The sequence below is a fragment of the Sciurus vulgaris genome, assembly GCF_902686455.1.
Source record: "Sciurus vulgaris genome assembly, chromosome: 4".
Lineage (NCBI taxonomy): Eukaryota > Metazoa > Chordata > Mammalia > Rodentia > Sciuridae > Sciurus > Sciurus vulgaris.
The window spans coordinates 12,582,231-12,654,319 of record NC_136464.1 but is presented as its reverse complement, the minus strand read 5'-3'; the positions used below and the strand labels follow the sequence as shown (position 1 = coordinate 12,654,319).

The following is a 72,089-nucleotide window of genomic DNA, read 5'->3' as shown; positions in this document are numbered from 1 at the left end:
CACAGGCTCAGGAAGGTGAAAACCTTCCCCAACCTTCCTCCAGGGAGGGTGAATGTGACAAGGTGTGGGGCAGGCGGGACATTGCACCAAGAAGAGGAACTCATGGTCTTTTACCTGTGGCCAGGTACTTTCTCTTCAGTTCACTAGCCCATTATACAATTGCCCAGGCAGAGCAAAGACCCGAGTTCTGCCATATCCCCATCTCCACTATATTTTTCCTGTCTAAAGATAGGGATCATCCTATTTCTGGTGTCATTTTAATACCAAAGGGAGCTTTTGGTGTGTTCCTACCATGCCCAGACTCTCTTAAGACCTTACTAGGGTAGACCAGAGGAGGGACAGTTCACAGCATTGCGGCCCATCTACTCACAGAACACAGCCGACACGACAGGGTTGACTTGAACAGGGGGAATATGGTGCTTTGGGGGCAGAGGCTCAGGACTGGTCCACAAAAGAGAAAGGGAGATGTTATTAAAAAAAAAAAATCTGAATCATACTGTGAAAACTGTTGTTTTGTCCTACATTAATTTCTTAATCTTGCAAGTCTATATTTTCTTGAATTTTCTTACAAGTATCAAGTAGATGCTTTCTGAATATTTTGCCCCTTATGTGCATCTTTTCTTAAATGATTTTCTTGATATCTTCTGTCTACATTCTTGTGCTTTCTTAAGTTATAGGTTCATCTTTTTAAAAAATCAATTGCTGAGCTCCCAGTGATTTATTATCACTCATGTCTTGGGTCTGCTGGAATGTGGCTGATCTAGGTGGACTCAGTTGAGAGCCCTGCTTCAGACATTGCAGCGTCTCGGTTGTTCACTGCAGGTCTGATGGTTGGTCAGTGCCACCCTCCTCCATATGCATTTCATCCTCCTTTGACCAGAGGGCTAACCTGGGCATGTTTATCTTACAGTGATAGTAGAGATACCAAATGACAGATGGAAATATGAGCTTAGGCTCAGAGCTGGCACACTATCACTTGTACCCATCTATCATTAGCCAAAACAAGTTGCATGGCCAAGCCCAGATTCCAGACGTATGGAGCTCTGTTCTGCCATTTTGCCCATAGATAGTGGGAGGGTCAAAAAGCTACTAGGAAAAGAAGCATAGGAGAGGGATACAGAACTGGGCCCAAAAATGCAATCACTCATGATGGTTCAAAGACAAATATGGATCTAGAGACTTGGAGTCCACCTTCAAGACATCAAGAAAAAAGACAGAAGGGATGTTCAAGAGGAGGAAGAGTGTGTGACCCTGGCGAACAGAGTCTGGCCTCACACTGCCCATCTTTCCACTGGCTCCAGGCTTCATCCAATCCTTCAAGGAACTGCTCATTCTGCTACCGTCAGAGACTCCCATGGAGCATGCCCAGCTCCAGGCCATGGATTCCTGCAAAGAAAACCCAGCCAGGGTTCATGATTTACCAGCTAGCCCAACATGAGAGTAGATCCCTCAGCCTTCAGATGGATCAGCTCTCACATGACTGAGTGCACTTGCAGACTGTGACTCCAGAAATGTTTTAATTGCTAGTACATGCTCGTCAACCACTATACAACAGCAAGTCCCTCGAGGGAGTCACTACCTTGCTAAGCAGAACTTTGTTTCCTCTAAGAATGGAACCCAGCCTCTTCTCTGTATTCAAGGGCTTGGTCTTCAGACCCAACTCTCCCAGAGAATGAAAAGGTATCCTTGGGACACAAAGATGTTGTGCTGAGTTTTTTAAAGAAAATCTACCTAATGCAAGTTGTGTGTTCTGCCTGCCAAAGGAGTCATGGAAATGCCACGATGGGAGGAAAATGAGAGGTTCTTGTAGTCTGGGGGACCGGCAAACCTTTTTGCAGTAAAGATGTTAGGTATTGTGGGCCAAACTGTCTTGTTTCCCTCTCTTGTAGCAGGAAAATGGTTATAGACAATATGCAAACAAATGAACAGGGAAGTGCTTCAATAAAATTGTTTATAAAAATAACTGACACGTCAAATTCGATCCACAGGTTGAGTCAGCTCTAGCTGGCTGACCTCTGCTCTGGCCTGACCTCTCATTTTACAGATGTGGAAGCTGACCCTTTGTGGCTGCTTCTCCTGCCAGCACAGATCCTCATGCACACCTGCGTGGTGGGATGGTCTTTGGCTATCTCCCTTCTTTGCAGGGCTCCACTCAGCTGAAGCCCCAGTCTGAGCCTGCTGAGTGGTGGGGCAGGACTCGATGTTGTGACACATCTGTAATAGCACACTTGTTTGCTGATACTCAGGGCTTCCCAGAAGACTGAGAACACAAATTGGAGGCCTTGAATCACCAGACTCCTAACCCAGCCTCTGAGGCATTGGAAGGGCATAGAAGTCAATGAATGAGGCCCAGAGGGGGAAAGTGGCTTGACCAAGGTCACTAGTCTAAGTAGCAGCAGCACAGGGACCAGAATCCAGATCAGGACATTGTAACTCTCTGTTTTAATGTAGTGTAATCTGCCATTAGTTAAATATAAAGCTGGTCAAGGTATTGGAGAATGGCAAGAATGTTAGTTAATTCATGGAGGAATATCAACCCAAAGCTCCTGCAAGTCAAGAGACCCTAAGCCGAATGCTGTGGGGAGGGAAGGACTCGATGCTGTGCAGAGCCAGTGCCCACGAAGCTGGAGGAGGAGCCTTTACCTTTACTTTCCACCTCCCCCCACCTTGGGCACACACATGCATGTGCACACATTGCTCACACACAGAGGCAGATGCACACACAGAGGCAGATGCACACACATACATGAGCACACACAGAGCAGGACTGTCATTGAAGGGTCAGTCCAGGGACTTGGAGCTCCAGTTCTGGGAATAACCTCCACCCAAATTCCAAGGCTTTCTGGAACATCCATAAATTGCATATAAATTGGTGTGCCTTTTTCAGATTATTACAATAAGCCATGATTTCCAAAAGCTTATCTGTACTCAGAAGGTGACTTACAATTCCCTCCTTGATTTGGGGTGCGCGTATAGTTGAGGTCTGTTTTAACACTAAGGTGACGGGTAGTGCCACATGCACAAATTACAAAAGAGGAGAAACGAGTCCTTTTTCTTATAGTGTCTCCAAGCATCAAAGAGAGTCGCTTATTTGACATCAGCTCTCAGGTGTTCAAAGTTGGATCTGCAGACTCTAGACTGCTTTGATATCAGGGCTGAACATTTCTACCATAGAGTGGAGAGAACAGGAACGAGGAACCAACTCCGCAGATGATTTTGCCACCTCACCAGCTGGGAGCTGTTCTCTGACTTAACCTCCCTCGATCCCTTCATGCATCCCAGCATCTCAGTTCACCTGGCTGCAAAATTAAAACACCAGCCTCACAGATCTGTGAACACTGAATAAGTCATACACATTTTTAAGTGTCTAGAACAGCCCACGGTAGATAGTTGGGCCTGGCACAGAGTAGGCATTTAGCAGGTATCTGTTCTCCGTTCTCTATCCCTCCACCTACATTTTTCGCACAGGTAACACCCAGAATGCACAGTTTGCAATTTGCTCCCAGGTGCTTTACTTTTCTTTTTAACTCAGAAGTAGTAAAAACACAGAGTCGCCCCTGTCACCTGTCTGCTCTCCCTGGCTTCTGAACAAAGCAAGAAGGGGCAACTACCAGGAAAAAAAAAATTCAAACTAAAACTGCAAGAAAAAAATCCGAATGTTTTATCAGCTGCCTTTGTGTGGAGTTTGGCTCATTCACAAGACTATTTCATTTTTGTTTGAAAACATTCTCATTCCAAGGAGCACAATCCCACACGAGCAGAGTTCACTTGGGAGGTTCATCAACCTGTCACTCAATCTATCTCATGCCTTCTTTTTTGGAAAGGCCTTTGAAGCCAGCCTGTGAGGCACGGTGTGAGAGTCACAGGTCAAGCTCACCTGCACGCATTTCCCCCAGGATGGCTCTGCCCACACATTTACAGAGCCCCACCTGGACGCCCTGCCCTGTTCCAGGGCTAGAGACACAGAGCAGGCTGCAGGTTGCCCTTGCAGAGCTGCGTTCCAGTGGGTGAGACAGATACCGAGGCAGGAATGATGGCAGACGATGCCAAGGTTTGTAACAGAGGGGTGTAAGACCCCAAGGGTACACAGAAGGGGGACACCCAGTCAGGACAAAAAGTCAGGGAGGAATTCCTGGAGGAAGGGAGTCTACTCTGAGGATAAGCAGTGGCGAGCTAAGCCCTCTAGAACTCTGGGTCCCTTGTAAGAAGGTGTTTTAATCAGCATTTTTGCTGCTGTGACTGAATGCCCAACCAGAACAACTGTAGAGGAGGAAGTTTATTTAGGGGCTCACGGTCTTGAGGTCTCAATCCTTAGACAGCAGACTCCATTCCTCAGGGCTCGAGGTGAGTCAGAACATCATGGCGGGAGAGTGCGGAAGAGAGAAGCAGCTCACATGGTGATCAAGCAGCAGAGAGAGACGCTTGACGCTCCCATACAAAATATATACCCCACAGCCACGCGCCCAGGAGCCTTTAGACACACCCCACCTGCCTCCAGTTACCACTCAGTTAATCCCATCAGGGATTAATTCACTGATTAGGTTGAGGCTATAGCCCAATCATTTCTTCTCCAAACCTTCTTGCATTGCCTCCCATGTGAGCTTTTGGGGGGACACCTCCCTTCCAAACCATAACAGAAGGGGGAGAAGCCAAAGGGGAAAAACCAGGCAATGGGCTGCAGGGCTTGAGCTGGAGGAGTGAGGTCTGGGCTGAAGGTAGTGAGCAGAGACTAGAAGAATGGAGTAGGGACACTGGGACGATCCCCTGGGCAGGAAGGGTTCCCAAGAGAGACTCTCACCCAGGGCCTCCCTGACTCCCACATGTGTGGGGAGGCCAGGTGCTCTCTCCAGGGCTGGTGGGGAGACTCCTGACTCAGAAAGCTGCTGCTACTTTGTGGCTGCCTATCTGGCCAGTCCCCAAAGGATCTGGTAGGGCTCTCCCCACGCAGGCCCACCAGCATCCCAGGTGGCATATCCAAGAGCCCTGTGGCTTGGGGACAGAGCCATGCTAAAAGACCCACACAGGCAAGTAGGGACCATGGCCCTAGCTGTGCTGCAGGCAGTTACAGAGAGTATCAGGGCCACCTGATGATGCCCACGCTGTCACTCCTCCCCGAGGCTGTTCTTCCCAGGGGCCCAAACGAGAGGCCTCTTCTGGGTCACACGCTGGCAGAGGTGGTGGTGTCAAAGTGCATGTAGCTCCAGAGGCCTGAGAGGAGGGGAGCATCTCAGCTGTAACAGCAGGTACAGAGCCAGACCAGCCAGGTTACAGAGGCCCCTGCCCTCCTGACCAGAAACTTCCCTATGAAGAGCTGTTGTCTAGGAAGGGGACCATGGAGGTGCAGAGGGCTCTGCAGCACTCCCAGGTGGGAGTATCTGCCTCCAACACTGGAAAGGAAAGAAGGCCCCTGAGATGGGGTGAAGCCAGCTTCCAGAGACGCAGAACTGAAATGAGAGCAGATGGGGAAAACTGGCCTGGCATGGGAAGACAGAGGAAATGTTTTGCTGAATCATTTCTGGAAATATGCTAGATACCACAGAAATATATTTTGTTAAATATAGTTTATTAAGAATATAGTTTAAAACATCAAAATAGGAGAATGCCTTTTTTCTTTCTTTTTTTTTTTTTTTTTGGCACCGGGATTGAACTCAGGGGTGCTCAACCACTGAGCCACATCCCTGGTCCTTTTTTATATTTTTATTAGAGACAGGGTCTTATTAAGTTGCTTAGGGGCTTGCTAAGTGGCTGAGGCTGGCTTTGAACTTGCGATCCTTCTGCCTCAGCCTCTTGAACTGCTAGGATTACAGGCATGTGCCACTGTGCCCGGCTAGGAGAACTCTTAATGTAATGCATTTTTTTTAACAAAAGGAGATACTAGACCATACTTTGGGAGTTCTATTTTTAAAGTTAGATATTAGTCCCTGATGGTGGTATGTTGGGATCCCCCAGGAGAGCCATTTCGCTTTAAACCCCTGTTCAGGAAGTCCCTAGTTCCCAGGGTCGGTCTTTGGGATTCACGGCTTCGGTTCTGCATTCTGCTTTGATTTCTCCTCTTGAGCACAAGCCACCCTGTGCTGTGCTGAGCCTGGACGTCCTGTAGTCTTTGTCCATAGTAACCACTCTCTGGCTGCCTCTTTGCGGCTGCTTCTCTGAAATGAGGAATCAGCATAACTCCGACCCCACAGCCTGCCAAGTGCAGCTATATGGTGTCTGCCAGGGAGCACAGACCCTCCCTTGGAAATCAGGCCTCTGCTCTCGAAGTCCATCTGATGAGAGCAAAATTTGCAGACTGTGCACAAGAAGAGACATTGCAACAAATGCATTGCAAAAAGCCTCTGAAAAGCAACTTTTCAAACAGGTATCTTTTCCTAAAGTTCCCAAGGGTACCAGAAAACCTAGCCGATGCTGTTGCAAACACACGAGGATCTGTTTGCTTCATGCAGCAAGAGGTCTAGAAGGAAATTCCTGGTGCCACCACCTGAAGAATGAGAGAAGGACTCGCATCCTCTGAATTCCTGCATCTCATATCCCATGTGAGCCCAAACAGCCTCCGCAGTCACAAGATGGATGCCACAATCTCTATATTTGGTCCAGACATGCAGGAAGAGAGGGATGAAGGGCGAAGAGCCAAATGCTTTCTCCACAGAAGCCGTATTTCCCAACACTTTATTTTCACAATATCTTAAATATATAGTTGACAGTAATTTATAGGAAACATCTGTATACTCAACACCTAGATTCTACTATTAACAGTTCAACATATCGGCTCTGTCACACATCTGTCCAACTACCTGTCATCAATAGTCTGAGTCATTTCAATGTAAATTACAGAATTGGTCCCCTTTGCCCTAACTACTTAGGCATCCTCATGAGTTTTGCTCTGTCCGAGCCTCTCACATCTCATTGGTCAGAAATGTATCCAATGGCCATCCTGCTGCAAGGAAGTCTGGGAGATGATGCATTTACGTTGTCTCGGCATTCCGAATACAATCAGGGTTGTGTGAGTTAAGAAAGAGATGGCAATGGCCCTTGGATGGACAGCCAGCAGGGTCTGAACACAAGCAGCAGCTCTTTCTAAAGTTTGGCCTTACTGGAATTTTTATCATTCTTAACCTGAAAATGTGCCCAGAGCAGGGAACTGATACAGGAGCACTGGTGTGCAGCTCTGGAGGCTGGGGCCCCATTTTGCAATGGCTTAGCCTTTTGCTAGCTGACACTTTTGCTAGCTGACTCCTCTGGGTACACAAACAGACCAGGAACTAGCCCTTTCTCCCTTTGCCAGCTGCTGGTAGTTTTTGGTCTGTCTCCAAAGTTCATCAGAAGACAGAGAGACCCAGTTAGTGACTATTTATGTAGTAAAACATATCAATCTGTCAGCTATGCTTCCAGAAACTCAGCTGCTCAAAAGGTAGCCATAAACCTGAGGACCACTGTGTGTTTCTATTTCCTGAAAATAAGCTGTGCGGGAAGGGAAGTCCTGGGGTCCAAACTGGGAAAGTTAGGTTCTGGTCTTTGTTCTGCTTCCAACCAGTTCACTCCTTCCTGGGCCTTTTCCTCATTTGGACTGTAATCTACACAAACTAACAAAGAGCTTTCCTTGATGAGCAATTCCACACATGGAGCCTGGAATGATTTCATTAAAAATCACGTGAGCCCCACCTTTGAGAACGTGGTCCACTCTATCTGTCCGGCAGGCGGCAGCGACCAGGCACTGAGCAGCAAGAACCGACAGCCTGGTGAGAAAGGCAGTCGAAGCACAGAAGCACAGCTGCAGAGGGGCATTTAGCCAGGGCAGGTAAAAGCTCTGTGCCCTCCACCGCCCCATGGACAGTGCACACCTACACCTGATGATTATGGTGACGATCCTGACCTGCGAAAAGGTCCAGATGAGCTTCAGTTAAGTCTGAGTAAGAAGGCAGAGGCATTTGAAACTCATTTTAGAAACATTTCATAAAATGGTTTAAGATTTTAAATGCTATTACATTTAACTTTCTGGATGAGCCACACGTTTATCGTATATGCCAATAGCACAGGACAGACCACATCCTGCTGCGGGTGTCCCAGACAGAATTACAGCTGTACCTGCTCACCTGTGTAACAGGTGGAGAGCCTCCTCTGCACAAGAGCACTGGGTCTGTGAGAGGCCACGAAGGGGGATGGAAAATCAGAGGAGGGTCCAAGGGCCACCTTGAACTTCAAGGAGGAAATGGCCCTTCTTCTACACCTTCTTAAACATCAGGTGCAGAGCGTCTGATGGGAAGTCTTTCTGAAACAATAGGTGATGGTGCAGGAATAGGGAATAGGCAACCTGCTGGAGAGTGGGGTTTGTTGTAGACAGAGGAAAGGTACTAAGCGTGAGTTATGAGCAGTGTAGAAAGAAGCGGGGATGTTCTTGACCTTTACTTACAGACAACCATTGAGGGCATGATAGGATCAGAGCTGTGCCTTTGGAAGAATGTCCTGGAAGCAATGCATAGGGTGTATTGGTGCAGGGTAAGGCTGGAGGCAGCAAGACCCAGTAAGAAGCTCTCAAAATAACCTCTTAAAATTATTGAAATTGAGTCAAGTCCAGGGGCACACCCCTGTAATCCCAGTGGCTCGGGAGGCTGAGGCAGGAGGATTGCAAGTTCAAAGCCGGCAACTTAGCAAGGCCCTAAGCAACTTAGTGAGACCCTGTCTCAAAATAAAAATATAAATGGAATATAACTTCTCATTCTTCTGGTTGTACATGATGTAGAATCACACAGGTTGTGTAGTCAAATATGCACATAGGGCAATAGTGTCCAATTCATAACTAATTGGAACAAATAGAAACAGAAGGGAAAGAGGGAGGGAGCGAGAGAGAAAGAAAGAGTTTCAGATACGGTAAAACTCCAGAGGAACCTAGGCTGCTTTCAAGTTTTGCTGTTACAAATATTGCCGTGATTAACATGAGTGCACATGAGTCTTCCTAGAGTGAAGGCTGTCGAGTGAAATTTCTTGGTCATACAGCATGAAAATTCTCTAATTTACTAGGGATTATTAAATCACTCTCTCAAGTGTGCAGAACTTGACCTTTCTATTTTAGCAGTGGTTCATTTCTCTACATCTTCACCAAGACTTGGCAGCATCACGCTTTCTCTTGTCAAGCTGACCGTGTGACAGGATGGTAGCTGGTTGTTAGATCGGCTGTAAAGCAGAGCATCTTTTAAGGTGTTTCTCTTCTGTGCTTTGCCTACTTGAAGGGTTTGTCCAGTTTTCTGTTGGGGCGATTGTACTTTCCATATATTCTATTTTTTATGCCCCATGTTTTATCTTCTATGGTTTATATGTTCTATGTACTAAGAATTTATTAGTTTTATGCTGTACAGGTGTCCTTGCAAAGACCATGGCTTGTCTTTTGAGGTTGCTTATGGTATCTTGTACAGAATTTTGATCTGGTCAAAATTATCAATATTTCCCTTTGTGAAAAAAATAAAATAAAAATATAGAAAGGGCTGGGGATGTGTCTCAGTGGCTGAGAAACCCTGAATTCAATCCCTAGTACCAAAAAAAAAAAAAATTATTGAAATTAACTAATGAAAAGGTCCATGCAAAGACAGGTACACAAATGTTCATAGGAACATTAGTTACAATAACCCAAACTGGACATGACCAAATGTCCTTCAATGGTTAAAAAAAAAAAAAAAAAAAACTGTGGTACTTCCACACAATGGAATACTACTTTGTAATGTAAAGGAACACAGTATTGGTACACGCAACTGTATGAATGTCAAAATCATTACGATGATGTGTGAAAGAAGCCAGGCCACCCCTTGCCCCCCCCCCAAAAAGAGTGTACAGTATTTGATGTCATTTGTATAAAATTACAGAAGTTCCAAAGTAATCTATAATGATAAAAAGCGTATCAGTGATTGCCTGGAAAATTGGAGGGAGAGATGGACAGCCAATGGGGCCACAAGGAATACTTTGGAGCTCATGGAAATTCTTAATTGTCATGGAAGTTTTACAGTATATACTTCTATCTAAACTAACCCAATTGCACATTTTAAATGGATGTGCTTTTGTTGTATATATATATTGTACCTCTGTAAAGTTTTATTTAAAAAAATTAAGAAGGATTTTTGGATAAAGATGGTGGATGAAACTTAACTGCTTCATTCCTTCCTTGCAGTAATAACAGCATTGTTTTTAAAAGGCACATATCTACAAGGACAGCAGAACAGAAAGAGAGACATTAGAAGCAAAGTTAGTAGAAGCTAGAAAGGAGCCAAAGTAGAGCAGACCTGAGATGATGGAATCCTGAGGGGCTGCGGGGAAGGCCAAGCCAGTTCCTTGCTCAGAGCGTGAGGAACTGGTGATTCCAGGCACCTGGAGAAGTGAGGGTGAAGGTAGGAAGCTAAAGTTGAAAATATTCTAAGAAATCAGCTTTTAAATTGACAAGCTTGTCCTTACTCTGCAGAAGACAAAAGAAGTTGTGGACTGAGGTCACTAGACATGGTGGAGGGAGGAGAAGACACACTAAGCCAGGGTGCAGGGGAACACGTAGGTGCTGGACCTGGACACCACCGTGCTACGGTCTGGATATGAAGAGAACACAAAGGCTCATACGCTGAGGTCGCCAGTGCAGCAACATTCAGAGGCGGGGCTTGGGGGAAGTGATTGATGGGGGGGCGGGGCGGGGGGGGGATTCTGACCTCATCAGTGGATTAATCCATTGATGGCTGAAGGGGTTAATTTATTTCTTAAAGCATTGCCTTAATAAACCTGGTGACTGGTTTTCTTCCCTGATTAAGCCACAGGTTCTCTTGCTAGAGGTTTTTTTGTTTGTGTGTTTCCTTGAAGACCAGTAGTTTTACTACAATCTGCCTTACTGTTGGGCAGGACCAGTAATTGTCTTGCAGAATGTCTCGTGTTGATGGCGCTGGGTCAATCTTCTTAGGCACACGGATGGGTCTTCAATATGTGTTTTCAAGTCTTTTTCTTTCTCCAGGTTTTGAAAACAACACTGCTTGAGGCAAAGTTTTAATAGTTGTGTTCCTTGTATTGATTTTCCTCTTCTATTATGTGTGTCTTATGTTTTCTTTGCCTAATTTCCAAATTTTGTCACTTTTTTTTCCTCACAAATTCTTTTAACATCTTTTTGCAAAACTGTTTTCAAATTTTCCTCCTTTTCACTTCCTCTTTTTCTGTCGATTATGTACTTCCTCTTCATTCCTTCTAGTTTGCTCTTCATTTCTGAAATTATGTTTATTTCTTATTCCTTTTTGCATTCTGTCACCTCATCCCTGGGTTTTTCTAATTTTGATTGTGTTGGGGTTTTTTGCATCCTGTGTCATTGTCTCCCATTCTTTTACCTGTCTTGAAATCGTACAGCTTTAGTGAGCTTCTATTTTTTTGAGATAAAAGCTTTCATTCTTTGTCACCACCTATAGGGATGTTATCCTGCTTCTTACTCTCTTTTTGTTCTTATAAGTTTATATATTTAACCCCAATGTTTCTGTTGTTTATTTATAAATAACTTTAGTTTTTCTAAACTTTTAGAGGGAAAATTGATTCAAAGAGCTCTTCTAACTTGATAGCCTTCCTAAGTGTGTGTGTTAAAAAATATGGCGGCTTGGGCTGGGACACAGTTTAGTGGTAGAGTACTTATCTGTGCCAGGGACAAGCGAAGCCCTGGTTTCAATCTCCACTGCGTTTTATACATATATGTATATATATATATGTATGTATATATACACACATATATAACACAATCACACACACTATATAACATAATCACACACACACACATATGCACACACATGGCAGCTTACTTTATGGGATTTCCTGGCTCTGTCCCCCTCTGTAACTTCACTCTAATCTGAACCTTCTCTTTCCCTCTTCGTCCCTATTGCCCCTGTCCTATGCATTTTGATTTCAATCCCAGCAGTTTTCCTCTGTTGGGCCCCAACTTGAAAGGGAGCCTGATGGGTCCAGTTTTGAGTTCAAGGTGGCCAGACTACTGTGGCCCCTTCAGTGTTATGGCGGCCTCCTGGATTCCACCCTTCCTGTTTCATCTGTTCAAAATGTCTTGCTGTGCTTTCTCGTGCACACCTGGTGACTCTGTCAAGTTGACTTGGATTCCTCAGATGCTCTATTGACGTCCCCTGCAAAGATGCTAATAATATTCAGGTCTTGAAGTTGTTGAGGGTTTCCCCAACAACTTGGGTGCTGGAGTTCATGGTTTGGCAATTGAGTTGCTGGAGGGATTTGTTTATGTTTGGTTTTATCTGAGAATTATGTTGCCAAGATCACCATCACCTTAGGGATTTTGTTAACTTAATGGGTAGTTCAGGGAAATGACCAATATGGCCAAGGGCAGAAGCAAGAGGACAGATATAATAAACAAATTTGTTGATTCGTTTTTTTTTTTTTTTTGCGGGGGGTACTAGAGATTGAACTCAGGGGCACTGGACCACTGAGCCTCATCCCCAGCCCTTCTTTGTATTGTGTTTAGAGACAGGGTCTCACTGAGTTGCTTAGCACCTCGCTTTTTGCAAAGGCTGGCTTTGAACTCATGCTCCTCCTGTCCCAGCCTCCCGAGCCACTGGGATTACAAGCATGCGCCACCATGCCCAGCTTTGCTGACTGTTTATGTGTGACAGTAAAAGAAAAATATTAGTTCCCTAAAAATTTCTTTAATCCTTATCTCAATGTAAGGATCTGGCAAAAAGTACTCTTTTTGTATGTGAACGCTCAGACAAGCTAGATCCTTGGTTTCTTCATAAAACAGAACCAACTTTCCCTACTCCACCCTGATCTTCCATTTATGTTATCTGCCTGTCCCCAAAGTTCAGACCCTCTCCAGTACAGAGAGAGAGAGAAACAAAGGCAGAGAGACAGGAGCAAAGGACAAAATATAATCCCCAAGGGCACAAATGAATTAATCCACTGATGAGGTTACAGCTGATCTATAATCATTTCACTTTGAACATTGCTATGTTGGATATCAGGTTTCCAACACATTATCTCTTTGGAGGACATTTCACATCCAAACCATAATGTAGCTTCTTTTCATTTTTATGTGCCAAATGTACTTTACACAAACAGGTGTTAATTTCATGCATTTATGCTCCAGTTCTGTGAATGATATATGATTAGGTATCTGCAAAATTAACCAGAGTCAGAACTCCATTTGACCTCCCCTTGGCAACCATTCCTTACCAATAGAGACAGTATGTTAGGATGAGCTCTAGCTTGGGGCAACTAACAGCAGATGATGGAGATTATTCAAACTGGATCAATGTGAAGATTGCAAGTCTTACATTTTACAACATCAGATACTATCATTATTTCACTGGGGACATTATTTTTGGCATCATGACTCATGAAGATAAGTGATGAAATGCATGGAGAAGAGGTTTCAGTAAACAGTTACTATCTTCAACATCCCACCCACGAGTGATCTAACCTTTTGCAAATCATTCACTGATTTGAGAACCTCACACGCATTTTCATTGTTAGGTCTCACTGGTAATTCTCTGTTGCATTACCTTTTCTGTTTAAAAAATAAATTAAAACAATCTAAGAAGGCAGATAATGTTTAATGGAAAAGGGCAGCGATGGGCTAATGGTTGCCTAGCAACCACTAGACATTGTTTTGCTGCTTCATTTTACAGAAGCCAAAATGGCGGCTGAAATCCATCTGCAGCCCCCTGGACTGTGTATATGTGACAATTCCCTCTGGCTCAAAATCATTTTATTCTTTGTCTTGAACTGTGGATCCTTCCATTTTCAACCTCCAAATGAGGGAAAGTCACTGCCTAATTCTTGGACATGCTAATGTTTTTATCTTCTAAGATGAACTTTTTGGGTTCTTCTTTCGGGTGACAGTAATTATTTACAGAACTTCCCCACTTCCCTTGTTGAGTCCCCCCTTCCTGCCAATCTTGATAGGTGAATAGATGAATAACAGGACCCTGCTTACATATATTTTGAGGTCAAGCAAGTTACTTGATATGGTTTAGTTTTGGAAAGTACCTTCTTGTCTTACCCTCCCTTCTGTTTCCAGAAGGGTCTTGATTGCTCAGTTCCCAAAGGCCAAGGGAAGATGCTAATTCTTTGACAATGGTGTTTTCTCACAACTAGAGGATGGAAGGGTGGAAAAATAACAGTTACAAAAAGTACATTTAGAATTTTCAGGATTATAATCATGACCACAAAACTTAATGAACCTATTTTTAAAAATAACATTTCTATTAGCTTGTCTTGAAACACAGTAAGAAAACCAAAAATACCTGAATTGCTTTAACTTTTTGCTATCCTTATCTCACAAGGAGACTGGAAGTAGGTCTTAAGTGGCCTTGGCTACAGGGAAATAGCAACCGTGTTGCGGGTTGTTCATGATGGTTTGCTGATTTGGAGCAGGTATGGGGGAGGTGATTTCTCAGCCACCTCATGGACTGGAAATTTAGTAGTTAAGCAGGCTGGAAATTGGAGTATTTAAGAGGTAGGAAAGTTATAGGAAGTTTGTGACCCACTGAAACCATGCTCAGAATGCAGTTGTGTTCACAAGTACATCTTTCTAGAAGGAGGATCTATAGCCTTCAACAGTTTAAAAACCAGGAGCAGAGAGGGAGATGAGGAAATGAAGAGTTTTGTGAAGAATCTTTGCTCTCAGAAAAATATGTTGAGGACAAGCTAGAGCAGAAACATCACCACAGGAAAGATGAGAGAAAAGGAGGATTTGTTAAGTTAGTTCTTTAGTTCTTTCATTCAGTCAACACTTTTTGGACACTTACCACCTGTGAGTCATTGAGAAAGGTCCTAGGGACACACCATGAAAGACAAAGGGCCTGTGGTATGCAGCCTAGGGCACTGAACATTGGCCGAACACATATTATATGCTGGGGCTTCTGGGCACATTAATAAAATCTTCATAAGCAACCACATAAACTTCAAATTATTATATTACCATATGAAACCTCAAAGTATGTATGAACTAAGATCTGACTCCAAAGCCAGTCCTTTACCAACCCCACCCATAGAAACTTAGCTTTGGGGAATTCTTTGGGCAAAATCCAGGGATATATTAATTTGGGGTTTGGGTGATTCCAAAGAAAGCAGCTTCCACCTGGAATGTAGCACAGCATTGGGGCCTGACTTCCCTTAAGGTTCAGGGAAGGAACAGAAAGTATTCAGGTTGTGTGCTAAGCGCCAAAGGAGAACCAGTGCTATTAATTGAGGCCCTGACTACATGCCTGGCCCCGTGCTAAACCCTCTACCTGCATCACCTTAAGGTCCAGCATACATTGAGGCTTAGAAGATTTCTGTCACTAGTGAATATCCAGGGCCCGGATGCAAACTCTTCATTCCAGAGCCTGTTTTTCTCTACCACTGTGTCTTCCATGTCATGTTTATGCAGATGTTTAACCCCTCAGGTCATTTGGGAATTCTTTGAAAATTGGAGTTACCAGTTACACTTTTGTTTCTTCCAGAAATTTAGCACACCTGCTAGAGTAATAACTAGTCAAGTTACATGGACACAGGTCGCTCGAGCATTGTGAAGCAGCATAGATTTCACCCTACTTTCAACTTAGCTTGCTACCATTTCATGGACACTGGCAGAAGACCCTAGATTCCTGGGTCCCAGAGACAAAGGACAGTTTACGACTCTCCATAATAGAAGCAGCTACAGCTTGAGCGTTTTTGCACTGATTCCTGAAGTGTGACCTTCGGAGGGCCAGATGACACATCGGAGAGGGACTCTGAGGTTAGGGAATCTCCAGGTGCTCTTGCCCAGTGAGACACTGTCTTGTCTTCTGAGGTTGTTTATTTATAAATATCCTGGCAAAGACAGTTTGGAACAAAAGGGCAAGTGTTTCATGGCTTGCTTATCTGGAGAACCATCTCCCAACAGGCATACCATTTGCTCCATGTCATGGTCTATTGCAATTTCTTTGATCTTCATAACCCTATTATCATCATTTTTTCAGAATAACCTAAGATACAGGAAGAGTAAGCAATCTGCCTGAGTTACACACCCTCAAGTGGCAGAGCTGGGATTCAGATCTGGGTTGCCCCAGAGTCCAGTGTGATGTGACTCCACCACTCTAACATCTTCTGGTGTCAGCAATACGTCCCTGTGGGCTCCCTTGTGACCCACAGCTCATCGCCATCTGAGTGCTTCTCCACATGGAGCGTGCCTCAGGATCCTCTGGGGGCCTTGTTACAGCAGTTCCAGATTCAGGTCCTGCCTGGGGCCTGAGCACTTGCATTTCTCTTTCCCAGGTGACATGATAGTTTTATTATCTGTCCTCCTCACTATAATATGAGCTGTTTTATGCACAGTACCCTCAGTGCTTGCTACAGGACCCAGAACATCATAAGACTTCAATATGTATTTATTGAAAGAATGAGGAAAGAAAATTGGGGGGGGGGGTTCTTCCAGATTGTCATCTGACCTTGACTTTGGAAAATCCTCCAGTGCCATCCTGGCAGACCCTCGAGCAGTCCTCAATGCCACAAGGCTACAGAGGTCAAGGGACCAGGACACTGAATCTTGAAGAAGGCAGCCTGCTCCTGAGAGCTGCACAATTATCAAGGATTTTGGCGGCAAGGGTTGTTGAAGCCACTTTTGGTAATATATGAATTTCATAAAAAGGCCTTCCGAGGTGCAGAGAAACATCTGAGGACTTTAATTAAGCCTTCCACCGTCGGGAATGGAACTTTCATGTACATGGACTTTGGATTTTTTATTTTTGAACACTGCTGGCAAGAAAGCTATCAAGTGAGGATTCCAATTGAGTTCTTTGCACAGAACCTTTCTTTTCTGCTCTTTTTTGAAAATGAAAGTGGTTTACCAAGTAGAGCCAGCCTGTTTGGGGCTATGAGAATTATGTTAATGGAATTACTCAGTATTCATACTATGTGGTCACCACCTCCCTATGATTTGCGGCAAGATGCAAGTCTCGTTGGTTTGCCCTTCTTTCCTAACCCAGCTTCTTCTGCATGTAGGAAGGAGGTGTCACTCTACAACGCGTCTTCGTTAGGACGCACGGATCACAGCAGAGCTTATTAAAATACAGAACCCCAGGCCCAGTTCTGGAGCGGGACCAGGGAGTTTACATTTTAGCAAATGATTCTGATTGCAGGTGGGCATCAATCACGCTTTGAGAATCACTTGTCTTACTCTATCTTCTGTTGTTATAACAAACTACCACAGAGACCAGGTAATTAACAAAGCCAGAAGTTTCTTTGGCACAGAGTTCCAGAGGCTGAGAAGTCTCAGAACACAGCACCAGTGTCTGCTTGGCAGTTGGTGAGGGCTTTCTTGCTACAGCCTAATATGGGAGGTGCCTCATGATGAACAGCAAGTGTCAGCCAGTTTGGGTCTCTCTTCTTACAAAGCCACCCTCATGAATTCTAATTATCTCCCAAAGGTCCCACCTTCGGATACCATTAACACATGACGCTGAGGATTAAGTTCCCAGTACTTTCCAGGGACTTTCCGGGGACACAGAGTAGCAAATAGAGGGAAAGGGCAAAGGCCTGCCTTAGTTCTAATCCTGATCCTTAAATGCTAGACAGATAGCTCTTAAAATCTTAGCACCTCAGTTTCCTCATCTACAGGACAAAATATAATGCTTGTTGGGCTTCCTTAAAGAGATGGTACCAGAACATTGCATGGAAATAGTAAAAAAGATCTGCTAGGCATTTACATGACGTATGTAATAAGTAACAAGTCTCTTTAAGGCAGGAGGAGAAATAACAATAAGTTCTTAGTGCTTAAAAATTTTTCAGTTGAGGGGCTGGGGTTGTAGCTCAGTGGTAAAGCTCTTGCCTACCACTGAGGCACTGAGTTTGATCCTCAGCACCACACAAAAAAATAAACAGAATAAAAGTATAAAAAAATTTTTTCAGTTGAACAAAAACAGTATTTCCAAGCCTTATGTTCTCAATTAAATTACTAATGATGCTAAGACAAGACTTCAAATAATTTAACGGGAAGGACCCGGTGTATTTGTATCCATCCACCCATCCACCCATCCACCCATCCACCCATCCACCCATCCACCCATCCATCCATCCATCCATCCATCCATCCATCCTGTCACCCCATGTAAATGTTGGCCTGTGATCCTGTCCCAGATAGAGAGCTATAAAGCAAAACAAAAAAGATCGAGATGGCGTGCTGGGTGGCTCAGCAGGTCTGGCTGGCTTGGGCTCAGAAATATACATATTATGAGGGTTTTAAGGTTGTGATTTCCAACCTGAAGGCCAAGAAAAACCCAGAACAGTAAGGGGACTTCAGATGAGCCTTGAATAGTTTCATTTGTCCTGGAAGTCAGTAGTCACAATATTTATGATTTCAGCTCCAAGTACACTTTCATCTAGTTCAGTCTGTCATATCTATGTCTCATTTAATCAGAACAAGCAGCTCAAGTGTGGATTATTTAAACCCTCCGACTTCAAGTTCACCACCCCATGCTGCCTTGTTTCAACAAATCTCAGCCCAATAACAGTGATGAGGGTGGTCTGTCCTGGTGCGCGCTGCATACACAGCTGCACTGCCCTCTTCCAGGTAGTGCCCAAATTCCAGTGCTCTTGGCTGCCAACTGTTCCTAGATGTCCCTTTTCTGGAGAACTGTCCTCCACTGGAGAAAGCCTGCAGGTGAGAGGCGCCCTTGCTCTAGGCACTCACAGACTGATCTGAGGCATGAGGAAGGTCCCCTTGCTGCAAGCAGGACTCGCACAGAGCCCTCCCCCATGTACTGGCTTTACCCTGTTCGGCTACTTCTTTCTCTTGCAGGCTTTTCCAGAAGTGCATTCCTTTATAAATCACTTTCACAAGAGAGCTGAGGCACTGCTGCTAGGAAACCCACCTAAGGCACCCTAGCCTGTGCTCCTGGCTTGCACATTTGATTTGGCCATGGATGCTAACAGTCACCTCTCTGACATTCTCTCGCTTGACATCTCAGAGGTTGCCATTGAAGTGCTACCAGGTCTTTATGTACACCTGACACTCGGTATCTCCAGGACATTCCCCAGGAACCTTGACACAACAAATCTGAATACAACTTACATTACTAGATATATTACAATGTGTCCAATCTGATGACCAAATTAGCAATATAACACCACTCATCATCAAAAGCCTGTTCTACCACCTTCCAGGCCACATCGCCATCCACAAATGTAGGGAGTGAAGACTCCCTGCACGTCCACACAGCTGAGCTGGTTCCAGTCATTCTGCAGCTTCAGCCGCTCCTGTTCTCCTATACCTCTGTGCTAATCTAGCTGTGCCCAAGTGTCATGCTGCTCCTTCTCCCTGGGACGCTTCTGCTTTGCTGGTCTACCTAGAAGGCCCAACATCCTTTGTGACTCACGCCAATCCCTGCCTAACTGAGCCACTAAGGGCACTTGAGCACCAACCACTCTGACACCACGCACACTACGTGGTAACATCAGTGGCCATTCTGACTCAGCTTTGTCAAGGTATTTGAGTAAATCTGACATCAAGTTACAAAGAGCAGTTTCTGCTAGTTAAAATCAGAAAATCTTAAAACGTACGACTTCAAGGTCATGTGTGAAGGCCACGTGGCAGACCTGCTGTTTCCTAGAGCTTGCTTCCTCCTCTGCCTGGAAACAGCCGGCCTCCGTCTCCAGCCTCCATGCAGTTCTAGCCCCTGCGGTAAGGAGCACTGAATCCCACTGTGAGGCCAGGCCTGCAACTTCCACAGGTGCTCCTTTCCCTGCCCATGTCCTGGGACAGTGCCACCCAGAACCACTGAGAGAAGCAGGCACAGTGCCATCAGCCTGGGTCTCCGGACGAGTGCTGGGCAAGGCTCCTGTTGGCAGGATCATCCCTTGTTCCACATTCCATCAGCAGGCAACAAACTTCTGTCCTTGAGGTTATATCTTGAGGGCACATATATGGCAGGGGCTAGCTTTATCCTAACATGGGTAGGCACTGTCACTACCTGAGGGACACAAATGAATAGTCTAAAAAAAGCTCCAAAATGAAGTTGCTGGGTAGCGTACAGAACCCAAGGTTCCGTTCATTCCCGAGTCACACTCCATCTACAACCCCCACCTCTAGAGTGAGCACAGGAAGTGAAACAGAAGTCAGGGCACATCCACCCACTCGGACACAAGCTCAGTGGATCGGCTGCTAAGCCTGAGAGCTGCAGGTGACTGCTCAGCTAGGAAATCCAGCATCCTGCACACACATATACGCAAGTGACTAAACTGTTAAGTTTATTACATGTGAATTATGTGTATTCAACAGAGAAAAACTCACTGATTATAGAATAACCTACCTAAAAATCAAGTTGTCCAAAACTTGGTTTATATGTACTCCCATTAGACTGTGCTTATGTATCTTTGGGTGTGCCACAGTTAGCTCAGTAAATGCCACATGGTGAAAGCTGTTCAGTAAATGCTCCTCAGATATCGTGTGGGGAGGAATTCAAAGAAACTCAAAGCTTCATTGTTTGTTTCATTATTTCTTGTGACATTCATAATTACCTCTCCTGGTATCACCCACCTTACAAATGAAAACACTTTTTTTCCTAGGCAGTCATAATTGTATGCTATCCATCAAACAATAAAACTTTGATAGCTGAGACACATTCAGCCCGAAGATGAAGTGATATATTAACTTCTTGATCACATGCCAGAACTTACAGATGAATATGAAACAGACATCAATAATTACAGCTTGTACTGTAGCTGCTGGTCTCTAAAGCTCTAGGTTCAATGAACAAGTAATGACTGGACAGACACACCCTTCGGAAAGGAGAGGTGGGAAAAGATTACCTCATTCCATACCTGTCACCAAGCAGGCCCCTTGCAGCAATTCAGCAAGAGGCAGCCCGTGGGCCCATGAGGTGGCACAGGCTGCAGCTGCTAGGGTGGTGCCCGAGAAGGGCGCAGAATGCGAGCTGGCATAGGACCCATAAGAGCCAAGTTTCTCTCAGGCCCTGCCCTCCCTCCCCTTCATTCCTGGGCATTTCTGTTTTCTTAAGCAACAGACCTGGGCATAAAACTAAAAATCAATTTCTTAAAAATGCCATCTTGGGAAATTTTTATGCTTTTTCTATTTGAATTTACAAAGGGATTACTAATACCAATAAAAATATAATTATGCCTCAGCTAATTCCTGATTTTTACAAGCAGATCTAAAAACACAGTGTACTGCATGACATTTCATCAACTGTCCCACTAGAGCCTGTCACTATGTTCCAGGGACCAAAATCACCAGAGCCAGTGTGGCAGGAAGCTTTTCAGAAGGCATCGGCCATATCTGAAGACATCCTGGCAAAATGAACACCCACCGAAGAGCAGAAGGAAGTGCCGCTAAGGAGACAACAAACTCCACCCCCACATAGTGTGACTCCTAAGTTCCTTTACAGCCACCAGAGCTGCCACACACTGCTCTGCTTCTGATCAAAAAATCCCTTCCCTTAAGTGGGTGCTGACGAGACACAATGCCAATGTGTGTGTGTGGAGTGGGGTGGGGTGGGGGCTTTCCTTTCAAGATGAGTAGTGTGGAGAGAAAATAAAATAATAAAGTAAAAAAATGCAGTTCTACCATTTGACCAAAATTCTACAGAGAACCTCAGCCTCAGAAATGGAAAATGGGTCTCACTAAGTATGCTACAAAGGCCAAGAATGCACACATCTTCATAAAATATCTCAACAGTTCACTGAAACTTACGCTAACGTATTCTGCTTTACAGTTTGTGTCTCTCTCTTAGGTCTGAAAGCCCAGAACGATGTTCTCATTGCTTCACAATGAAAGTGTTGCCATGAGTTCTACCTCCAACTTTTTAAAGTACTTTCAGATCTGTTACCAGGTTATAAGGCATTGATGCCACAGATATCAACCTACGTTGGGTTTTGGAAAAAGATTTCCATGTACACATTTTGTACAAATATTGCTATTTGTTTCATGAAAGTCAGAGTTAAGACTTTAGTAGAGTGTAAATTTTAAGCCAACGAATAAACAGCTGGCTTGACAAAATATTAAATTGACATGCAAAGCATTTGCAACCCTGCCAGATACTAAAAATAAAAGTGACTTCTGCCAGCACAGAAAAACTTGAATTGATCCAGTTGGTTGTGAATTAGATGACTAGGTTTCACTAAGTTAATTTTCCAAAAGGGTACCTAACACAACATCAGCTGGTTCTTCCAGACTTTATTCTCTTAAAAAAAAATGTATAAATGGCATTTTATTTAAATATCAGCTTCATACAATATTTATTTTCGTAAAACACATTTCTAAAAATGTAATAATCTTTACCTAACAAATAAGAATTTCTCTAAGTTTAATAAACTGAGTTATTAAAATATTTAAAAGATAACACTTTAGACAAAAGACATGAAGGAAATCAGTAGATTTTCAGTGTGAGGTTCTAAGTTGTTAACTGGAGATAACATTTTATTCCTGTTCTTGGTCTGCCCCTCCCTAATCTGTCTGCCCCCAAAAATAAGTGTTTAAAATATGGAGTCTGAGATTTATGATCAGTTGCAGAAACCTGTTTAACTACTGATTTACAGTCTTGGCTGAGGTATTTAACTCTGTCATCAGAACTAATTATAGCAAGCCTGAGATTATATATTCAAACTCTCCTTTGGTAAAGGAAATAGAATGTTCTGCTGAAAATCAGAAACATCCTGAGGGCTCCTACACAAGAATGCACTACCAACTTCACTTCTCAGAACCAGGGCTGTAAAGCTCCAAATTACTGTTCTTTAGTAAGCTGTTTTAGCCTAAAGTACTTAAACAATAAATCATAGTTACATTAACGCCATACCAATGGCCTAAAACATATTAATCTCAGTTAACAATAACTGACATTTACATTACTAATCTAATTCAAGCATTCTGGTAGTAGTACATGCACATGTTGAAGCTTCAGGAACTGAAGTTATTACTGATCCAAAAAGAATCCTTATTTCAATGTGATCAGAATGGAGAGGAAAAGTGATTACAGCCCTTGGGCAACAGGGGAACTCTAGGAATAATGCTCCCATTTCACTTTATAATGAGTAAATGTCTAATTTGTATTAAGGCTGATCAAACAAAATTGTCCCAAATAACGTGCCAGCAGGGCCAACCTAAGATCCAGCTCCTCCTCCTCTTGAAAATCCTTCCCTTCTACCCCCTCTTTAACTGAACCAGTGTTTTGAAGCTTTCCACAACCCACACCCTTAAAAGAGTAGGGACATGGGGGATGGGGCTCCCTTGTCAAGTGAGTCCCCTATTGCATCCGACCCCACCACCACTGTGTTCCACTAAGTTAAAATATTCCACAGACATAACCACGAGCAGGGCAGTTGCTAGCACTGGAGGGAGTAAAGAAGGGCTTCGGTGGCTGGACTTCAGTCAGAGACTCACATCCAACCCTAAAGGATGCCATTCTGGTGAGGCCTTAGGAGGAGAAGAGAGAGGGGATGTGCCTAAACGCTAGAGGGGGTCCCTAAACGCTAAAGGAAGCACACTGGGGGTGGGGACATGGCAGGGGGAAGGCAGATGTAGAAGGGAATGCTCGTCTTAGGGAATACCTACAACACCCAGTGCTCAAAGCCAGTTATTTTTCATATTGCAAACAAAACCAGTGGATTGTGTCATGGATACCTCCTGCACGACGGGTTTGCAGAGGAAAGGTTGCTGCACTCTAAGTTTGTGTTGACCCTTTAGGAGTCTGAAATGGGATGTCGGAGGTAAATGATAAACCTACAAATTATAAAATACAAAACAGGGAATACTAAATTATAAAATACACAACTTTCCAATATCTGGTCTCGATACCTGTTCATGATAAATTACTAGATACACAATCTCCTAGATTTTGCTTTCTCTATACCAGTTTTCCTCAACTACACAGAAGCAAGATATTATTTTTGGACTCCTAAATAACAACTAATTATTCACTTATTCTAGAACAATGAAAAAAGTTAAATACATCACCATAAATGAATAAAGTTTTATTACTATATATAACATAGCATCAACCATGGACTTCCTTGCCAGCTTATCACTGGATTTCTTGAAGCCCTTTCCCATTAGGACTATGAAACACACACCTAATGAAAACTACTTCCTGAGGGACCATTCCTGTCTTTTGCCTCATTCATTCATTCCATCTTTTAAGGAGAAATGGGGAAGAGAAAAAAAATAGACAATTCAAAGTTAGGTTATCTTGAATTATAATTGTCTGCTTAATGTAACTTTACCACTTTCTTCTCCAAGAACCATCTTCCAATTTAAAGAATGACAAGGCCAAGAGATGTTTAGGAAAACATTTCTAGGCTGAGCTGAATTTAAATCATCCTCCAAATATTACATTCTGTCCCTCTGCATTGTAACCAATCTGAAGGTATGCAAAAATTAATCAATTGCTTTTAATATGTGACTATAAAATATCAACTCTAGTGCCTCCAATAAAGAATAAAAAGTTATTTTGATAGCATCAGGGTAATTAAAGTCATTTGCAAAGACAGCATCAATTGAGACTTATGACTTGCACTTATGACTAATCCATTATAAACAAAAGCTAATGTTAAAAACATAATTCCAGAAAAAGTGTAGTTATGCCAAGAACAGATAAGAAAGTACAAGGACTTCACAGGCTATGCTATACCAAACATGTGAAAAGCAAAATTGATTTTATACTGTAGGTCTATACAAATAAATAAATAAAATCCTACTTCTTTTCTTGCATGTATGCTTAGGTTTCTTACACAAATAACAAAAAATGCTTCACTTCATTCACTTCAATAGAATGAACTCCTTAGAAAAAGGCTAAAAAGAATTGATAATAACTCCAAAGTTTTATGCTTATTTTTTCTACTTCTATCAATTTCTTGACATATTTAACCTAAGTAGGAAAATCTTTTCAGTAAATGGAGCACACGAGTCTGCAAGTGTCTTGAAGAACTCTGACAAATTACATATATCCCATGTTGCTTTTGGTTTCCCATCTCTTCTTTGCTTCAAATCTAAAAGGAAGAACATAAAAATTTCAATTTTTTCTAAACTAAAATAATTTGCTAAAGTAACATGTTTACTAAGTGACCAAAGTCAAAACAAATATAAAAACTACACATATTCCATTGCTTAAAAAATAAACACCAAACAGGATAAAGACATGCCTCCATATTTGTAATCTGATAAACATTCAGCAAAGATACAAAGAATAAAGTAAGAAACAACTATCTACAAAGTGGATTCATAAAATGTCTGAGCAGGCTTTCTGCAATTTCCAGGAGACCAGCAGAAATCCTACCACAAATCTGAAGTGAACTCACCCCCATGCAAGTTTCTTCTTTTTTCGGGCTGCCTGTGAGTTTTCAGCCTCCTTTTTGGCTTTTACAAACTTGTGACAGGCGATTGCTTTGGCAATTTTTACACCAAGCTAAGAATTACAAAGAAGAAAAAAATGTGAAAATAAATATTCTAGCTACTACAAGAATTATAATAATACCAATAACTGGGAATGTGTGGGTAAGAAAGCTGTGTCTAAAATGAGAACTCCTATGCTCAGGTCCCTTGAATAGAGAAGAATGAATACACAGATACGGTCCATATCTCCCTTCCCTCCTAACACTCTCTACCCTAGCTGCGCTGTCTCCCGGATGGGAATCCTTCCCAAACGGAGGCCCCTTGAGGGTCCACAAAGGTAGTAATGAGGCTCTTCAAGCTACCCCAGCATTTTAGTCGGCTGAACAGGAATTTGCCCTGATAAGGCTGCATAGACTGACAGAGACATCAACTTTCTTTGCTCTGGGCTAGAATTACAGCAACTCAGTACGGTCACACCAGTTATCTCATGCTGATCAGGAGCGTTGATTGGCAGTCACAGATGGGATTAATAAAACATGGGAAAGCTAATTACTACTTCATAAATGCACTCTGCATGATGGGCAACAGCTTTTAAGTATCTGGGAGAGAAAAGAATATAAGGGGTGTGAGGAAGTGAAAAGGCTGGACCCCAGGACCCAGGCATTCCCTGGGCAGGGCCCTCTCGTACCTGCCTAATGTCCAACTGCCAGTCCCACAACTCCACTCAGAATAACCCTCCCAGCCCCAAAAGCCTTCTCTGACTCATCCTACAGCAGTTCTTGCTTCTGCATTTCTCTAGCCCTTTGCTGGCTGCACAGCTTTTCCCCACAAAGTACCTCCAGGTCAGGGATGCTGATTAGTTTCCATGGGCTCCTATTTTAAAATGCCCAGCATACAGGGATGGCTCAATCAGATCTGTTGAGAACCCAGATTTACAATGAAGATTAAAAACTTCTCTTTCCAGTGTTTGTTTTTCGTCTTCCTTCGCTCGACCTAATGCTTATTAGTAGACAGGCAGACCTGGGAGAGAAGAAAGGACCTGGAAGCCACCCTAAAGACAACACATCAAAGCCTGAACTTTAAGGATCTTCTTGCCAATAGGAAGGCGCTGTAGGAGGTTAAGAGCACATGTGTGAGGACAGAAGCCAAGTTAGACATGCAAGGTCTGGCATGCTTGACATGTCTTTCAGCTTATCTTGGAGAACAGTCTCCTTTAGGGCAAAACAGACAAGTGGTAATCAAGCACTGGCTGGCGCTTATAAATGGGAGAAAAATAGATCTGATTTTCAGTTAAGAATATGTATATAAAACATAGGCAAATGGAAGGAAGCTGACAATCAAACCAAGGTGCTGAACCAGTCAACACCAATAGGACAGCCGCTGAAGGAATGACTAATTGTGACTTGAGAGCTCACCTGAGAAAGTAGACCAAACTTAGCGTATGCTCAAAACTCAAACCGACGTGAGCAATGCTGTCATCATCTTTTTCACGAGAACATTTATTACACAATGTTTATGACAGCACAACTGCAAGATTTGCCAGGCCTGTTCTAGGTGCTGGAGACACAGCACTGAACCGACGAGGCTGCCTTTCAAGCTGCGGGCGGGGAGAGCAAGGCACCTCAGTGCTGGCTTTGTTCTTCTTTCACTCCCAGCTCTTTATCGTAGAAAAATTCACCTAAGCCAACCACAAGAAGGCTAAGGATCAAAGGGCTGTAGCAGCATCATCTCAGGAAAAATGAAGCTCTGGACGGATGCTGCGGCATCATTTTTCATTAAGATGGAATTCCTACCCACTGAAAAACCACGTGCATTCCCAGCGAGACATCAAGTTAGCACCTACTGGGTTAGGATCGTCACCACTGCAATACCAAACACATTCCCATCTCACCAGCTAAACTTTCACTCGTTTTGCTTAAAGTCCTCATGCATGCACAGGCCTTTCCATCTTGTGCTGCCAAGTCCCTCCGCACCTGGCCTTCACATTCAACATGGCAGAAGGAGAGCCGGAGGGTCTCATACCAGCCCTTAAATACTTTCATCCCACAGTGACACACATCATTTTTGCTCATAGTCCATTGGTCACAACTGCTCACATAGAAATATAAAGGTACAACAGGACACTAGGGGAGCAGTATGCACACCTAAGTAGCCGTCTTCTGCCACAAAACACAGCTTTCATCCTGAGTTTAAGATGTACAACAGGCTGCCCCCATTCACAATGAACCTATAAAGGTAAAACATAAAAATCTGTACTTTGTGGGCTGGGGTGTGGTTCAGTGGTAGAGTACTTACCTACCACGTGAAGCCCCTGGGCTCCATTTCCAGTACCAGGGGGGGAAAAAAAATCTGTATTTTTTCCATTAACTCCATTCCTATGTATTTCTATAATCAAATGCAAATATGATATATAATACAGTTTTTCCATCCACTCAGAGACTCACTCAGGTAGCTGGTCTTATATTTAAATTAAGCCTAGATTTTGGGTAAGAAATAAAAACAATTTGAACCCTCTCTGCGAAAATCACGTTCTGAAACTGTTGTAAAAATCAAACTTTACATTTTGAACTTATTGAAATTTCCCATATGGGTTTCCTGGATTCAAAAAGACAAACCAAGGAGCATCTCAGTGTGTGTGAACTTGCAGCCACTTGACTCCTGTGGACTCTTCACCTCAACACACTCTCCGCTCCAGGAACGGAATCCCTCCTGTGTCCCAGCAAGGCCACAGCCAGACCCAGCACAGCACAGGCTCAGCGCACACCACCTTAACACCTAGTAGAAACTTGTTTAAAATGACTTGGCAGAATGCATCAGACAAGTGTGCACACAAGAGGGCTCCATCATTTTGTGAACTAAATAAATACAAGCAGGTATCAGGTACCTAGAAACACTCAGACAGATGGACCTGTTCCTGTAAAAAGTATACTTTCTAACTGTACCTTACCGTGGATTAGGCTAAATGGAATGCTCTTCAACTGATAAACGTTAAAGGAAGCTGGTCTATGTATTTTTACAGAAAACTGTTTAAACTTGTAACGATGGTGAAAAGTCATAGTCCTTCACATGCTTAAAAATGAGTGTTTCACTTATTTCTTTGAGGAAAGAAAAAAGAACAAGAACTATCTGGAAATGCGAAAGGATAACAAGGCCTCAATGGAAAAGGCAGTTTTCCCAGCAAGATGACTACCCCGCGTTCCAGAATATAAAAGAATACCGCGCTGTTTCAGTATTACAAACAAATAAAACAGGCCGACAAGAATCCCCTTTTGCTTCTATAAAAAGAAAAATGCATCTTCCTGCCCAGTGTAAACATCACAAAAGCTTGGTCAATGGTTTTTACATTAAAAAACTGTTTCAGGTCATCAGATAACTACAGCAACACAATGTAGGAAGAAATTTTTTTAAATGAATAAAAAAATATACAGAGTTTCTTGTATGTGTAGCCAAAGTATCAGCATTTTCCATATAGAACATCCAATATTTTGCTGCATTTTAATTAAGGTGTCTAAACATTATCACAAAGAACTGCAAATTGGTCAGAGCATGCGGTAAGGAAAATTAAGCTCTAAAGGCTTTTTATCACCATATTTCAGGAACCAAGGGTGTAAAATGTTCTAATTTGGGATATATTAAAAGCCATAAAAGGTCTTTCAAAAAGATTAATGGTACTTTGCTTGGATTTAAGATAAGGGCTTTAGCTGGTTGGAAAAGCAGGGCCCTGGCTGGACCCTTGAGGCATTCATCTTTACAGCCACTTGGAAGATTTGTAAAAGCGTCTGCATAACCTCAAGCAAATGCACGGCGACATTTTTTTAATTCCTTTCAATTTTACAGGTTTAGCATGTGTAAATCATATTGGGTTGTAAAATAGATATAATGGCACATCCTTATAGCACAGTACAGATTTTTAAAAGACAAACTTCAAAATAAAGTTCGTTTTGCTTGGAAAATGTTGTCATTATAAAGTTTGCTGATAATCATTTGAAGCATCTGATTCAAACAGCTTAATCTTGCACAACTATAAACTTCTTATCCATTTCATAAAATATTTTACTCATCTCAAAATTACTAGCTTGTAACAGATTTATGAAGTTTTCCTCCCTTTTGAACACTTTCAAGGCACTTATTTAAAAATACCAATTATCATACTTTAACTTTTTATGGAATAATAGGTCTCTATGAAAAATATTTATGCCATTCTCTTTTGTTCTTTAATTAAATGAAAACAGATGTTTTCTGAAGTAAAGCGGAACCATTACTGGAGTACTTAAAGTGTTAAGGTCTTTAATTTTTATATCAGTTTGGTCGACAATTCCTGATTGTCTTTACTCAAGCTCAACATTAATGTCAAGCAAGTTACCTAGGAGACGAAAGAGATCAAAGAGACAAAAAACCCTCCAATGTCTGATTAATCAAGCCTGCAAACAGCTTATTTCTTTTAGCCTGCATGCAAGTATGAAAATGAGATTCTGGGAGCCGAACATTGTGCAGATTTGTTCATTCTTATCAGAACAAAGCCAGCGGCAGCTTATTTCATGGATCATTGGCACTGTCATCAGTGCTACACAGAACGGGTGACAGCTCCTCATTTTGAGGCTTGAACAAAATTAGCAAAAAGTCGGCACAAATTAGCCTCTCATCTTTTTAGTAATATGACATTATTCATTTACTTTTTATCCAATTTTTAATTTTTTCCTTGTCAGCTATCCCTTTCTAGTGTCTCTCGCATGGCATCATGAAATGCCTTCTAAAAAACAAGCAAAGAAATAGCCAAAGTTGAAATACCATGCAAAGTTCAAGAAGCAAATACAAACAAGCACTTCCAATGACTGGTAAGGCTATGTTTTTAAAAAACTTTAAAAACTTTGCAGTAATAATTGATTTTTAAAACACAGCTCACTCAGACTGCCCTGCAGTTAGGGAGTATATGAAATTGCTAAGTATACTTCAAGAATATAATGTGACTAATGGGCTCACTCATTCCACAACTGAATATGGTATGTGCTCCAGTAAACTCAGGATGTCCACATGTGGACTGGTACCTTTCTCCCCAGGATACCTGAAAAGTCAACCCTCGGACGACAGCAAATAAGCGAAGCCACATCTAGTCATTTAACTCTGATTCTAAATCAAGCCATGTTCTCTGTTAGAGGAAGTAAGTCGGTTTCACTGGCATCTTAAAAGGTGCGAGCAGAGCTGGCACGTGTTTGCATCTGTTTGTGCACCGCATGAATCTACCTGTGTGTACAACTGTGCACACAACTTGTTTATTTTTTTAACTACAACTTCATGTCACTTTATTCAAAGCACAACTCATAATCCTGACTTTAAAGCACATCAAAATATACACAAAAACATAAACCAATCTTTTATCATATTTGGGACAAGCAGATATACACACCTATACATGATGTAATTCAAATACTCAACTCTGATTACATAACAAAATAGTTTATATAACACCTGTTCTAATGGTGACTATTAAAGCTTCAAGTTAAAGACAGATTACAGCATTCCAAAAGGAGAAAAGATGCTATACTGTTGAAATTACTCCTGGATAGAGACATTTATATTCAAGCAACTTATTCCATTCATAAGGGAAAAAAGCATTAAAAAATTAACCATAAGCTGTTAGATGCTTTACACAGCCCCCATAAGAAAGACAGTTTTTAAAAAGAACTGTAGTACTGTTTTCAGCAATTTCTTTATCTCTGTTCTTCTAAGTAAGAAAGCCTATTAACAAGCTTTGAACTTAAAATCACATTTACAATAATGTGCCATCAACAGTTTTATAAGCTAATTAGAAAAAGATTAATTAATGACTGGCTGCTAATAAAATGGCAATCATGAAGAAAGAAACCAAGGGTGCTAAGCTTCAACTACCACCAATTAAGAGCTAATTACAAACAAATTATATATGTGTTTTGCTGTGGGCTTTAATTTACTAAAATGGTTTTAATTAAAAGAGAAAACATGCTGATTAATTGAACTGCAGAAAAAATCTACAGTATAAACTGTGCTTTGTCTGTCTCTTTAATTAGACTTGTAACATCTGAAATCTTTTTTTAAGGTTAGTTAAAAGCACAGATAAACATAATTAAAAGAGAGCAGAAGGACTGCCATTCGAGGTGATCACCCAGTCAGACCCCAAAGGTCAGAAGAAAGCCTCGACAGTGCAATGAGATCTGAGTAAGCACACCTAAAACCCGAGAGGAGAGGCCATCACTGGGCACCACTCTTACTTTTCTGAGGCTAACAAGTTCCTGCTTCAAGGCTGTGTAGTTTTATGGGAATGAACATATCTTCAGAGGAGATGTGAAGGAATGCATCAGCCTCCCATGCTGGACGGACAGAGCTTATTTTCCATATATTGTGCTAAGTGTTCACCTCCAGGTAATGAAAGAATTGCTTATAAGAAGTAAGGAGAACAAGGCTTCAAAGAATTAAAATAACCATTTAAGCCCCAGACTATATGCTGACTACAAAATGATACATGGAGGAACCCTGAAATTAAAAAGCAGTGAGAGATGACCAAAGTTAATGAAAGGGAATCAGCTCTCATGATCCTCAGCAGACACACCCGCCTCCGGAAGGAAGGCAGCAGCCCCCACTCCCTAGGTGGCTGATGAGCTGCCGCGCAGCAGCAGCAGCAGAAACAACCTATTCAGTGAGAGGGCTTTTCCTCCCCAGTGTCCTATGTTCCTTCCCACTGCAAATCAGTGAAAATTTATCAAAAACAAAATGGTCCTAACCTCTACTGTCTAACTGGAAAGACAGTAAACAAAAGTAAGGAATCAAAGGCAGAGTAAAATTTCAGAGAGACAGAAAATACACTTTTCCAGAGTATCTGCAGACATTAATCTATATAAAATAATTTAAGTAAAAAAGAACCAGGTGCTTTTAGAGCAAACCTACAGTTGGGCTGCATCCATCATACACATCCCAGTAATAGCAACGAAATAATCTCATTCCATAAAAATAAAATGTCGATGTAGAGCTACTTAATTTAAATTCTTAATATACACAAATAAATGATATTCATTACATTTTTACTGTTTAGCCAGTCAGTCTTCAGTGTCTAGAAATCACAATAATTAAAACAGTAGAAAGGACCTGCCCTTCTTCAGAAGGGTTACAGGTTCCAGTGATAAATTTTTATAATGGCTAATTGGAATACGCTGTTCAGCTTTATATCTGAGCAAATTGTTTTATTTTAAAAACACAGTTGTCAAGATTATTTCTACACAAAGAAAGTATCCACAAAAATGAGAAGCACAATTCTGCTCTCTGGCCTACAGAATGAAGGGTTTAGAATCTCACTATGCTTCACAATGTCTTTTAATTCAGCTTTCTTTAGTTTTTGTTGTTTTGGTGCACACAACCACACTGACTGCAAGTAACTTTAAACTTAAGTTTGACAGCATCTCTAGTTTAAAAATTTAAACAAATGCTTCAAGTTAAAACTCTAGATGTGACAACAATTCAGGTGTTTTGATAGGTATATGTCAAAATCATATTATTTGAGAAAGGTGTGTTGTGTTGGGGATGTGTTTCAAGTTCCTATTCCACAAAGAGCACTTACATCTAAATAAAACTACTGAAATGAAAGGGTGAATCAGTCAAACCCTCTCAGGGGAAACCAAAGTCTAACAACAAACTGCCCTGGAAAACCCTTATGCTGGAATAAGCGCTACAGTATGCAGAACACTTCTGAGAAAGGACTACTTTTTGGATGTTAACATAAAATGCAGGACCTGTCTCAAATGTACATACATAGCTCTGGTTAATGAAAACACTTTCAGATTTTCTGGAAAATTATAAGAGTATAAGCTACAAATTAACAACAGTCTGCCCAAATTTAAAGAGCATTTAATTCACTTAGCTATGACAGAGGTAACTTAATTTAAACTTTAGTTTTTAAAAAAGCCATTCCTACCCTTATTTAAATATTAACAAACTATTAGTACTTTGTTAACTTTAACTGCTTTGCAATCCAAAAATTTAGGTTGTCTATTTGTAATAAAATTAAATTCCTGGTTTAACTCATCCTATCCACGTAATATTTACTTACATATATAAAGAGAAAATATTAAAATTATATATATGTATAATCATTTCTACCTGTGATACTTCAATTAGATTCTAAATGACTATTATGTTCAACAGCAAGTCATTACTTTGGGTCCTCAGTTTTACATTCAAGAAAATGAACTGCAGAATATGAAATATTTTATATCATTTACCTAAATGAAAGGTGTTGGCTTTTGGCCTTGGCCAAAGATGGCAGTGGATTATAACTAAAGTATCTCAGACATAAATATTAATAAGTTGCAAATCATCAAAAAACAACATAACTCTTTCCAATTTGCACTAAACTGTTTTATGCTACAGTACAAAGTACTGGTGTTTTCAAGAAGTCAAATTTACACAGTGTGGCCAAAGATCATTGTATTTTAGTTACTTTAAGGACATAAGCAATACAAAGCTCAAATAAATTATGGGGAATCCCTATTCGTTTCTGCCCTGACACCGTACAGGTAAAAATGAAATCCACATGGGTAATATAGCTAATGTAGGTACAATGAACCTGATGGTAAGAACACACTGTTCTGCCAAACCAATTGTTTTTATCTCTAGCAGCTAAAATGAAGATGCTAAGAGAAAAATTCTCTTTGCAAAATGTGAAATTCAACCTAACAGCTGCTTACTTGATTAAATTTAGGCTTTAGCACTTAATTGCACAATACTTGTTTCTACTGGTTTCTATAAATTAGTACATATATTGTGTTGAAGATAATATGTCAGAAAAGACATTACCAAAGGATCATATCAATAAATAGAATGTACTTCCAAGGTTAAGGTTAACAAGCCACAAATACACTCAATACTTGTGTGCATATACTTTAAAAAAAAAAGACATTTTATTCAAATTAGAAGAGTTTTATGGGTATGACACAAACATTAAGTATATGTCTCCACTTCATTTCTCCTACAAGACTGTTAACAGCAACAAAGTGTTCAACCAACAGGCAGGACAGTCTCAAGGCAACCCATTAAGTCATAGCAAAACCAAAGATGACAGACAAGCTAGGCTTCAAACACATGAACTTGGGCCATTCCCCCAAACCAGACTCTGCATCTCCTTAACGTCATCATTGATTTAAGGGAATGGGTTTCTGGAAAATCATGTGCTTGCTGTGTCACAATGATAGCACAGTGACAGGCTTATTTTGGCACACTTTTTTTTCTTTCTTTGTTTCATTTTGTTTTATAAGAACTGTTTTCAAGGACTATTCTCTACTTTTGGCTTCATTTTTCTCAAAACTAATGCTGCCCGATTGGTTTCACAGGCTTATAAATGTTAAACATCAAAAATTAGCTTCCCTTATTATGGCTGGAAAAGGCTTTAAGAACTCTGGGATCTGTGCCTCTGAGCAAAGGCTTTATCAGCAGGTCCCAGTCGTTGCTTCTTGAAAAAAGAAAATGCTACTGATTAAAAACCAACATACCTGATTTCCAAAAGCACACCTACCGGGCACGTGGACACATAGATTCATAAAGTTTCTGTCCCAAACTCATGCTTACTTCTCAAAATCCCCTCTCTCGTATCCACAGTGACTAGCGCCAACAGGATGAATAAGAAAATTTAAATCTCAAACTATTCATTCAAAAATTCCATCTGCATCAGTTATTCTTCATGGGTGCTTAATTAATGTGGCCTCAGTATCTTTCCAGTATCTATGTCTGAACAGCATTTCTTCAGATGTCTTTTCACTTACCAGGGAAAAGGTAGAGGGCCCAAATTATTGTTTTCTCTTTTATTTAGAATTCTTTAATCCCACACTAAATAACTTTAATTTACTGTAACAAAGCATTATATTTGCATGGAAGTAAAAAGAAAAATGTTTCCCATCTTCATAAGTGCTGAAAATATGTATTAAAAAAAAAACCCTCATTTATCATAAAGTGCATCACGAAGTAACAGCCCTTTAAGTGAAAAACACCTAGTTGATATTATAAAATTTCCATTCTAAAACAGGATAACAAAATGCCAAAAATCATCACATAAACACTCCTTCCAGAAGCCTCTTCAGCCCTGCTTCCAGGTACTTCACCAGGAAGCTTCACAGTGCACACAGCAAGGCCAGCTCACCTGGATGGGCACAGCAGGTGGGGCAAGGTCAGTAATACAATCCAGGTGTGCAGAGTGTCAATCAGCGACCCCTTCCCAGCCCAGAACTTCATGTAGGAAACTGTCCACATTTATTGGTTTAACATGGACACAGAAAGGATTCTATAATCCAATATCTCACTTCAGCCAAATTTTAGATTTGGTTTGCCAAGTAAAGGCAAAAAGTACAATCAATTCATGCTTTAAAAATCTAGTCATTTGTTAATCATCATCAAGCAAGAAAGGGATCAGTAATGAATATTAAAACTAGAAGGCCCAAGTATGAGAAAGAATGTCCACAGTCTCAGATTACCTCCCATCTCTCCAAAGACACTCACTCATTACAAAACAGATACACCACCCTAATCAAATACTCAAAGTAACACCATCAATAAATGGAACAAAGAGACAGCAGGTGCCTCTGAATAGCTTGCATTGAGAAGGACACATGACCAGTTGTGTGATTTTTTGGCCCAAAACACACAGCCTGAAGTCAATCTGAGGAAGCATTAGGCAGACCAAAGTTGAGGGGTACGCTACTGAACAAGTGGCCTCCACTCTTCCAAGTCACCAAGGCCCTGAGAAACAGAGTGAGAAACTGATGGAGATTAAGGATAAAGGAAAGCCAGCAAAACGCAGGAAACCAAAATTGTATTTTGCTATTAAGGAAATTAGTAAGACAACTGGTAAATTTAAAGTATGCAGAATAGAGAAAAAAAAATACAAATTTCCAACTTTCTCCTAGTCTGAATAAATTTTTTAAAAACATGAAGTAAAATGTGTTCAACTAGAAGTTTCAGCATTACTAACTCTATTAAAAGGAACACAACCTACAGCAGGGGTGCCACTGTTAAACAGAAAAAGATGACAAGAAATGGATAGCCATCAGTGGAGCACATGGAGCCCATATTTAATGCTGTAGTACAGTCCTAACTTTATCCTTCTCCTTTCTTCCTTTACCAAGGAAAAATCTGAAGCCACTGACTGGCCTGGGCACTCTGCTATCACAGTTGCCATAGCATTTGGAAGAGATTAGATAATATGCAACTCTTGGGCCTCAGGAAAGGAAGGCTGGATAAAGAACAATGATGGGAGACTAGTTTGCTTGAGTCCTATGATCCTGAACGGACCAGAGAAGAGACAGAAATTCACAGTACTTCTAACAGCAATAGTGCAGCCCTGCTTATTTTTCTTACACGACCGTATTAGGCTTTACTGGAACTATCTAGTGATTCCAGACCAGCCAGCATCAGAGAGCAACCAGTAACACATTTCTAGAAGGTTTTTTTTTTTTTTTTCGGTGCTGGGGATCGAACCCAGGGCTTTGTGCTTGCAAGGCAAGCACTCTACCAACTGAGCTATCTCCCCAGCCCTAGAATTTTGAAAGGGATTCAAGAGAAACTTGCTCAACATATAACCCAACATGGAACATGTCATCACCAGTGATAGATTTAAGTACCAGTTCTCTGATGGCTTTTTGTTCCTGATTCAAATGACACTGCCACCAGCTTCCATAATGCCCTACTTAAGTGTGAAGTAGACCATGACTGATTATTGCTGCCTTGTGTGCTCTCCAGTCCCTGAAAGCCCCCTCAGATCTTGAGCCACTGCTCCCTATCCCCACCGGCATGTCTTACTAGACTGCCCCTTGTCAGAGCCTACCCCCTGGAGCTTCTTCCAGCCACACAAGCGTCGCCCCTCCCACCATTCCCTGATGATTTCATGGTCAGGAGATCGGATACACTACTGGTGCAACTTGGCTATCTCATGAATCATCTACACTCTCAAGCTGGCCAAGAAACTAAGCCACTATTCTTAACAGCACTTCTATGGAAATATAAGTTCCAAGTGCCAAATAGTTTACTTGCTGAGAAACAACAGATGCTATGTTTGTTGAGTGGAATTTTTAAAAGGTTATCTTTGGCACACAGTTTTTCAGGTAAGGACACCTTGTCCCCTACCTTACCCATACTGAAGAAGCTACTATAACACTAAAATTCTACTAAGTTTGTGGTGCCATTCAACACACTTTCAAATTCATTTCATTAAAATCCTACAATATGTACAATCAGAAAAATGAGAAATTACACTCCATTTATGTATGATCTATCAAAATGCATAATGCATTCTACTGTCATGTGCAATTAGAATAAAAAAAATTTTAAATATAACAAAATGTAATACCTTTGTCTTTGTTTCAAAGCAGAGTGCATTACTATTGCTATTATATCCTATGAGACCTATACCCAATGAATTGTAACATGGTTATTATGAGTAATTGAGCATAAATATTACAAGATGAGAAAAGAAGATGTCTTACAAGAAAAAAGCAAATATTATAACCTTTTTGTGATGCAGCAAATCCACTTCTGGGTATATTACAAAGAACTGAAAACAGGATTTAAAAAGATATTTGTACACTCATGTTCACAGCAGCAACGTTCAGTTGTGCATAAACAAAACATAACAAACACCCAGAGTCTAACAAATACCTACAGAGTATTGGTAAGTCTGGAAAGTGAAGGAAATTCTGACAAATACTACAACATTGATAGACTCTGAAGATGTCACATCACAAGGACGACATGATTCCACTTGTCATAGGTATCTATGAGAGAGAGTCATGTTGGGGGTGGGGGTTTGTCCTGGGCTGCATGAGGAGAGAACAGGAGGCCACTGCTGAATGGGTTCCGAGTTTCAGTTCTGCAAGATGAAGAGCCTCTGGAGAAGGACAGTGGTGACGGGCTGCCCATTGAAGAGGACATACTTAATGCCACTGAATGGGCACTTCAAACAAGTCAAAAGGAAAATTTCATGTATGTTTTGCTGCAATGAAAAAACTTTTTAAAAAATGTCAGCTTATTTTCCTAAAAGCCATGTAACTATGATTTATGCTGCTTGTCAATGCCCCTAAATGAAGTCCACAGCTTTACAGTTTCCATGATATTAGCCATTAACACATATATGCAACACAAATTATACAACAGAAATATTCAATGTGAAAAAAAATTTTAAAGGGATTAAATTTAAAAAAGTAATTCTGGAATCCCTAAGGCTCTCTTTTCCACTTTTTTCCCCACATGAAAATATAAAATTTACAAGATTCAGAAAAAAAAAAAAAAAAATGGGGAAAACACATACACAAAAGTCACAACAACCATTTAATGGTAAACTTTTTTTTTTTTTTTTTTTTTGGGCATCTGATGATGGAAGAGTTCAACAGTATTTCCACAGAATAGTCCACAGAGATAATAAGTTTATCCCTGATCTCTAGAAGTAAATCTCTCCTGCATGTGAGCTAGAATCTGAGCATGGCCAGCAGTTCACACAGATGGCCCAACAATGTCCTATACATAACTAAGCACAGGAGCAGTTAGGCCTAAGAATAAGTAAAGATCCAGGCACTAAAAATAAAAACTAGGATAGATATTTTCTTTTTCCTAGAAAGAACAAAAATTACAAAACAGAAGCAACAACAAAATGCATGTAAAAATGAGCTCTTCAGTTTATGTGGCATATTAATTTTCAATGGGAAGAATCCCCTTGTTCCCAAGAAGCAGAATTTTCCTATTGCCTTCTGTAGTTGGAAAAAGAATATTCAAAACACCTGTTTTCTTATACTATGGACTACAAAGAGAAAAGGTAAGCGATTCGTTAGGGCTGAGGGGGCTGTGCAGAGAAAGGAGTAAAAAGCACTGTAAAGCACTGTTGAAGGAAAGGCTGAGGGGTAACTTCAGAATGTATGGATGCCCTGGGGAGAGTTAAACTTAGTTAAAGACACAAGGGGCTGGGGCTGGGGTCATGACTCAGCGGTAGAGCACCGCCCAGCATGCATGAGGCCCGGGATTCCATCCTCAGCACCACACAAAAATAAAGGTATCGTGTTCACCTACAACTAAGAAAGCTAGTCTTTTAATCATAGCTGGGAAAAACACTCTAATCTAGGTATGTAAAAGTAGGGTTTGGATATCAATGTATGGATTATTTCCAACATTAAGTTTTAGTCAATACTGAGCTTATTAATGATCACAAAAAGAGTGCATATTCAATTTAGAAAACACTGAAATACAGTTTGGAATCAGTCTGACCCACCTCTCGAGTAGCAAGCTGGTTGCTGAGTTCTTCAGCCTTCTCCACATCCCATTCCTCCACAGCCTGGTCTATCTGCTTTTCAAGACCTGACTATAAAAGAAAGAAATCTAAAAATTAAGGGTACAAATGAAAAGCATGCATTTCTTAGCCAACATTATGTCACAGGACTACACCAAATGGTCTGCATGTATCACACATAACCCTATCCGGTGGTTGTTACTATCCCATTCACAAATGGAAAGTCCCAGAAACATTACATGACTTACCCAAGATCATATAATTCTTAACAATAAAAAGAAGATGCAAACTGGATTCTTGTGACTCCAAAAACAATGCTTTCCCTTAATAATAACACTATTAATGGTAATAATATTTAAAAATTATGAAGAGCTTATTATGTGGTAGACCCTGGGTTTAGTACTGGTAAGAAAGCTCATTTAACCCTATAATAACTCCATAATATAATACTGTTACCCTGTTTTAAAGATGAGGAAACAGAGTTCTGGACTCCCTAACTTAGCCACACTTAAGTTACATGAATATAGGTTTGCTCAGACCCTGCGAGGCCAGCCCCTATAGCTCAAGATTTTCACTCAACAACCCTTCATCATATTTGACTAAGAGGACTAAGTTGAATATTAAATATGGGAGTAAATCACATTTCATTTCCCTATGGCATTCCCTTAATTTACTAAAGATGCTTCAAAAATTTGTAATTATAATATTCATGGGGTTACCAGACTAGGCAGAACTCAGCACACATTTATGGAAAGATGCTCTGACATAAATAAATAAATTTTGAGTTGTAAAAATAATTGCTAAAGAAAATATTTTTTTAAAAAATGGCCTAACACCTTAAATTATACTACAGAGCCTTAATAACAAAAATGGCATGTACGGTACTGGCACAAAAACTGATATGTAGACCAATGGTACAGAAAGGAAGACACAGTCAAATCCACATAAATACAGTTATCTCACACTTGACAAAGGGGTCAAAAACATACACTGGAGAAAAGAAAGCCTCTTCAACAAACAGTGCTGGGAAAACTGGAAAGCCATATGTAGCAAAATTAAATTAAACCCCTGTCTCTCACCCTGCACAAAAATCAACTCAAAGTGAATTAAGGACTTAGGCATTAGAACAGAGACCCTGCAACCAACAGAAGAAGTAGTAGGCCCAAATCTCCACCATGCATGCTTAGGAACTGACTTCCTTAACAAGACTCCTAAAATGCAAGTAAAATCAAGAATCAATAAATGGGATGGAATCAAACTAAAAAGCTTCTTCACAGCAAAGGAAACAATCAGTAACGTGAAGACAGAGTCTATAGAATGGGAGAAAATCTTTACCACATGCACCTTAGATAAAGCATTAATCTCTAGGATAAAAAACAAATAACCCAATCAATAAATGGGCTAAGGAACCAAACAGACACTTCACAGAAGAAATATAATCAATTGACAAATATATGGAAAAATGTTCAATATAAATCAAAACTACACTGAGATTTCATCTCACCCTAGTCTGAATGGCAATTATCAAAAATACAAGCAACAATATAAGTTGGCAAGGATGTGGGGAAAAAGGTACACTCATACATTACTGTTAGGACTTCAAATTGGTACAACAACTCTAGAAAGCAGTAGGGAGATTCCTCAGAAAACTTGGAATAAAATCACCATTTGACTCAGTTATCCCACTCCTAGGTTTATACCCAAAGGATTTAAAATCAGCATACTACAGTGATGCAGTCACATCAATGTTTACAACAGCTCAATGCAAAATAGCTAAGCTATGGAACCAACCTGTGTCTTTCAACAGATAAATGAATAAAGAAATTGTGGTATATATACACAATGGAATATTACTCAGTCTTAAAGAAGAATGAAATTATGGCATTTGCCAGTAAACTGATGGAACTGGAGAATATCATGCTATGTGAAATAAGCCAATCCCAAAGAACCAAAGGCAGAATGTTTTCTCTGATATGCGGATGCTAATTCACAATAAGGTAAAGGGAAGGGAGGGATATGGAAGAACAGAAAGAAGTACTCTGGATTACACAGAGGGGAGTAAAAGAAGGGCAGGGGGTATGGGGACAGAAATGATAGAACAAATAGAACATTAGTACCCTATGTGTACATATGATTACATGACCTGTGTAACTCTACAATACATACAACCAGAAGTTATACTCCATTTATGTATGATGTGTCAAATGTACTATCATATAAAACTACTAAAAAAAAAAAAATGGTCTAACACATGCTTCTTGTAAGAAAATCTTATTCTAACAATGATTTCCCTAGTGTATCTTTAAACAACCACATATTCAGTTAATATTATCTTACAGATTTCTCCCTCCTTATGTAACAACAGAAGTCCTAAGAACATCTCTCCCATCAGTATATTGCTTTATTATTCCAGTCAACTGAGAGAAAATTTGTTCCTGTGTAGCCTTGTTGAAATGATACTTAAGAAACAAAACTGTAATCTGAGGCATTATTACCCTATATACATATATAACTGTACGACCAGTGGGATTCCACATCATGTACAACCAGAAGAATGAGAAATTATACTCCATCTATGTATGATGTACTATCAAAGTGCATTCTACTGTCATGAATAACTAATTAGAACATCAACAACAAAATTAACATCCAAAAAAAAAAAACACTGGAGAAGCAGTCCAGTGAGGTCATTACCAATGTCCATCATTAAGTGAAGCCTATTCCTTCTCAAAAACCCACCTAAGGGCCTGGGAGGTCAACAACCTTTCTCACTTGATCTCAGCAGCAACTGGAGCGCCTCATCAATGGCCCTTCATAATCTCTGACCCTAGCTAGGCCACACGGCTCGAATGCCCTCTTCCCACTTTTGTCTATTCTCCAGCTTTTCTGCAGAAGTCTTCTGGACACCTGGACTCACGGTTTGGCACTCGTCCTTGTTAGGAAACTTTAACCCTACGCACCTCAGAGTCAGGGGCAGTGCCACTCCAGCTGTGGTCTGGGAGCAGAGCCAATCCATGAATTGTTTTGGTCCAAGCAAAGCTAAGGAACTTGTGCCAGAATGCAAGATCAACCTCATGACAACACAGTTCTATCTGCATGACTTAGATTTTTCTCAGTCTCATCTTTGGCAATGCTATGCATCCTAATCTGTGGTCACATTTACCATTTTATTAATGTTCTCGTGCCTCTGATGTGCTTCCCTATGAACATTCTTACTCATTCTTTCAGGCTTACATCAAATGTTACCTTATCTATGGCCCTATGTAATTTCTCAGTCTGCCACCCTCTCCGCTGCCCCACACCAGGCTGCACATCACTCTGTTGTCACTGACCCTCCTGTCTCCCTTCAGCACTTACTGATCTGACATGCTATCTTCCTCTCTTGGGCTCTATGCTCAGTAAGGGCAGACTCTTTGTGTCACTGGTGTGCTGTGTCCCCAAATCCATTCAGTTCCTCCCACATAAGAGGTACTCACTCACTCATTGAGAGAATATTCACAGTGAAGTACCAACTTTTCCATCCATACTGCAGGACCCACCCATACTGGGAACATTCATTACATATCCACTGCTTTGAAATCGCCCCAAGGGAATTCCACAACAGTAACATTGAGGTGATAATGCCCCCATGATTAAAAAAGGGTGGGTGACACATGTTATGACATTTGTTTACTCAAAATCTATCTAGTTACTAAAATATATATTCCTGGAGGGCATGTGAAATATGCCCATCTTGGGCTCCAGGAGTTTAGTTTACCTGCATCTAAAACTTCATATTTAATATTTAACTTACAATGGAAATAAAGTCATTTAAAAAATGTTGACAGCCTCCCCTTCCTGTGCAAAATATTAATTATCTCCTCAAATGCTACTGAGATAGATGAAACAAAACATCAGTATCAAATTCAATTGTCCTTGCATCACAAATTCTAGGTAGTCTGACACCTCAACTCAGAGCCCATCCATCATTCAGTCAACCCAGACTTGCTCCAATCTTTTAATTCGGCAACCTGCTCAGGAATCCATTCGTTAACCTGCCTTGCTCGTTCCCTTCCAATTATCTAGGCTTCCTGAGATTAAAGACCAGATGTTGCATCCCTTATACCAGAACCTAGAAGGACCACAGACAAGTGAGGGAAGAGGAATCCACTCAATTTCTGCGACTAACACCCAAGAATAAACCAGCAGTCTGCTGAGTTATTTTCAACTTGTTAATGTCCCTTTGTTTACCATGGAGCTTCAGCTTAAAATTTAATGACACAAAGGAGAGAAAGCAAAAACACTCCCCCTTTTTAGAAACTCATATCAACTACTAAATCTCGAGGTATAATTTTCACTTAAAAATTAGTTAAATTTACAAATCGATCTTTTCACTATCAAAAGTTTTCTATTCACCCAGTCATTCAGAATAGCAAAATGTGGTCACAGTTCTGAGTAGATGAGGTACTTATAAGCCTCAGTTCCTCAAAGATAATTAAAGGACTGGCTTGAATGACTAACACTTTCTCCAAGAATAAAATCCTAGGTTTCTACTGCATTTCCAACTTTGGTTTTAGTTCAAGTTTTTTGTTCTGCTTTGTTTTCCTTAATATCCATGAACTTTTGCTAGGTAAAACTGTTTCTTCCTTTCTTCTTCCCTTCTTTCTGGTAATTTACTAAAGTAAAATATAATTGCTCCTTAAAAATGTTATAGTTCTCTGTAGACACCCAAGCTTTCTGTTTCTGTAAGAACACAGTAACATTCCAAATACATTCAAAATGCTTATATTAATAAAAAAAAAATTCTTCTATAAAACATTCCCATCTCCTTAAGACCCTAAGTTCACAGCAGTTTAAAAAGAGCATAGGTCGGGAGATGAGATCTGGGCTCAGAAATCAGCTCCTACACCTATGAACTAAACAATCCTGGGTGAGTTTCTAACCTCTGTGAGGTGCAGGTACTTCGAATACCTGAAATGAGAATAAAACCACACTCTCTGCAATGTTATGGTCAGGATCAAAGAAGCTACATGTAAAATATCTAGTCACATTTTCAGAATATAATGATCACTCATTCAAAACAGTAAGTTGCTCCTATATCTAAATATCCAGATATCACAATGCAAAGAGAAAGCTTCTCTTTCTATGACTATAGACCTTGTCATAGTTCTTCAAGGGCTCACATCCAGAGACCCAAGAATTCAATTCTGAGTCAGTAAAGAGTCCCATGAAATAAGATTTCAGTATTAAAGTTTTTTTAAAAGTCTTAAATTGAACCCAAGAGCAGCCTTTATTTGACTTGTTCAGGACATCTTCCACACCAGAGAAGGGGCGAGAAGCAGAGCACCGGTGAGCGTGGTGATGCCTCTGGTGTGCTTCTAACTTGCCTTATGGCTAGAATGAAAATTCAGGTCAAGATATGTATCAGCACAAACAGATTAACTGAGGAATGGCAATTTGTCCACAGGTGGAAGATTCACGTAAGGGCAGTACCTCACAGGTTCCCACGAGGCGATAACTAACCTCTAATTAGTAAAGTTTTGTTGCAGATGTCAAGAATATGGCTACACATGTAAGAAATTTATGGGTACCAGGTTTAAACTGTAGACCAATTGCCCAAATATGTATTTGCAGAATATCTTTTACTGTGTGATTAAAGGTTTTTAGGTCAAACTGTATCACAATATATTTATATGAAAATTGTACTACTATTTATTTTGATACTTCACTGAGCTTCTGAAGCATAACAACAAATTAATTATCTACTAAAGTTTGCTTTACTATAACTGGACTCATCTATCTAGGAGAAAATGAGATGATTTCTCCATTGATTTCTCCATAAACAAGAGGGGCAAACAACCTTTATATATAAACATACAGCACACATTTACAAATTATATTTATGATTTTGTTGCCTTTATGTATAAAATTATACATAAAGTTGAATCAAGAAAGCAAAAACTAAGTTCAGCAGTTAAAGAAAAATCTAGATTTAGGACCAAATGACTGGGGTTTAAACTCTCATTTCACTTCTTACCTGCTCTGTTTGTTTTGTAGGCAAATCACACTGGTTTCAGTTCCTTCATTTCTATTGTGAGAAAAATATTGGCCCTGCCTACCTGCCCCACAGGGATCACATAGGGATCAAGAGAGAACGCTTTGTTACTGATACCAGGGGAGCTTCCAGGTAACCCCACAACACACCCCACAGCTCCGCCTTCCTGCTCCCTCCTGCCCAAGGGAAGGCAGCCAAGGCTTCTATCTGATCTATGCTCTGCAGTTGCACATAAGACCTGGGTGGAAAAGGTATTTCTTTTTTACCAGTTTGAAAGAGCTCCACCATACAACAGCAGTTTCCGCTCATGAACACCTTTTAAAAACCATCAGACATTTTACAATTACTGTACAAATTATTAAAGTACTTTTGGCTTTCATGTCAAAAAGTATCCACAGACTATCGGAACTCCTTCAATAATGACTGCTGACTAATCAAATTGATTTAACTAAAGAACACTTGAGACATTTATAATGAAATTGACGAGTGAAGTTATTCTACAGAAATTCCCACAGATTGAAAATAATTATGTTATCATTACAGAATTATTAGCAAGTCTCAGAACTTCTGCCAGAAACACAATTATGGCTGTATTTAATACAAAGACTATTTTGAAACAGCTTTGGATATTAGGAAGATTGCAATTTAAAAAATACAAGCCTCCTTCCACTGACCGGCAAGCAGGTGATAGGAGTGCTATAAATACACCTCTAGGCTGAGCAACAGTTTCAGATTGGCAGTATTCCAAAAACTAAACACTGTGGGACAGACACAAGATTAAGAAATTTGTTTTGCTTTACCATTACTGAGGGTTGAGTGAATACAAAATTAAAAGGCTCTCTGAGATATCATAACAGATCAGCCTCTGCTCCAGAGAAATAAAATAATAGACTGAAAATCCATGCTGGTTCATCCATGCTGCATCAGGCTGCATCAGGTTTTGATGATCCTCACGAGAATTCATGAGCAGCAGCTACTATCTGCTGAACTTACATTTACTCATAGCTTTTATCTTGGTGCCTCCGATGTGGACATTCTTTAAAGTTTATTTACTCTGTTGGATTCACAGCAGAGACTTTAGCACCACAGCAAAGGGGGCGACGTGTAAAACCACAATCCCAAATCAAAGTACGAGCATGGACTTACTGGCATGCAATTACACTGAACTCCCAAGAGAACATGAAATAATTTGGCTTCACTAAATCCTTCCTTCCCTTTTGTGTTTGCATTTATTTGTAGAATATGAAGTGCTGGCAAAATCCTGGGCAGCATCAGTTTTCTTGTTTAGAAAATTGTCATAACTTTCTTAGCCAGCTGCCACACAGAGGAATGTCTGCATTAACAAAACCCAGATTTATAAAATAGATCAATGGGTAATTACAACAGGATTTACAGCAATTTCCCTTAAACAGAAGATCTCACTTTTAAAATGGTATTTGACTTATTAATTTTCTTCTAGAACATAGCTAGTGCATAATGTGAAATAGAACACCAGTTCCTGAGTTATTTAAAAGATTTTTGTATAAAGAATTCTAGAATTCTGTACTAAAGTAACTTCACATAAATTACAAATTCCAGACAATGAATAAGAGCTAATATAACTAGCCAGGCTTAAGATGGAGCAATTTCATATGTAATCTCTAAAATAGATTATAAAAAATATTCTCTAAATTTCTATTTTTTAGGATGCCTGAAAAGTTCATTTTGTGGCTTCAACCTCACTAAAACAATTTAGATAATCTAATCAGTAGTTGTGAGGAAACATAACAAGCATTCTAATTGCAAATCACCGTATTCATAAGTAAAACTTCGAAAACAAATGCCTAGTAGAACCAATTTAACCATTTATTTCTTAATGAACAATCCAATCAGCAGCTGGACTCCCCAAATCTGCCACAGATGGCACTTAGACCAGAGTGCTCAGTACCACTCTCCTCCCTTGTATTTTAAAATAGATCTGTTACAATCGAGAACATCCCCCTTCACAAAGCCCTTCTCCAAGTCCACCAGAATCTCAAGGGTCAGGAGCATGGCAAGGACACAGGCAAACAGTCACCATCCATTCTAGAGTGAACCTAGGGAACTGAGAATGGGTCATGAAACCTGAGTTTTACTTTCAACCCTACCAGTTATCTTTCTTTGTTAGAAATTTTAGCATGTTTGCATCATGCTTAAAGGAGATTGCTCAATAGAAATAATTAGCTGCAGCAGAAAGCAATCTTGGTTCCACTTACCCAGTGTTCTAGGGACTATTTTTGGAAAGTAATTCTTTGCAAAGTTGAAATAAAAAATTCACATGTAAAATTCTGTTGTGACAGTTGCTTGATGTATGTACCCTCAGTGACAAAACCGCCCAATGATGGATTTAAAACCAGAGGATTTGTCACAAGAAATACCAACTGATCAAAAAATGGCACACAGATGCCTACACAGCAATGACTCATGTAAGAGGCACTGATCTACACTATACACAGGAGACATTACACCTGGGCTTCAGCCAGCTCCCTATCATTCTGCACCGCCAACACCCTGCTATGTGAATATGTGAGTTACTCTTCCATTCAAACCTTTACCAAGTTCTACAGACTGAAACTCAAAACATGTACCTCAACCTCAGGCTCTTTTCCAAGCCTCCTATCACATTTTATTAAGTGCTTACTCTGTTCCTGTATCCCAGTTAACACCTATGACCCAAACTGAATTCTGAATAGGCTCCAGTGTAAATCTTTTCCCCTCCCAAACTTTCTCATCTTCATAACTGGCATTATTGTGCCCACCACTGCATAAAGCAAAACCTTGGTTTCCTCTTCCTCCTATTCTTCAGCACCTTACAAGCCATGCAGAGTCAAATACTGTCAATTCTACTACTACACTATGCCTCAGATCCACCCACTTTTCTCCATCCTCAGCAGCACCATTCTTGTTCAATTCACCATCATCTCATGCCTAGAAATTTCTTAATTATTCTGTTCTCATCTTACTTTTGTTGCCTCACAATTGATTTCTCCAGTAAGAGCTGGGGCAATCTTTTTAAACTAAAATTATATCAAGTCACTCTTCTGACGTAAAACCCTTTAAAGAGGCTCAACTGCACTGTGAGTTAAATCCACTTCATGACTATGTCCTCTGAAGTCCTACTCCAGTCCCTGTCCATCCGTCTTTCCAATCTTAACTTAGGTCACTGTGCTCCATGAAGATGACAGTTCAGCCAGGCTGGCTTTCTTACAGTTACTTAAAGGTGCTTGATGACCCTTCCCCATAACTTTACCTACATTGTTGCCTCTGAATGATCATTCTTTGGTCATTTCATATTCAGGTCTCACTGAAATGGCATCTTCTAAGAAAAGCTTTTCCTCACCTCTCAAGCCAAAGTAAAGCCCTATTTTAATTTTTGTTGCGATAATCTGTTCTTTTCCTTCTTAACACTTAAAAAAAAAAATGTCTCTCTATATCTTTTTGGTACCCAATAAGCATATTCACTTTTGGATGAACTAATGGACAAGTACCTTAGGCAAGGCTAATCAAAAATATATTCTACTAGTTAACATAAGATACTAAAAGATCTTACCTTGTCAACCCTTTTCTTTTTAACAGGCGGTTCAAATCTATCATTGGCTCCAAAGTACTGAGTAAGCTCCTTCCATTGGGTTTCATTTAAAGGCTGTTCACTGCAAAAAGACAAAAAATTATTTTATTCATTTTTATTTTTACTATTTTTAATTGGTTACTACAATTACTAGTTTTTATGTTTCATCAAGATCAGAGATTAACAGTTGAGCTATTGGACAAGTTCTACAAATACTGCCTAGAATAGACAACTATTTTAAATTCTACCTACCTATAAGATTCTTTTTCATTCTTCAATTTATCTGAAAAGAATTCACAAAGCATCAATATTTAAATATTTGGCTTATTATTTTAAAATCATATTTTCAAAAAATTATTTAACCCAATTAGTCACAATTTAACACTAGCACTATAGACAATGTGAATGTAAAACAAAAAGTAAAACAGAAAAACCTTTTCTGGAGCGTTTTCTCTTTTTTCCTCTGAATCGTGAAGCTGAGGTTTTCTGTTCAGAATGTTTTTTATGCAATTCTTGAAATTTCTATGTGAAAGTAAAAATAAGGAGAAAAAAAAAAACACTGAGAAACAAAGATATTCTGAAGAAAAACATGCATTTAAAAACCGAAAGTGTTAAGTAATAAAAATATTTAGATTCTGGAATTTATAAGGTTGAAAATGGAGTTCTTGAGATACACTATTCCCTGAAGATAGAACCTGAGTTTTGAAGTTCATCTGTTTTGATAAAAGCTGTTATAGTTGAGACTGAAACAATAACTCATAGATAGATAAAATGAAGTTAGAAACTCATCATATACCACACATCAGACAAAACAGTTAATTCCTTCCACTTTTTATGAAAAACAAAGTAAAAATGAAAAGCATCTAAGTGGCTGATGACTCAAAGGACAGTGAAAGCATTCAAAGCCCACCATCCCTATCCACTCATCATAAGAACACACACACTGACCAGGCAGAGAAACTAAGCACGCACATGCACACACAGGTTTTCATGTGAGCATGTTAGGAAAAAACCTACATTCCACAAATTTAAAGGAATTCCAGAAGGGCATTCTTCATATGCATCTGCATTGGCCTCTGTTTCTGTTTTTGGTCCATCTGCTGGGAAACTTGAGATTTCTGTGTCTCTATTAGCCCCATCCTCCTTATCTTCCTGTAAGTCAAGTTCAGACTTCTCCAGTGTGGCTTCATCTTCAGAATTTGATTCAACATCACTTTCATTCAGGCCAGGAGGCAGCAGTCCACTCCACATCTTTTCTTCTAGAAGAAAAAAATGAATGTAGACATACAAAGTAGCCATGGAAACAATTTCAAAATCATTTTAAAAGATGTCCCTGAAGCCTGGGAAGTCTATCAATGGTTACAGAACAGTCTGTCTAAACTTGTTTAAATATAAAATGTGATGCATCCTCCACATTAAAATAGCTAAAACCTTCACTTCAGTAAGTTAAAGAAACATTTAAAAGTAGTTTAAACTAGTTTGTTACAACATACATCTAAAGGAAATAAGACCTCGATTTGCTAATATATGGATAATTTTATCCTGAAAAATAAAATTCAGGAAAGAATTGCTCAAGAATGTGAAACGTCTAATGATATATTCTATAGGAAATTTAAGAATTCAAGTATTATATTCCAAGCTATGCCAAGTAGAGTAAAATGAAGATGGAAGTTTCACCCATGTCTGAATGTAGAAAACTTTTAGGGGACTTAACTGTTAAAGAGCAGGGAAAGAATTACTTAAAGGGTAATTTTAAATTGACTAAGCAGTGTGAAGAAGGTATAATAGTAAAAAGAATACCCTAGTTTTCTATTTTATACCATTTGCTAAACTGACACTAAATGAAATATAATTCTAACAGCTTAACAAAGCATACAGCTTTTTTGAGTAACAATACTATATTTGGAAAACTAAAATTAAAGTTCAGGATAATTAGCATTAATTGTCTACTAAATTGGTAGAATCACTGGTAGAGAGAACATAGGCCATTGGTAGAATCATTAAGTTTAATAAACATTTCTAAAAAAATCAGAGTTGTAATCATTTGCTAAAATTATGATAATTGAGTACATTTTCATCATTGGTTTCTATGACACTATTTTTATAAATACGTACTGAGACAAAACCAATTCATTCAAAATAAGTCTAAAATAGAAAAACTGGTTATACTGTTTATAATTTATTACATATCAAAAGAAATAAAACAGAAGGACAGAAATCTGCTTTGCTGAGTTTTCAGTCAATTGTGACTAACCTAGCAAGATAATCAACTATACTCTGAAAAAAAGACATCAGGAGATTTGGCATTAATCTCAATAATTTTCTTTTAAGGACCTCTTCTTGGGTCCAAAGAATCAGATCCTATTTTTTTGTGGGTTTAGTCCAGCCTCATCAGTTGCTGGTTTTCTGAAATATCCTCACTTTTTAAGAGGAAGGACTCTGCTGTCTTAAGTGCTCCAACTGGAATACCAACTTCACCACCCACAAGTGGTATAAGGAAATCATTTACCATCTCTGACAATCAGTTTCTTTATCTGTAACAGGGATAATTATACTGCTGATAAGGTTATTCTGAGGATTAAATGAGATAAGCCACTCAACACAGTATTTGGGAAGTTCTAGGGGCTCAATAGTTCCCTTTTTTTTTGGAGGTGGTACTGGGATTGAACCCAGGGTCTTGTGCATGCTAGGAAAACACTCTACCAAATGAGCTATATCCCCAGCCCTTATTAAGTCCCTTTTGATATTATTATCTCTGAGGCTATGTGTTGCATTTTTATCATTTCTGTAAGTGGCAGGATTCAGAGTAAACTATAGTTTTGAAGTTTCTAATATTTGTGGTGCATTCACTTAGCAACTAATGCAAATTTTTTATTTCCCTGACTTCCACAGTGTGACATAAAGTTTTTATTAAAAAATTTTGGCATTTGTTTTTTTGAATGAAGCAACAAAACAAGAGAAAAACTGGAAGACCACAGAGCTCAAGTTTCAAGTCTCCTCATTTGCACAGGTCCCTCCGAAGCACTGAACTAACTTTTCTATTCAGAATGTGCATTCCTTTCTTTTTTTTAAAGCAGGTCCATAAAACCTGTATCTCTTAACCTGGCCTGTGGATGTTAAAGGCTGCAACTGAGTACTCTTGAGCTACTTCAGTTACACAAAGGATATCGTGAAAATATGGCAAAATTGGAAAATGGCTATTATATCATTAATAAAAATATTTCTACTGTTCTGAGGAGAAAGGGGAGGAGAGTAATAATAAGCTCCAGCAGACTTTGCCCCTGGTATAAAATAGACCATCTAAGAACAATCACAAATTTCAGATTTAGATTTCTTAGCGTAAGTGCAGCCTATGTTAGAAAGCATCATTTCTCTTCTAGTCCACAGCATCTTTTACATGCTCATCTTGTGCCAGGTACTCAAGACCTTGAAAACGTAGTATGTAAAACAAGCCAGGATTCCTAAACCCATAGAGCAACATGTCTATACAGACGGCAAGTTTCTATTGATCAGCAGCCAAGTGTCACTCAGCTTGGACCTTAAATGGTATGTGCCCCCCCCAAGGAATAGTGGCAAGGTCTCCCAGGGAACCACTGTGGTAGCATCTCCTCAGGGAAGCAGTCCATGCTCTGGGCACCACTGGAGAGTAGCTTCAAGTTGCCCTAGGAGGGCAGGCTTTTCCTCAACAGACTTCAAACACTTATCCATTTTTTTATTGCTTTTTGGATTTTCTCGAAATGACCTCTAGGTCCCTTTGATATGCCACTAAGAACTGTCTTCACTTATACTTACCTGACATGATCAGAGTGTATCTAGAGAAAATTTTAAAAACTCTCAAAAATGCAATCTACCTCCAAATCCATAAAATAAGGAAAAATTCAAACAAGGTATGTTTTTTAACAGAGTTCTTTAAACTCTTTAAAGTCACACACCATTTTCCTGTGACTTTAAAAAAAAAAAAAAAAAAAAAAGGAAGTATGAGGGAGACTCAGGGAGCCACTGACAAACAAAACTGCTGCCCCTCACTGAGGCCTGTAAAATGGAGCTGCCTGTGTGAGAAGCAGCTCAACTATGAACCAGCCAGTATGAAGTGGCTGCTCAGTGACTTCTACCGCAGCTCATGTTTGAAAACACCGTCTTCCTATTCAGAGCACACACGTCAGGGGTGCATTTTCTAACTGGCCTCCTATTATTCCCTTGTTCACTGCAGTGTCTCTTACCCATGCCTTTCAAAGTATATTTATTTTAAAGCACACAATTCCAAATTTCACTTTAACTGAGAAAATTTACTCAGCCATTCTCAAGAGATAGAGGACTAGACATTTAATTTTTTTCATGTACATTATAGCCAGGTCCATGTAATAGCCAACACATTCATTCATAAGCTTTTAGTTTTTAGCCTAAAACCCATATAATTTTTAATTTAATCATTTTAGTCCCAAGGTAACTGTAAAAGATTCAGAATCTCCTTTTTTCTCAAATGAGTTTGAATATCATCTTCTTCAACATTTCACACCTCTGAAGTTAAGATTTATGCCATCCACAATTAACCTATAAAACATTCTATGTGTACCATGCCAAATACATCTTACTCTTGGGCTGACACAATTTACTATGAATTGATAATATTTCTGTACTGTTCTAGTTTGAGTAGCTGAGTTTTCTTTTGCCCCTGAGAACCAACCACAGATATTATTTAGTACACCTGGGCAGAAAACAATGTATCAAGAATAGGCAGAGTTTAGTGGTTCCTAATCTATGGTCTTTACCAAGTTTTATCATGATGGTAACAGGGGTCACTAAGTCATTTTCAATATTTTAAAAAACCCAAGACTTTATTTCCCCTCCCACTGAGACAATGTAATCCACCTTGAGGTAAAGAAACTTAAAACTCAGTGAGTCCATGGTCACCAGAAAAGCTGATTGATAGCTACTGACCTGAATCTTATCAGAAAAACAATGAATGAGAATAGTTCTATATACATAATCTTTCCAAATAGAAAACCCAAAGAGATATCAAAACATAATAAGAAGGGGTTCCAGACTGTGCAAAGATTGAGAACTCCTGGTTATGGGGGCAAAAACACTGTCTAAAAGTCAGATAATTATTTCGAGGCCTGAGCAGGTCACTATATTTGTCTGGGTCTCCATCCTCAAGTTTTAAAATGAAGGTTTGATCCGATGATCTCTGAGATGTCTGGCAGCTCTAAAATGTTTCCCTATGATCTTAATATTATAAGTGCCACAAATGCCCAGAGCCCACCACACTCACTTCTTCTTGGTATAATACTCATTCTCAACCAGTCATATCCAATCCTGATTAAAACCCAGATGATATGGTTTCTATCCTCCAACTGGCCACCCAGCCAAGATTACCAGCTTTCAGAGAGACTGCACCTCAGGTTGCTAAGAAAGGAAACCCCAGTTAAAACAGAAAACAAAACACCAAGAGGCATACAAGCAATGTGGCTGGTGCTGGTTTATTATAAATCTGCACAACTGTTCCACTAGGAACTACTATCCAGATCCTTTTTATAGATGAGGAAACTCACTTCCCTAATGCATTGTGATCCACTTATTTTACAAATTGATCAACCCTATGGCTTTAAATTATGAACTTTCAGACAGAAAGTTCAGAGTTGAGTGGGGTAATATATTCTTAGAGGAAAAGATTTGAGAGTAGGTATGAAGAATGAATTCTACCTTGTCCAAATTTGGTTAGAAGAATTTTTTTCTGTGATTTTTATATACAAAAAACTATGTAAGATGTTATACTAAACCACAATACATGAAAGTCACACTCAGATGTGAATTCAAATGAATTATTAAAATCATCATAAAAATTAATAATATTCAAATTAATATTTCCTGGAAAACCAGGCAGCTGCTTAAAATCAAAACCCAAAGACATAACCTGAACAGTTCAATGAATGTTTCCTGTCTCCAATATTCCAGAATTTAAATTCCATTCTCATCAAATAAAGCTTTTATACTATTTTGTATCCAACTGGAAATAATCAGAAATCTAAATCATGTCTAAATTTAATCATACTTGTGCAATGGCCATGAACCATCATTCATCCATTAATCTGAAAGACTTTGTTAAGTAACTACACAATCAGTTACTGTGTTTTGGAATTAATTGCCTAATTAAAATATTTGCGTGCAGGTAACAACGTAAATGTCCTATATACTTTTCTGAAATGTGTTCCCTTTTCTCAAAAAGTTACATAAAGTGCAACTGCATCACAGGCCTGAGTTCAGATTTAAGTCGACAATCCGCTTATCCGGAAAAACTATTAACAGGGTTTTGCAAGTGTGCGTGCGTTAATGAACGAGGGTGTGTGTTCAGTCGGGGCCTGGAAGACACTTCCCCAGACCTTTGACCTCGCATGGGAAGATTCTCAGCGGACCAGTCACATTTCGAGGCTCATTTTAAGTCGACGCCGCGGCGAGAATACTTACGGTGCCGGAGACTGCAGGCGGCGGCTCGGCCGGCTGCACGGCGCCCAGCTCCGCCGGCTCCCGGGCGGCGAGCCTCGGCCGGGTCCCCAGGCGGCAGAACCCCCTCCGGGCACGGGACCGACCGCCGCGGGCTCCGGCGCTCAGGTCCACCCTCGGTGTTCGCACGACCTGGCGCTGTTCTCGGGGTACCGCAAGGTAAACGGGAGCCTGCCCGCTCCGGAAGCCCCGCGCCCCTTCTCACTTTGGCCGGGCTGCGACCGAGAAACCCTCTGCTTCTCACAGGCGGCGGAAGGCGCCGCGACGGCCGCGCCGGGGCTCCCGCGGGCCTGTTCCCGGCGCCCCGGCTACGGAACCGTGAGGCCGCGCAGCCTGGCTCCTCCGCTGCCCTCCCGCGGCCCCCTCGGACCCTCCGCCGCAGCGCCGGAGCCAGTCGGGAAGCAGCCCCGCGATGAGCCCTACTCACCGGTCAGGAAGCGGCTGCCCGGCGTCCATCTTAAGACCCCGCCAACATCGCGCCTTCTCATTGGCTCCGGCGTCTCAGCCAATGGGCCGCGGCCGTTCTGGCCCCGAGGTCGCCATGGCAACAGCCGCGCTTGGCTTCCCTCCGCGCTGGGCCTGGAAGAGGCAGTTGGCGTCCTCTTCCCCGCCCCCTCCTTTTTCTCACCGTTTTTCTTTCTTTCGAATGTTCTTTAAGGCTTTGTTCTTCCTCCATTGCTTGCCTTACGCTGATGCCTCTGGGTGAGGAAAGAGCCGACTTCGACCTTGAACCAAGTTCGCTCCTGGAGACAGAATGGCCCCAGATGCTCCCTGCTTTCTGGGAACCTTTTCCTTCATCCGTCCTCGCCCCTTCCCTCTCTCCTTTCCTTCCTCCTTTCCTCCCCTCCTTCTGCACGTCTTGATTAGTGGGCGCGGTGCCCGGCTCCCCGCCACTCTGGCCAGCGGAAAACCGTCCCATCTGGCGCTGCTGGGGCCCGAGCGGCGCCCTCGCGGCCAGAAGTTGGCCAAGTCCTTTTTGTGCGGAGCACTATTAGGCCCTGAAGAGGGTCAGGGGAGCACAGAAAAGGAGGGAAAGCGAACGAGCAAAAGGCACTGTCGAAATGAGAGGGGCAACGTGAGTGCCGGGGGAGCAGGGCTGTTGTAGAAACGCTTCTGCTTTTCGAAATCGTGTTCTGTGGTAGTGTTAAGAATACCTTCCCAGTTCCTAGTGTGTGACGACTGTAGAATAAAATACACATAGAGCCTTCAGCCAGTTAAAAGGAAAAAAAAAAAAAAAAAAAAAAACTTTAGACAAATTGAATTCAGCAGTTTATTTTAGCAAATAATTGATTCTTGAGTGGGATAGCCCCTGGACAAATACAGGTTTGGAGAGCTTCACCTCTGGACAGGCAGTCGTTATAGATTAAAAATAAAGAAGGAGGAGAAGGAGGTGGAGGTGATGCAGAGAAACAGCTTGATTGGTTATAGCTGAGTATTTGCCTTATATATGGACGGGGTCTGATCAGTTGACAGACTAATTGAAGCTCAGAGGCTGTGATTCAAAGAAACTCAGCAACTTTACACAAAATCATACTCAAAGTTCTGTTGCAGTTGAATCTATATAGTTATTCAAATGAAGGAGTCCACGTTAGTCCAAATTTAATTAAAAAAACACATTACTTGGCTCAGTTAAATTTAGTCTTAGCTATTAGTTGTTAATATTATCAACAATACCTTTTTTAAAGCATTCTAAAGATGCATAAAAATTTTGCGTTGCACTCAGTAATATATCTCAAGTTAGCGTAAAGAGATAGTTTAAAGTAAGATAGTTAAAGTAAGAGGTACTATTACTTTTAGTATGATTTGGGGGTTATAGAAAACTATTACTTAAGCTTGGCCTATCTTTTGGAAGATACTGGAGGTCAGATGGGATACTGAATAGTTAAATACTACGTTTCTGTGACGGAGGTCCATTCTCTTGCTCATATTCCCTAACTCTAGAGTACAAGCAAAGCTGAATGATGTACCTTACAGAAATAGAGCAAGCAATCATGAAATTCATCTGGAAGAATAAGAAACCCAGAATAGCTAAAGTAATCCTTAGCAGGAAGAATGAAACAGGGGGTATCACAATACTAGAACTTCAACTATACTACAAAGCAATAGTAACAAAAACGGCATGGTATTGGCACCAAAATAGACAGGTAGATCAATGGTACAGAATAGAGGACACAGACACAAACCCAAATAAATACAATCTTCTCATACTAGACAAAGGTGCCAAAAATATGAAATGGAGAAAAGATAGCCTCTTCGACAAATGGTGCTGGGAAAACTGGAAATCCGTATGCAACAGAATGAAACTAAACCCCTATCTCTCACCCTGCACAAAAATCAATCACAATGGTTCAAGGACCTTGAAATCAGACCAGAGACCCTGCATCTTATAGAAGAAAAAGTAGGTCCAAATCTTCAACTCGTTGGCTTAGGATCAGACTTCCTTAACAGGACTCTCATAGGACAAGAAATAAAAGCAAGGATCAATACCTGGGATAGATTCAAACTAAATAGCTTTCTCCCAGCAAAGGAAACTATCAGCAATAAGAGAGAGCCTACAGAGTGGGAGAATATCTTTGCCACTCATACTTCAGATAGAGCACTAATTTCCTAAATATATAAAGAACTCAAAAAACTCTACACCAAGAATACAAATAACCCAATCAACAAATGGGCTAAGGATATGAACAGACGCTTCACAGAAGAAGATCTACAAACAATCAACAAACATATGAAAAAATGTTCACCATCTTTAGTAATAAGGGAAATGCAAATCAAAACTACACTAAGATTCCATCTCACCCCAATTAGAATAGCAGTTACCAAGAACAAAGCAACAATAGGTGTTGGCGAGGATGTGGGGAAAAAGGTACATTCATACATTGCTGGTGGGGCTGTAAATGAGTGCAGCCACTCCCGAAAGCAGTGTGGAGATTCCTTAGAAAACTTGGAATGGACCCACCATTTGACCCAGCTATCTCACTCCTCGGCTTATACCCAAAGGACTTAAAATCAGCATACTACAGAGATACAGCCACATCAATGTTCATAGCTGCTCAATTCACAATAGCCAGACTGTGGAACCAACCTAGATGCCTTTCAATTGATGAATGGATAAAGAAACTGTGTTATATAAATACAATGGAATATTACTCAGCTATAAAGAATGATAAAATTATGGCATTTACAGGTAAATGGATGAAATTGGAGAACATCGTGCTAAGTGAGATAAGCCAATCTCAAAAATCCAAAGGACGAATGATCTCACTGATAAGCGGATGATGACACATAATGGGGGGTGGGAGGGGTGCAAGAATGGAGGAAGGAGGGACTGTATAGTGGGAAAAGAGGGGTGGGAGGGGTGGGGGGAAGGAAAAAATAACAATGATTCAAACATCATTACCCTATGTAAATGTATGATTATGCAAATGGTATGCTGTTACTCCATGTACAAACAGAAACAACATGTATCCCATTTGTTTACAATAAAAATAAATTTAAAAAAAAAGCTGAATGACTTCAGGATCTGTATGAAACTCTTCTGGACAAATGCATCCTCCTTCTCTATGGGGTTCTTCCTCAATTCCAAACCCTTAAAATGTCAAGCAGTTAAAAAATGATATATATGAAACTGCTGTTGTAACTGTTTACATTGAGCCTCTTAATTGCTATATTAGTCTGCTTGGGCTGCTATAACAAAATACTACAAACTGGGTAGCTTAAGTAACGAACTTATTTCCCATGTTCTGAATGCTGAGAGAGTCTACCAGAAAAATAGATTTTACTCTGAAGCCTGTCTTCTTGGGTTGTAGGCAGCTGCCATATCTCTGTTTTCTCATGATTTCTTTGTGAGCTCAGGTCAGGGGAACTCTCTGGTGTCTATTCTTGCTACTTACCAGGACACTTATCCTATAGGATCAGGGGTTCATTTATTTACTTTATTTGACCTTAATTACTTCTTTGAAGGTCCCATCTCTGAATACAGCCATATTGTGAATTAAGACTTCAATAAAAGAGTTTTGAGGGTACTCAGCCTCAGCCCATAACAATTGCCAACAGTGGAGGTATGACCAGAACAGGGAGAGAAAGGGCAGAGGGGGGAAAACCGTGGCCTGGATAGATTGGAAGTAACGTTGGCATGTTGAAGAACTATCTGGATTGCTTCTTTGTCTATTCCATTAACAGATGCTCATTATTTAGTTTTTATAAGTGTGCAATGGATAGAGATGGATTAAGTACTCCAAAGGTTGATGAACACCAAATTTCATATCAAAGGTTTTGTAAAGTCCTACATCAAAAATAAGTATCTAAAAAGTAAGTTCCTCAGCATTAATTTGAGATTTCTCAATTATTTGATTTTGAGATTATTGGATTCCTAAATAAAGGTAAATAATAGCTCAGGTTTTTCTCCTGGTTCAAGTTGTGACACTTTCAGTTTCTGAATACTATTGTTTTGCCAGTTTTCTAAGGAAAATGTCAGTCATTTGATTTATTTTGATCAATAAATTTACCTTCTCTCCAGCAAATTCCTTCCCTGGAAACCTGCCAAGCCATGCATTTTGTGAATGAAATATTTGTATTTTTGAGATTTCTTTGAAACAGAATTGTTGAATACCTTTTACTAAATCATAGTGAAATACCTGATGCAGCTAGTGATTTGCGCTTGAATTGTGTTGCATCTGGCACTAATTTGAGGCATGTAAGTTTCATTTAAATTATCCACCATATCTTTAAAAACACAAAGCAGTTTTTCTTTGCCAAGAAATATTAAGGTCTATGAATAGTTTTCCCTTATATTTAATAATTTTTCTCAGGGTAGAGATTATAAGTCACACCCATGTTGTAAAAGGTTAATTGTGGAATTCTTTTTGGTGGCTGCTAAATCTGATTGATGAAAAATTTCTCCAAATATAATGAAATTCTTTAATATATTTCTCAGTTGAAAAAATGAATACAGCTTCATTGAACATATAATAAATGTGCTTCTTGTTGAAACTGAGAAAGTATAATTAATTTCCTTCTTACAAAGTGCCCCTTTTTCAACATCGAAGTAAAAAATGGTCTGGTGACTTGGTTAAAAAAATTGAAACCAGGAAGCTCTGACTTTTAGAAATTGTGTCAATGTTCTTCACAACAAAGGAAGGATAGTTTATCTATCTGGACTTATTTTTTTAGGTTCGCAGCCTAAAGTATCCAAATACAGTGTTAGTCTTCCAAGAATAAGTTGAACAACTTATATTATAACACAAAAAGGAAAGAAAATTTTGGTGTAGGATGTTACCAAAGAAAAGCACTTTTTCTTTATTGGTTCGGCCTAGTATTTTCCAATTGTTCATGTCCAATGAGTAGATGTAGGGAGAGAGGGAGAACAGAAAAGGGAGGTTCATTGGCATTTCTACATAGCAGGTTTTATGCCTCTAATATCTTATGTACTTCTATGCAGTAGCTATTATTGCATCCATTTCACAGATAAGGAAATTAAGACTTCAAGAGTTTAAGGAATTTAACCTAATGTTGCACACCTAGTGATGTGCAGAACCAGGGTGGGAAGTTCACTGGAGTTGAAAGCTACTGCTTCCCCCGCTGCTACACAGGGCCTCATAAGAGGGGCCCGCACAGTACCATCAAAGTAGAGCCACCATTACTGCCCCATGGACTGGGACATCCAGTGGAAGCTCATGAAAAGAGTAGCTTCAGAAGCAAAATGTTTTTTTTCACTCCTTCCTCAGGACCAAGGAAGGGATTAGAGCCCAGTAGAAGCATCCTTTTCAATCATTCCTGTTTGTTACATCTCCCTTTTCCTAATACCTTTATTTTTCAAAACTCCCTACTGCCTGTTTAATCTCTCTAAACGAAGGAACATGTTAAGCTTTAATACAGAGCCTGACATAAAAGACCCTTTTCCTGCCTTGTAAAAAATAAAGAGGCACATGAAGGTTGATAGATGGCTGGATTGATCCCTCAATATCTTGCGGTCTTTACTATGTGTGCAGTGCTTAGCACTGTGCTAAGGTTTAAGGATTCAAAAGAAGTATATGAATTGGTCTGTTAGAAAGTTTGTGGTCTGAGATATGTAATGTGTTTTTAAATGATATACTACATCCATACATATTAAAAGTGTGAGGTTCATGCTATAAGTACAAATTATGAAAGTCCTAAGAATAGGAAGGTAAGCTAGATGAATTTGACACATATTATTTCCTTTGCCTGGAATACCTTTCTTTATGCCTGTAGAACTTCTTTACATCCTTCAAAACCTTGATTGAATATTACACCTTTCTTGACCCATGAAGTTCACACCTTTCTTGTTCTTGCCTTTATGATAGTAGGTACCTAGCCCTGTGAACTTTATCAGATTGAAATACAATTAGTTGCCATGGGTTGGTCTCCTGTGATAAATTTTGAGTTTCTGTTTGTCAGGTTGTAGGTGGTAGTTGTAGAGGTGATGGCAGGATGGCAGAAGTGGAAGATGTCAAGGCAGGGGGTGAAAAGAAATGGGGAACATGGTTCCCGAGCATCCTGTGAACAACTTGGAGAGGCAGGAATGCTGTGGTTTAAGGAAGACTCGAGAAATATGCTTGGGCCAGACTGTGGAGCCTCCCTAAGGCAAGCGGACAAGTTCTAATTGATATAGTGGAAGGAATTATAGGATTTTGATCAAGAGGGTGACATGATGAAGCAGGTGCTTCAGGAAGATTAATGTTATAGTCGTGTGAATTTGAAAGATGGATTCAGAGATAGTCAAACCAATGTGAAAGGCACCAAGCCAGGAAGCCATTGTGGAATAAATGATTAGCATCTAGACAAAGGCAGTGGGAATCGAGGACATGGGGCAATTCTGAGTATCAGGTCTAATACTGTCCCCATTCCTGTACTCGCTCCCTCCCATTCTTGTCCTCATGCTGCTGCTCTTATTATTGCTCCCGGCTATGCACCCACGCACATCTTGTGTTCAGTTTTATGAATTCAGCCCAGCCCTCGGGGTTACCGCCTTTGCTGTGTACTTCTATAAAACACCTTTCATTAACTCTGACCTTCAGATGCTCTCCACAAACAACCTCTTTCCATCCTCAGCCAAATCCTCAATGTATTCCAAATACCCACGAAGTTGATCCAGCCCATGCAGGCGGCCTCCTATTGGTCCTCTTGGGGCTGACACAACACTCTTGGTGTGGAGAGAACCTAAAAAGTGCTCCCTGCCTCTCCTGGGATTCTTACAGCTCAGAATATCGGTCAGCTCATCTCCTCCCACAGGAAATTATAGGTACGGAATGGCACCCAGAAACCTCTTTTCCAGCCCAGTAACTTCAATGTCTTGTTGTCCAGCTTTGTGTGACTCACAAAACATAACTGCCAAGCACAGGGGATGGAGAACTTGTCGAAGAAAAGGAAAGGCAAAAGTTTAAAGTGAAAAGACTAATTTAAGTATTAGCATCGCCCCTCAAAAGTGACCAGAAAAAAACCTTCAGAATCTTTTCCAAAGTTTCCTCACTTCGCATAGAAAATAATAATTTCCTTTTCAGGGTTATTTAATGTTGGGTTTAGTTGGTATTGCAGTGTGGCATTTTCTTCTTTGGCCTGGAAATCTAATCATCATCCAGAATATTGCCTCTAATGAAATCATTACTTTGAATGTCCTACAATTATTTAGAAATAAATCAATTATTTAGAAATAAATATTTTCAATATTTGCTGTATTGAGGACATCTTGAATGATCTGTCTCACATCATCTTACCCTTACTGTGTTTTGTCTTTGAAGTATCTTCAAATGGCCTTCTGCGTAGCTTCCTGTCTCTATAACAAAATACCTGAGATAATTACCTTACAAAGGTTTATTTTGGCTCCTGGTTATAGATGTTTCCAGCCCTTGGTTGGTGGCCCCATTGTTTTGAGCCAACAGCAAGACAGCGTATCATGGCAGAAGCATGAGGCAAAGCAAAACCACTCACCTCCTCACGAGCAAGGGAGCAAAAAAAAAGGAAGAAGAAGGAACTGGGATCCACTATCCCCTTCAGGGGCACACTTCCAGTGACCTATTGACCTCCCAGAAGGCACCGCCTCCAAAAGGCTTCACCACCTCTCCGAACATTTAATGTATGGTCCTTTGGGGGACATTCAATATCCAAAATATAGTACTTTCTAGATTTAAACCTTGGATGAATGTTTTAGCTTTTTTGCTGCTGTGACTAAAAGACCTTATAAGAACAAATTTAGGGGAAAAAAGTTTATTTAGGGGCTCACAGTTTCAGAGGTCTCAGTCCATAGAAGGCTGGCTTCATTCCTTGGGGCTGCAGGTGAGACAGAACATCATGGCGGAAGAGCATGGCAGAGGGAAACAGCTCACATGATGATCAGAAAGCAGAGAGAGCGAAAGACTCCGTTCACCAGGTACCATATATATATATAGCCCAAAGCCAGCCCCTGATGACCCACCTCCTCCAGCCACACCCTACCTGCCTTCGGTTACCACTCATTTAATCCCATCAGGGGATTCATTCATGGATTGGGTTAAGATTCTCACAACCCGATCATTTCTCCTCTGAACCTTCTTGCATTGTCTCTCACATGAGCTTTTGGGAGACACTCACATCCAAACTGTAACAGGTAAGTTAACTTAAATTTTAATTTCAGTTTAGAAAAGCACATGCTGCTTTGTCCTGAATTCCTGGGTTGCAGATATGTACTCAGCCTTCCCCACCTTGCCCTCTGTGCTCCCAGCCCTGAGCCTCAGAGCACTGACTTCCCCCTTCCCAAGCTCACTCACTGGCCTTTCTAGAATTTCACTCCGGTTTAAATGCTGGGTTTTTATCTATACCCGTTTGGCTTATGTTTAATGACCATTCCAGGGATTACATTGTCCATCCTGAACTTTTCACAGACTACTTAGTTAATATCTTAATGGTTCTTGGGGAATGGAGAAATCTTGGAACCGTCCTGCTCTGACCCATGCTTGGTGTTGCCATATGTACTATATTCACACTGTAAAGCTCACGTGAAAGTGGTTTTGCTTTAATTCTTATATGTACTTTTAAAGAAGAAAAAGACTTTTCCATTCACCCACATATTTACCTTTTCCAGTGCTTTTCATTGTACTCCATAGGAACGAGTTTACATCAGCTTTCGTTTTATTCCAAAACATTTTCTTCAGCATGACATGCAGTACAGGTTTACTGTCAACAGAGTTTTCAATTTTTCTTTTATCTGAAAATATAATTTATCTTTAAAAAAAATTGGACCCTGGGGTATAATTTACACATGAATTCACTCCTTATAATTTGCATACTATGAGATTTACACAGTCATGTAAACACTACCACAAGCACCATACAGATGATTGCCATCAAGCCAAGTTGCCTTAAGCCTCTGCAGTCCAGCATGCCTCACACCCAGCCTCTGGAAAACACGGAGGTGTTCTCTACCCTCATGGCTTTGACCTTTCCTGAATGGAATCATATACATAATTTAGCAGGTCGACTTTGAGTCTAGCCTAATTTATGTAGCTTAATGCACGTAAGAGTCGTTCCAGTGACATGTATCAGCCGTCTTGCTGAGCAGCTTTCCCTTGTGATGCTGGAACATAGTTTGTCTATTCACCATTGAAGGATACTTGGATTGTTTTCAGTTTTCAGCAATTATGAATTATGAAAAGAGATGCTAAAAATATTCACATATAGGTTTCTACAAAATGATTTAATTTCTCTTGTGAGATTGCTGGGTTATACGACAGTTTATATTTAACTAGATAAGAAACTGCCAAACTGTTTTCCAAACTGGCTGCACCATTGTGCATTTCCAACAGCAATTCATGAGAGTTCCAGTTGCTTCACATTCTTGGTGTGGTCATAAAAAATAAAAAATAAAGTGTTTAAATTATGTGTAGTTGTTTCTCATTGTGGTGTCAATTTTAATTTCTCTAATCATTTTTGATGTTTCCAGCTTGTCTTTTGATTTTCACACTTTTAAAGAACAGAAGTTTTTGATTTTGATGAAGGTCAATTTTTTTCATCAATGGTGTGTACTTTTTATATTAGGTCTAAGAAATGTTTGCCTCATTCAACTTCTTGGGATTTTTTTTCCTGTTTAATTCTGAACATTTGTTGAGGGGTACCAGGGATTGAACCCAGGGACACTTGGCCACTGAGCCACATCCCCAGCCCTTTTTTGTATTTTATTTAGAGACAAGGTCTCACTGAGTTGCTTAGTGCTCACTTTTGCTAAGGCTGGCTTTGAACTCAAGATTCTCCTGCCTCAGCCTCCTGAGCCGCTGGGATTACAGGTGTGTGCTACCACACCTGGCTGAACATTTTATATAATTTTAAGCTTTAGGTCTGTGATTCATTTGGGGCCAAGTATATTAATGGTACAAAGTATAAGTCAAGGTTCATCTTTTGGCACCTGGATGTCTAATTGTTCCAGCATAATTTGTTGAAATTTGTTGAATTCTTGTATTGAATTGTTGTCATATCTTTGTTGCAAATCAGATTGACCATACAGATGTAAATATGTGTTCTGAACCCTCCATTCTCTTTTGCTTCTTTATGTGTATATCCTTTCTCTATATCACAGTCTTAATGATAGTGCTTTTATGATACATTTTTAAATCATGTAGATGAGTCTTCCAACCAGATTGTTTTCAAAATAGTTTCATGACCCTAGCTTGCTTTTTATGCAAAATTTCAAATCAGTTTTTCAACCTCTAAAAAAATACTACAAAGACTTTGAAATACATTACTATGTAGATTAGAGAGAATTGATACTTTATTGAGTCTTGTACTAGTTTTGTTTCTAGATTTACTTAGTAGTACTTTCATTTCTCTCATGAACATTTCCTGCTTTTCAGCCTATAGCTTAGGCTCACATTTAGATGTGGTTTAGCTCACTTCTCTCTCTTCTTTCCAAAAATTGACCTCACTTTCTACAATTGCTGTGGACCCAGACTCTTTCTCAAGTAAAACTCGATTTCTGTCCACTTTCTGCCTCCCTCTACCACTGGCTGGCTGCAGCTCTCCCTCAGCATAAAGTCTGAAAACCCACGATGAACTCACCCCTTGCTGTCCCTTTCTTCAAGCATCAGACCTCACCAGGTCTGCCTGCTTTCGTTTCTTCTCCATGTTTTTGCATAGTTATTCTGCTTCTTTTAGAGTCTACACTTATTACCTGGAAAGTTTGGCCAGAGAGGAGTTTACTTAGCTATGAAAGTGAAATACATGAAGTAGGAATATTTTGTAAACTCAGGCAAGTGCATATCTTCTTACACATCCCTGCATTCCTCATGAAATTGTTTTGTTGTTATTATTAGAATTTATTCCTTTTAGCTTATATTTTAAGATTGAGGATTGATACCTTTTATGTTCAATAATACCTGGACAGTTGCATTTTCTACAGTGCTGGACACTGGGAACTTGATAAGTATTTAAGTAATAAATAATGAGTAAAACTGGCAAAAATTTTCCATACTGTGCCTATTTTGATTTAGAAAAATTATTCTATGCAAGAATTCCTAAGTCAATAATGGCAATATTTCATAAAAATTGCCAGTAAACAAAATAAGACCTCAAATTTCTTACAAAAACGCAGAACTCCTCTTTTAAAAGAGAATTTTAATTCAATTTATTCAACATTGATTTTATATCTATTAGATGCAAAACACTATGAGAAGCACTGTTTGGGAATGAAAGGGAAGGATGATTAAATAAGACAGATAAGACATGGTCCCTGTTGCCCAAGAATCCAGAGTGTGGTGGGGAGGCAGGCAGATGCAAATTGTCCTAATACAGAGGACAATGGTAAATGATGTATTAAGATTGGAGCCAAGCATCATGATTGAAGCAAATTAAGAGCAAGGAAATCAGACTGGGTTTCCAGGAAAGCCTCTTAGTAAAGGTAGATATATACTGTCCTTAGGAGGATGTAAAGAATTTAATATGTGCATATGATAGGAAAATTCATTATAGGAAAGCTTGGGAACACAAAGAGCTGTACGATTTAATGATAAGATCTTGAACTTTGAAGTCACAAAGATATATCTGACTATGCTCAACTGCTTGAAGTTACCCCAACCTGAGTTTTATCATTGGAAGAATGGGAAAGTTAAGTAGACACCAGATTGTGGCGCCTCTTAAGGAAGGTTTACAGGGGTGTGTAGACCGGTGTGAGGGAAGTTGGCAGTAGAGATGATCTAAGTGAAAAGTATTGGCCATAAAGCTGAGTTCATTTCAATTACAGATTCGAGGTGGGGGGACTTTAGAAGAGGGCACAAATATAAAGGATTTGGCAAATGATCCCATGGAGGAAGGAAAGATGTGAAACTCAGTTTAATAGAGATAGAATCAAATTTTTAAAAAATCTTCTAAAATGATCACTATAAAGATTATGCATTATTATTTTGGTCTGGTATGTACCTTGGGTTCATTTTTTTCTGATATAAAGGCAACTCTCTGAGATATTTTAATATAATCATAAACCTCTTACTAGTAATAAGACTCAAAAGATACTAAGAAAAATAATTTTCAGTTATTTTTTAGTTAAATAAACTCATGGAATTTTCTCCATAATTTTGCTTATTTATAAAATTTCTATATTTTCTATTTTTAGTAGACTTATTAATATGTTCTTCACATTTTCTGAATATTAAATTTTCTTTATAGCCATAGCCCACTCACTAGCATCTGCTTAGTACTTCATTGAAATGCTTTCTGCAAATAATGCCACTGTTTTGGTCTCTTTATTTGTTTTGGATAGTAAGAAAACATTTAAATCAAGGAATGGCATTTAAATTTCAGAAAGTTGGAAACTTACTATTTAAATGCAAAGAAGTTGACATCCATATTTAGTTATGTAACTGTAACAACAGACAATTTAGTATTTAGAAAATTATACTGCTGCTGTGCATATGTTTTGCTTTACTAGCATCAATAATAATATTTCACTAATAATAATTCATTAATGTGTGTCTGCTAAGCATAACATACCCATTATCTTAATTGTTCATAAAAATATGAGATAGTTTTCTATCTCATGCTAAAGAAAATTAAAGTTCAGGAAGATTTGTGCCCAGGATCACATAGTAGCAGATGGATTTAGGTCCAGGAAGACCTGCTCCCCAAGCACATCTGTGCTCTTCCATACCATGTTGCCCTCGCCAAGAAACGAAGAAAATCCAAAAAGTGAACTGAGTCCTTCCTAAATGTCAGCACTGTTCCAAGTGCTTTACTCATATTAGCTAATTTAATCCTCACAGCAATCGTGGGAGGGAGGTTTCTCTTGTCCCCATTTTGTATAAGAGTATACAGAGGAGGAAGAAAAGGAGGAGGAGAAGGAGTGGGAAGTGGGGGGAGAAGAAGAAGGAGAAAAAGGAGGAGGGGAGGGAAGGAAGGAAGAAAGGAAGAAGTGTCACAGGGACCAGGAAAGGAGCCTGACCTTGCACAAGACATTCAGCAATCCTCTAATGCCCCTAACGATCGAGAGCAGTGACCCAAGTCCCATCACTGCATGGTCCCTGGGAACATTTTCCTGTCCTCTGTTTTCTCCCAGATTGTCTCTGGCAAAAGGGAAGCAATGGTGGGGTGAACCTAAGCAAGCTTTATCAGCCAACAGCACAGCAATGGGACCAAAGGCCCCTGGGCTCAGGAAGGAGGGTTTTAGGGTTAAAAGGGGAGCTGGAGGAGTAGCAGGCCACAGCACCCGAGAAGGGGTCCTGGGAGGCACTCCTGAGAGTGGTTGAGGCATAGAAAGCCGATCTCGCCTCTTCCACCTTGTTCTGGGCTTGGTCTTGCTTAGAATCCAACTCGCCCTTGAGATTCATTCCTGGAGATGAGACAATTCGATCAACACACTGCGTTCCATGGCAAAGGCTGAGTCAAAGGACGGTTAATTTCTATTTAAGAACATATTGCACTTTGAGGGAGGTTACATGTCATGAGCTGTCCATCTGGCCCTGCCAGACATTAACTCAGGTTAATCGTAGGCTGCTGGATCTGTCATGCACATGATGGTTTCAGATTTTAAGATGATGAATTACATTGTTCCTCTAATTTGATGTTACTCCCATACTATCATATATCAAAAGCCATTTGCCATCTAACTGCATGGGTGTGTAATACTGAGTGACCCTGAGGCAAAAGGAGAAGAGTCAACCTAGTGCAAAGAACTGGGGGTCCAAACCTCGCTGTACTTGTGTGATGCTGAATTAATTAAGGGAATCTGTGGGTACTTTCCTAACCGTGGACCGAAAAATCTCATTCCCAAGAAGTTGTTTTGACTTCTAAGCAGAGGATACTATGAAAGGTAGACTATTATAAACTCTCCTGAAGCAAAATATTTGCTTTATGTAAATAGCCTTCTCAAAGTAATAAATAATTAAGAAACCTCAAAATAAAATAATGTATGAAGCTCTGAATTTCTAACCAAAAAGGCTTTCAGAGATTTACCTTTGGAAATGATCTGCCTTTAAGGAGAAATCCTAAAAACACAACCAAGTGCCCAGATCATCAAAGTCATAAGTGACAATTAAGGGCAAGAATTAAAATGGGGAGGGCTGTGTCTAGGAGCCACAAAGACCTGGGTGCAAATCCTTCTCTCCAGGCAGGTTATGTCACCTGCTGGGCCTTAGATGGTCACAGCAGCCGAGCAGGAATAACAGCACCTGCTCCACCTCCTTCTGCTGCGGTTGTGGGGTCCCAAGCAAAGGCAGAGACAATAGCAAAGCACCACCCACACCAGTTACCCTGTGTGCAGAGGCTCGGCAAAGTCTGACGTGGGACCCCAGTCTGACCGCACCTTCCACGCGGCTCCCTGCTCTGTCCTGTAGGAAAGGTTACCTGGGAAGGTGGTAATTGTGTACATTGGAGCTGGAGCAGTGTGGGCACTTGCTTGACCATTTTGTGGAGGAAAAAGGAGCGAAGAATCAGGGGCTCAGCACCTGAACTTCCGGATATCACTCAACACTAGAGAAGACAGGAGCTGACACCCTTAGATGCTCAGGGGCAAATGGGGCAGGCACCCTATCTGAGCTCCGGTAGGAATGGCTGAAGAGAGACCAGTGATTTGGTTGTCATCTTATGAGGGTTTCTCAGTAGAAAACTAGTCTGTGAAAATAGATGTCAGACCTATCCAGGGGCTAATGCTGGGTGGTAGGACTCTTGGTGGGAAATATGCAATTTTTATTTATATTTTTATCTCTATCTTTTTATTCTTCTATAATGAGAATGTGTCACTTCACAATAAAAATGTTATGTGTGTAAACAGTAAATGTAGGTTTTAAATTTCATATTCAATGTTTAAAAAGAACCCTAGATTTGTCTTTCCATTACTAGGTTCATTATTTAATAGGGCGCTTCTTTAAGATGGAAACAGTGCTTCTTGCTCATCTGCAGTGGTTCAGGATACCCAGTCTTTCAACTCTCTCTCTTAGTTCCCGGGCCCTACTATTGCCAACTGGGGCCTGTTGTGCTGAGATCGGGATCGGTTGTGTGACAGGGTGTGGCCCAAATGACCCTCAGGAATACAGGCCACAGAGCTAATGAAGAGCCCCAAGGAGAAGAAGACCCACCCATCAGCTATGAATCCTCTCCCCCCATGCCACAGACCTGAGGGCACGTGACCTAGGAATGTGCATCCAAAGATAATACTACCTTCAGAGAACTCTACTTATAGGTAAGTAACTCTCCTTTATAGGAGGTATCTTTGTGTGGCAGACTGTTTATGGGAGCAATTTGAATTGAACTTTAAATGAAAAAGGCATATCTCTGTAAGTGGTAATAATTTTAGTCATCTCGCTGTGGCTAGGGGTTGTGGAATTCATTAGCACAGATTAACATATAAAGTGGGTGAGATATCTAATAGCAAACGGAGAGGTTTAGGGGCCTTAATTCATCACTGAATGAACAGCGTGTACAGTATTAGGGACTATGAAATTTTTAATTTACACAAAGTGTCCAAGAATATAGGGAATAAATTTAAACCCAAAACAGATAATGGAGCTATGCCCTGCCTGGCTGGCAAGTTGAATTGTTTTTACACTGAGTGAAGAAAGCTAATTATCCCAAGCACAAGGAGACTGCTAAAAATAATAAGATTATAAGGAATAATTTGCTGATATAATTACAACAAAATTGGGTACACACAATCGTCAGATACATGTATTGCTTGACCTGGGTGAGAAAGTGAAATAAATCCTCCTTCTATAGCCTTCGTAAATTTGTTTTTATCATCTCCAAGTGGTGTTTGCACAGGCAGCACAATTTGCATGTGTAATGTGGCTGTACAAATTGACAACAAGTAAATTATTCAAGGAAATAGGCTGGTCGCGGGTCTGAACTATCTTGCAAAGCCTATTCATTTTGAAGAATCACTGAGACGTGAAGCTCATAC

The 72,089-nt window shown here is 40.2% G+C and overlaps 1 protein-coding gene across 3 annotated transcripts; it reads right to left on the bottom strand.

The window, feature by feature from the left end:
• Window positions 1-23,943: 23,943 nt before the first annotated feature.
• Window positions 23,944-56,580, bottom strand: FAM204A (family with sequence similarity 204 member A). Of its 3 annotated transcripts, none has more exons than XM_079137507.1 (8): window positions 56,148-56,580; window positions 50,237-50,478; window positions 49,654-49,741; window positions 49,472-49,502; window positions 49,202-49,301; window positions 39,582-39,671; window positions 25,282-25,388; window positions 23,944-24,972 (listed from the first exon to the last, which is right to left on the bottom strand). In XM_079137507.1, the coding sequence occupies exons 1-8, from the start codon at window positions 56,206-56,208 to the stop codon at window positions 24,921-24,923; spliced, it is 771 nt and encodes a 256-aa protein (XP_078993633.1). In that variant the 5' UTR covers window positions 56,209-56,580; the 3' UTR covers window positions 23,944-24,920. The 3 variants fall into 3 exon arrangements, with proteins under 3 accessions (XP_078993633.1, XP_078993634.1, XP_078993635.1); XM_079137508.1 differs by having other exon boundaries at window positions 50,237-50,475; XM_079137509.1 differs by lacking the exon at window positions 56,148-56,580 and adding an exon at window positions 55,685-56,138.
• Window positions 56,581-72,089: the final 15,509 nt, after the last annotated feature.

Excerpts from the sequence above, each read along its gene's own strand:
- FAM204A (XM_079137507.1), bottom strand. The coding sequence starts at position 56,208 with ATGAGAAGGCGCGATGTTGGCGGGGTCTTAAGATGGACGCCGGGCAGC. Across the intron at positions 49,742-50,236 it reads TTCCTTTAAATTTGTGGAAT|AAATTTCAAGAATTGCATAA; the intron begins GTAGGTTTTTTC and ends ACTTTCACATAG. Across the intron at positions 49,503-49,653 it reads GAGAAAACGCTCCAGAAAAG|ATAAATTGAAGAATGAAAAA; the intron begins GTTTTTCTGTTT and ends AATTCTTTTCAG.